Genomic DNA, 61,708 nt, shown 5'->3' with positions numbered 1-61,708 from the left:
GGATGTCAGTTTTAGTACCAAATGGAATAGATGAAATGAATATCAGTTCTTTTCCAACAATTTGTGTTTTGTCTTGTTACATTTTACATAATTATAGAAATTAAGAACTATTATTTGGATTCTGTAAGAATAACACTATATAGTAAGAATGCCTCAGAACAATCCAACGCATCCTCCGATAAGATAATTCTTTTTGTAACTATGTAGACTATCGTACATATATATTAACATAATGGACAATATGAAGTGAATAGTACCAAAATCTTCTGGATTTCGGAAAAAAATATAGCTAAAAAAACAAATGTAAATATTCCTAGGCCTACTGTACTTTATATATATGTACTACGTTAGGCCTAGGGGTGGTTAGGTCCGGTTTCATTAACAAATAAAAAAAAACTTTTCCAGTTTGTCCAAACTCAATACTATACTGCCAAATTCTCCTTTCTAATTGTCTGTTACGTCAATGTATGTACGATGGTCGACGTCGCTACTATAAGTGGATACGTACTAACTAAACAAGAGGAAGGACTGGAAAACGTACTAACTAAACAAGAGGAAGGACTGGAAAACGTACTAACTAAACAAGAGGAAGGACTGGAAAACGTACTAACTAAACAAGAGGAAGGACTGGAAAACGTACTAACTAAACAAGAGGAAGGACTGGAAAAAAAGCACTACACAGCGTGCACTGATTATTTTTTGGAGTGATAACTTTTGTGACTGTTAGGTGTTGATTTAACTTAAATTATTTACTTTAATTATTTAAATTATTTAATTATTTAAATTATTTAAATTATTTAATTATTTTAATTGTTTACTTTAACAGCCATTTCTGCAGTATTCCTCTCCCTACAGTCCAAATATGTGTGGTACAAGAGCTTGCTACATGGTTCAATTGTGGTAGGAATTTTAACCTTAATAAGATTTGTTAATAGACCTTAAAGAATTGATGAAATTGCAATACAGAATGTGGATTGTTTTATATAGGATTCTATCAATTTAATTTACTATAAATACACTTATTAAATCATACAGTAAGGCACATCAATAATTATCAATCCAAATGGGCATCATTGAATTGTGTTTTCAGGCAGTTGTTCAATTGAACAAATATTCATTAAAATATCATTGATTCATTGCAAATAAAATTAGAGAAATAGTTAAAAAATGTCATTGTAATTTCTTGTTGCATGGGTCTCGTTCATGATGAACAACAAATGCCGACTCATATCATGGTTTATGTGATACTCATCTCAAGTTCATGTTCATCGTGGTAGACTGCTGATTAGATTAATAATATCCAAATTCCTTTGTTTTAAACAAATACTTTTATTTAAATCAATAATTTGGTAATGTATCTATGGGTTTTATTTTTGATCATACCTTGATAAGGTTCTGGGAGTTCTTCCGCTCTCCAAGCCCGGCTCAAAGCCAGGCTTGACTTATGACAGTTTGGTCCAATAGCCCAAGTATGTTATGTATGTAGCATATACTTCAAAGCTTGAAGTAGCCCTACTTCAAAGGGCTACTTCTAAGCTTGAAGTAGCTTGCTGGCCCACATATCTACTATAGCCCGGTTGGTCCGAATTATCCAGGTTTCTTATAAAGACGTCTCTAAGTTTAAGCCTCTAAATTTTCTCTTAAAATTTGATGTAAACATTTATCTACAACATTACTTGCAAAGATTTCTCCTGTTGTTTACATTTAAACCTGTAGTAAAAACCTTTAGAGAATTACTGTATAATATATCTTCAAATACAACCTACAAATTTATATTAAAAAGCTCTTAGTAATAACTTTGCAGCAGCAACTCAATATTGGGATGTGTTGGATCACTGAGCTAGCGGTATTTGGAGACATTACTCTTATGTTTTAATATTGACTAGTGTTTTGTTATGACAAAACACTAATCACTACTTCTACTTCACTTCTACTTTTGTAAGTCTCCAAGTAACCATAGATTAGGGCACAATTATACCTTAAGAAAGCAATTAAGCCATTGCAATTCTTACAATTTACCTATTGAGGTTAACTTTGCCTAAACCTTTTTCTTAATCCAAGATTCCAAACACTACAAAATACAACAAAACTCATTTCTATAAGTTTGTACCGAATACTAATATAGATATAGTTGCCCAACCCACACATCAGAAAATGAAGAAACGACGACATTTCGGTCCGTCTTGGCCCATTATCAGTGGTTCAGGACGTGATGGTCATGTGATGGTCCATCACATGACTTGCTAATAGTCCAGGATGAACGAAACGTTGTCGTTTCATCTTCTGATATGTGATTTCATCACCATATCTTCAGCCACTTTATTGTGACCTCGTCTGCATATAGTTTACAAGTTTTCCAACCACCTTCAAATACACACACATACACACACACACAATTAAATGGAGTACTTCATTTTATAAAATAAAAAAACATTCATTAATTCATTATAACGGTCTTAAAATTGAGAGGACTAGTAAGTTCTTACTTCATGTCCTATGCAATTTAGGCTTCACTCTCCAAAATTTTTGAGACATTTTTGAAAGTCTACTCAACTGAATTGTCATTGTCAGCAGTGTAATTTTGTGTGTACGGCTGTTTTAAGTACAGACGTGTTAAGAAGATGGGGTCACTTTTCCAGCCAGTGCCGAGTCAAATTTGAGTGCTAAAACCAGGTTTTTTGTACATAGATTTAATGATGTAAACCAAAGTTTATGTCCAGGAAGGCTGATTTTTGTTTTCTAGATATATGTATAAATGGTGAAGCTAATCTTATGTAATTATTTCTTTTAAATTTTAGATAATTGCACTTAATTTCACTGTATGACTGGAAGTTGTAAAAATATATTGTAAGCAAGCATAATATTTTGTTCAAAATACAGTACTGTAATGGGATTAATCTTTATATCCATATGTATGTACTGTACAGTATGTGTATAGTTTCTGAGGTACCAGTAAACCAAAAAAAAAAAAAATCCTGCAGCACAGAATACAGGAATTAACAGCTAGACTATATATAAAATATCTTACAAGAATGGACTTAGACTCCAATATGCATACATTTGCTACAACAGTTTGTATTACAAAATTTATATTTAACATTCCTCCTCGGAGCACTGTGCAAGTGCTCTCCTGCTCGAATCCATCCAAATCAATAATAGGTTTAACAGGAGGTTTAGAGCGATCACTTTAATAGGTGATGGTGAACATGCTACCTTGAGTTCTTATGTAGTAGCATATTAAATCACTGATTTATGCAACCCGTTCTCGCAAATTTAATAAGTCAATATTGACTTATTAGTTGCGTGCATAGGTGACATACTAAACATAATAGTTTCCCTTGAAAAGCTTCATAGAAAACACCGACCTTACCTAACCTACTTAGTATGTTAAAATAAGCATCTTATAGCTTCGTAATTACAATTGTTACTTAACCTATTATAGGTATAGGTTAGGTAATAATTGTAATTACGAAGCAATAAGATGCTTATCTTAACATACTAAGTAGGTTAGGTAAGGTCGGTGTTTTCTATGAAGCTTTTCAAGGGAAACTATTATGTTAAGTATGTCACCTATGCACATATTTAATAAGTCAATATTGACTTATTATATTTGCGAGAATGGGTTGATTTATGAGTGCATCCTCGTATATACAGTAATGCTAGTCCTCTTAATGTCACGACTCCTAGTACTCAACACTAATATGTTTTATTACTGGTTAACACTTGATGGGATATGACTATTCCCGATAGTACCTGGATTTTGCTTGCTCCTACACTTCTGTAATGACTTAAAGACTAAGACTCGCGTTTGATACAGTACTTGAAAATATTACTTGTGACAAACACCGACATACAGTGCATTTAATTCAGTCCATGTATTCAACCAAATTTGTTAGTACAGTAGTATTGATTTCATTAATTATTTTGTTATAATACTGTACATGCATTTGCTCAGTAGGTATGAAAAAATATATATACTATATGAAAATGCGAATGCACTGGATAAGTATAGTAGAGTGCAAGTATGGGCTTTTAGTCTTTCCCAGGTATAGCTCAGTACTTTTAAAGCAATTCTCATGAGCCCACTCACAAATCACTTTAATTTAGCCTTCAGCTTTTTTTGTGGAAGAGAATAGTTTTGGATAAAGATACGAGAATATTTGTTCAATCTGTACTTGCAAACAAAATGTTAGATACCTAATTTATATGAATATTACTTGTCCACGAGTAATACTTTGCACAGTTCTAAGTCTTTTTCCAGAATTTGTTGTACAGTTTCAATAGCATTGGTCACAAATGTCCAAAATTTATTATGTCCTTTGCATAAGACATTATTTTATGTATTTTCCTATATATTTGTGTATAATAATGAATAAATGTAAGTGTATCACATTACAGGCTTTCATTCCGGTTACAAGTAAAGCAGCTCATCTTTACTACCCCTCGCAGGTGCAGCCTTGACGTGGCTGAAGCGACTATGGCTTCAAAGTCTTTTTTTTTTTTTTTGTGGAAGTATTCTAGCCTCTAATCTACCCTGCACTCCACGAATGCACTGCTAAAATTAATATGTCACCCTATCTCGACCTCAGTTATGCTCTGTTTAGGAATGTGTTCCTTCCCTGTGTCACTGCAATATTTGTTAGCTGTTGTGGAGATGTGTTAACGCTTTATGGGATGTGTTATAAAAGATAACACTCTTGTCCACATTGGGGAGTCTGGCCATGTTTAGTGTACAGTACTTGTACTGCCCTGCTTGTTCACTGCATTTGTTGTTGTTGACTACCCTGCATTTTTATGGCCCAGTGCTCACTTTAAAATGGAGCTGTCCATTCCACACCTCAAGCACAAGGACATCCTTATAAAAGGATGTGCAGGACAACATTAGAAAAGGATGCTGCCCTTAAGCATTAACTACAGCATTGGTGCCACTTTCAGGTTATTACATATGTTTGCACTACTTGGCAGGATAGTTCAACTGTTTCTGATCCCTCCCTCTGAAGTAATTTTAATGCCCTCAGTTGATGTGCCTCATTCTCCTAACACTGCAGTATCCATCTTGGCTGGTCCGCCATAAGGTATTCCACCTGTATCCTCCCTCTGCCTTTTGGCCTTTGTCCTGTCCTCATGGTCACAGCTAATGTCTATAACTGAGATTCCTTTTCAACTGTAACACTTGCCAATGTTGACCAGACCACACACTAGAAGGTGAAGGGACGACGATGTTTCGGTCCGTCCTTGACCATTCTCAAGTCCATTGAGCACTTGCCAATATTGTAACCGGTGTCCATCTTCTGATCAAAAGTGTAATCCCATTCAATCTCTAAGAACCAATGCTCATTACTCAACCCTGGTCACTTCTGTGTTTATACATTTTCAGCGGCACTCTTGCCCTTGTAATGGTTCTCCTAATTCCACTCTTTTCAATCCCAGGTGCAATCTGTTCTCGGTATACCATAGTACTTATGTCACTTAATGCTCAGTTCCTATGCTGCTAATGTTCTCAGTTTCCCCTGTGTTACAGTTATTAACTATCACCAGGCACCAACCCTTCCTCATGTACCATAGTACATCTCATAGTACGTGTCCCATCGCCATGGACAGCATAATAGTTGTTTGCTCAAATTTGAAAGATAATTGTCATTTTCCATTCCCACTTCTGGTGTGAGATTTATGTACCATTTTCCATCCTATTTGACTATCACGGATCAGCTGCATCCTCTTGATGGCGCTCTCAGTAAATTATAATAATTATTCTATGAAATATTATCTGTAAATATTTCAATTTGTGCCAAATTAGAATATATACAATAAAATATGCTCTATTCAAATTGTAGAAAATGAATTGTACATTATGTATTATAAAAGAACAAATTGGGTAGGGTATATTACACTACTGCCCACAGGACAGGTATAGTTCTAAGTCATTGTGTCGAGGGACAGGAAGCCAGAGTGTATTCATACCCGGTAGACTTATATCGAGCCTATTCCCCCCCTTCCTTCAAGGTCAAATTACTGACCCCGCCCAGGATGCAACCTCACAACAAGCTGACTAACTCCCGAGTACCTGCTAACTGCTTGGTGAACAGAGGCATTAGGTGAAAGTGACCAACCATTCCTGTCCCGCCCGGGACTCGAACCCGGAATTCTCGACTGTGCATCGAGAACGAATCCGACTGTACTACCAGGTATGGCGAACTAATATCCTTCACAGGATGGTTATGGGGTCCACGACCCCCCACGGGATGGGAATAGGGACCATTACACCCACAGGATGGGTATTGGGCTTAATACTACCAGCACATGTACTCTGTACCACCCACATATACTCTGAAGCACCATGTACCCTGTACCCCACATGTACTTTGCACCCTACCCTCAAAGAGCCGATGGGTATTGGGTAATATATGTGAACAAAATATTAATTACCAAAGCAATCAATTTATTTTACAGTAAGTGCATCCTGGGAATGGTCAGTAATTCATCCTTGTGGGACTGAGCACAGAGGACAGGACGGAGACCTTTTGGGACAGAGGACAGGACGGAGACCTTGTGGGACTGAGCACAGAGGACAGGACGGAGACCTTGTGGGACTGAGCACAGAGGACAGGACGGAGACCTTTTGGGACAGAGCACAGAGGACAGGACGGAGACCTTGTGAGACTGAGCACAGAGGACAGGACGGAGACCTTGTGGGACTGAGTACAGAGGACAGGACGGAGACCTTGTGGGACTGAGCACAGAGGACAGGACGGAGACCTTGTGGGACTGAGCACAGAGGACAGGACGGAGACCTTGTGGGACTGAGTACAGAGGACAGGACGGAGACCTTGTGGGACTGAGCACAGAGGACAGGACGGAGACCTTGTGGGACTGAGCACAGAGGACAGGACGGAGACCTTGTGGGACTGAGCACAGAGGACAGGACGGAGACCTTGTGGGACTGAGCACAGTGGACAGGACGGAGACCTTGTGGGACTGAGCACAGAGGACAGGACGGAGACCTTGTGGGACTGAGCACAGAGGACAGGACGGAGACCTTGTGGGACTGAGCACAGAGGACAGGACGGTGACCTTGTGGGACTGAGCACAGAGGACAGGACGGAGACCTTGTGGGACTGAGCACAGAGGACAGGACGGAGACCTTGTGGGACTGAGCACAGAGGACAGGACGGAGACCTTGTGGGACTGAGCACAGAGGACAGGACGGAGACCTTGTGGGACTGAGCACAGTGGACAGGACGGAGACCTTGTGGGACTGAGCACAGAGGACAGGACGGAGACCTTGTGGGACTGAGCACAGAGGACAGGACGGAGACCTTGTGGGACTGAGCACAGAGGACAGGACGGAGACCTTGTGGGACTGAGCACAGAGGACAGGACGGTGACCTTGTGGGACTGAGCACAGAGGACAGGACGGAGACCTTGTGGGACTGAGCACAGAGGACAGGACGGTGACCTTGTGGGACTGAGCACAGTGGACAGGACGGAGACCTTGTGGGACTGAGCATCGACTTAACGTCTGCTACCTGCCTTACGTAGATTCCGGGGATCAATGACCCTACGGCCCGGTCTCCGTGGATCACTGGCCCCGCGGCCTGGTCTCTGTCCAGGTCTCCTCATTAGTTGACTGGTCCATAAACTTTGATTATTAGATTCAATGTTGAAATAGCGTCGATTTAACGTTGCAATAACGTCGTTTTTCCGTTGCAATAGCGTCGTTTTTCCGTTGCAATATCTTCGTTTTTACCGTTGCAATAGCGTCGATTTACCGTTGTAATACCGTCGATTTATCGTTGCAATACCGTCGATTTATCGTTGCAATACCGTCGATTACGTCAATTTAACGTTGCAATAACGTCGATTTAACGCCTGCTACCTACCTTACGTAGCTTCCGGGGATCAATGGCACCGCGGCCCGGTCTCCGTGGATCAATGGCACTCGCGGCCCGGTCTCCGTGGATCAATGGCACTCGCGGCCCGGTCTCCGTGGATCAATGGCACTCGCGGCCCGGTCTCCGTGGATCAATGACCCCCTCGGCCCGGTCTCCGTCCTGGCCTCTCGGTTGGTCGTTTGTCCATAAACTTTCAAAATTCATGGATCAGACGACCAACCGGGAGACCGGGCCGCGGGGACATTGATCCACGGAGACCGGGCCGCGAGTGCCATTGATCCACGGAGACCGGGCCGCGGGTGCCATTGATCCACGGAAGTCATGTAAGGTCGGTAGCAGACGTTAAATCGACGTTATTGCAACGTTAAATTGACGGAATCGACGGTATTACAACGATAAATCGACGGTATTACAACGGTAAATCGACGCTATTTCAACGATAAATCGACGGTATTACAACGGTAAATCGACGCTATTTCAACGATAAATCGACGGTATTACAACGGTAAATCGACGCTATTTCAACGGTAAATCGACGCTATTGCAACGTTAAATAGCGTCGATTTACCGTTGTAATACCGTCGATTTATCGTTGAAATAGCGTCGATTTACTGGTGTAATACCGTCGATTTATCGTTGTAATACCGTCGATTCCGTCAATTTAACGTTGCAATAACGTCGATTTAACGTCTGCTACCGACCTTACATGACTTCCGTGGATCAATGGCACCCGCGGCCCGGTCTCCGTGGATCAATGGCACTCGCGGCCCGGTCTCCGTGGATCAATGGCACTCGCGGCCCGGTCTCCGTGGATCAATGACCCCCTCGGCCCGGTCTCCGTCCTGGCCTCTCGGTTGGTCGTTTGTCCATAAACTTTCAAAATTCATGGATCAGACGACCAACCGGGAGACCGGGCCGCGGGGACATTGATCCACGGAGACCGGGCCGCGAGTGCCATTGATCCACGGAGACCGGGCCGCGAGTGCCATTGATCCACGGAGACCGGGCCGCGGGTGCCATTGATCCACGGAAGTCATGTAAGGTCGGTAGCAGACGTTAAATCGACGTTATTGCAACGTTAAATTGACGGAATCGACGGTATTGCAACGATAAATCGACGGTATTACAACGGTAAATCGACGCTATTTCAACGATAAATCGACGGTATTACAACGGTAAATCGACGCTATTGCAACGTTAAATCGACGCAATTGCCACCATAAATCGATTGTACTGTAATATTGATCAATTTCAAATAGTCGATTTTACGTTGCAGTATCGTCGATTCAACGTTAATACCTTTGCTCTAACGTTGAATAAACCTTTGAAATTGTCTTTGTTTCATTCTTTCAATATTTTAGATTTAACGTAGAAATATCGTCGATTGAACATTGCAAAAAGAGTAGATATAACGTTGAAATAGTGTTGATTTGACGTTCCAATTGCGTAGATTTAATCATGTCCATCGATGCAATAGCGTCGAGTATGGTAGATATCCAGCGGTGCCTCCAGATATCTGGAAATACCTCCAGCTATATCCTCTAGATATCCCCATATATATCTCATTTTATATATAATGCAAAATACAATCTTTTACCTTATCCGTCAAGCTCGGTCTACAATTATCCAAAGACGAAACAATCTCTGCAGGTTATATGAAACAGTTTCAATCACTATTCCAAAGCATTTTTTTTTATCTTTAGAAGTGGTGCTGTAACATACAAACCACAAAGACAAGGTGATTAAACAATACGGGACAAACATCAGTGTTTTAATGTATATAACTGCTTTTGAGGATTTAGATATTTGTATTTAACGGGGCTAATTAAATAATGTAATTATGTCAACGCTATAAACAAATTAAGTGATTATGGTATGTTTTTATAATTTAAATAATATACAGTACAATACCTTGCATAGAAAGAACACATCACTCAAAATTCAAACACTTTTGCATACATCGAACTTCTTTGGGCGCATGCAAGAATTATTGCAGGGAATGTTACTTGAATAGAAAATGGAATAGAGTAATTTAAATGTGACCTCTGAAACCCACTATTAAATACCAGCCAATCTTAGAATAGATAGAATCATGAAAATGGCTTTTTCTAAGTGACCCGCGTATGTGTAAGATATTCACAGGTGTTCGGCTTTTATTTAACTAAGAGCGACAAGCTGAATTTGTTTTATTCTTTACTAACCAAAACCAAGTGAAGACACTGAGATATAGTCTGAAATATGTCGGTAAACAAACTAGTAGGAATATTTATAGGAATAAATCTTATGGTAGTATAAATAAACTTCGGAACGAGAAAACAGCCTTCAGAAATTTTTAGATCTATTTCCACTAACCGTAACTTCGGCATCTATAGCGTTAACACTTGGCGATGAGGACTTCAAGTATAAAGAAAGTAACCTACTCAATCCCTGATCGATGTAGATATGCTACCATTACTGGCATGACCTGACAATTGTCATGCTGGCAAATGAAAGCCTAGGCACAAGAAAATGATTTTGACCCCTTTTATTTGAACAAAATGTTTGGAACATTGACAACTAAAGAAAACTCTGCAAGATAATTTGGCAGGATTTAATCTTCACTGTCACGTCCCGGTCTGAATATTTGGCCGTTTGTGTTTATTACCAAGATACAGCCTGGGATCATGTCTCATCTTCGCTCTTACTTCTGGCCCAGTGTAGGATTGTCTCATTTACGCAGACCGCCTTAGCCGTTTCCTCGACACACAAAGGCACTGTATCACTGCAACAGTCTATGGCACAGTGACAATATCCAGCTGCAGCAGTCTGTGGCACAGTGACAATATCCAGCTGCAGCAGTCTGTGGCACAGTGACAATATCCAGCTGCAGCAACAGCCACGTGCAAGAACCAAGTGCGGAGCAGCAGCAGCACGTCCACCTCACACCAAGCAGCAGACGCCACTGTTGTGCCTCTGATGAAGATTAAGCCACCCAAAAGGTGGCACGGGCATGAATAGCCCGTAAGTGGTGGCCCTTTTGAGCTTTACCAGTATCAATAGATGATACTGGAGATCTGTGGAGGTGCGACTGCACCCTGCGTGACGGGACATGTCTCCCGTCTGTAGTGCCTCTTGTCTGCCTTCTTTTATATCTGTCTTAATTACCGGAGACGGTTGGCAACCTTCCCTGTGTTCATCTTCAGAGGTGACTGGAGAGGTCCAACATGATCTGTCGCAATGTTATAATTCTGCCAGACTCCAGTAACGCTGCAATCATGCAGCTGACCTGTAAGTACAGAAATATATTAATTATGCGTCGAGCAAAACTGTAAACCATTGTACACACAAAGCGCTGCTTGTCCATATGAACTGAGGCCCAACAAAATTTTAGAGAAATTTGTCATTTAGTAAATTTTAGTCCAGCAGGATGACCATATTTAAAGTTTAATGCATATGTATTTCCATAATTTATAAGATAAACTAATAAAGTAAACTCGCGTCTAGCGATGACTTTATCGAAGTCTTCCTTATCCTCTATACTAACTAAAAGGGTTTAGCTGGAAGCTTCTGCCAAGATAAGCAGTAAGAGTTGGCTCTATTCCAGCTGTAGGCATTAGTATTCACTCACCACGAGAAATGGCCACTGCATTACACATGGAAAGCGGAGGTTTTTCTGATGGAGGGGGAAGACATTTGTGCAGCGCGTTCCGCGGGCTCTGTGTGCGCAGCGCAACGGGGGCCTAGATAAAGGGGCAGGAGAAGGCATGCACACTCCTGCTCCAGACACGCTCCGCAAGTTAAAAAGAACCCACCCTCCTCCCCTTCCTGGGTGCAGTCAGCTATGATGCAGCCCTATGCCTAGCGCACTTTCCTGATGGTCTAAATGGGGGTGCAGCGCCGGCCCCTAAGTGTTACGCTGTCCGCAGCTACTTACCCTCACTTGTACGAGTAATGTTAACTTTGCCCTTTGTGTATTCTGCATTTACTGGTTAATTTACGAATTTACATTATGTATTGGAATGGGGCATTATCCGTCACGTGTTAGGACAATATATACTTTTCTAAATGCACTAATTCAAGGAAAAATGTTAGACATTTGCCTTACTTTTACTCAGATAATAACTATTCAGTGTTCTGCGGATCTAGATTTAGTTAATTCCCGGCTATAAGCATATGTATTAAATTGCAGTTATAGTACTGTTATAAATGTCCGTTACGCAGTTGTAAAATATACAAGTTATAGCCGCTTCATGAACAGGGTCTGCAGAAAATATTTATTGTACTAATAATTAGGCCCCCATGCTGTCTTTTTTCCCTCCATGATCAGAAAATGGTTTCTTACAGCCCTAGTTTAATGCATCTAAATCTAAACTATTCTAAATTTACTAAAAGGCGACAATAATAGTTTGATTCTTTGTCCCCTTAACACAAGACCATGTTGAGGACTCAACCCTGCAGCCTGGATACTCTAAGCACATTACTTTGATTTAGAATAACCAAATACAACCAACATTTTACTTACCATGTTACCAGGTGTTCCACAGGAGGGAGTGTAGAGTTTGCTGTAGTCTAAAGCCTAGACAAGCTGGGGAACCTTACATACAGGAAGGGGTTGGAAGGACAAGGGTGCCGCTTAAAGACTGACCCGTTTTAAGTAACACGGAACTGGAAAGAAACGTTTGAAACTGGTTAGCGTTTTTGGACAACTGTCTAGTCATTTTACCTGAAGGAGGACTTCTGGTACGGAGAGAAGAGACTAGTGCAGACAACTGGTTCTGCTCCTGAGAGTGAAGGAACACCAGTAAACCGTCTGGGGTCATGTAGTGGTCCCAGACTACACCCACACCAGTATTTAAACCATCAACATTCTGAAATTAGGAAAGTAATACCAATTTAAGACGGAGTGCATTTAGACTTGCCCCAGCGGCAAGAACATTGTTAATAAGGCAAACGTAAAAATTATATATTTAAGATTTACCGTATTTTGTAATTAATGCTACACCTTTGTAGTAACCGTTTGACTTAAGTCATTTCACCTTTTTTAACACTAGTAATAGCTTACGAACTGTCTACACTTTACAGAATATGTGACAACATTGTCCTTAAAAGAATCTGGACTACTTGCATGGATTAAATGTTCATCAGTCAAGTACAACTCTTAACTGTTGAGGCAACACACTGTGGGGGGAAGTGTCTGGAGACTAACATATGAATGTTACTCAAGACGCGCTGGTCAACCTTCTGCATAACTCCCCCCCCCCTCCCCCCGGGACGCCGATAGTTTCACCATTAGGCACCGGTAGTTAACTATCGTTCAGTTGCAATGGTCAGGACGAATTTTTCGTTAAACTTTTACATTATAACTATTTACATAACTACACAAATTATGAACGATATAGTCTACTGAAATACTACAAGGCAATTTTACAATATATACTATAGTAATTCATATAATTAGTGTTTATGAACAAAATTAACACCAGGGATGGACATCCTAAAAAATTATGATAGCCTAGTTCATTGTAACAATTCTAGTTACGAATTAGAAGAATTACATTACTAGGCTGCTAAATTTTAGTCATTACAATATTTCAAATTTAGTTTTTAATTTGTGGTTTCGAACTAGTAACACTATTGTACACTTACAGAAATATGTAATATGTATAACCCAGTTTTTAATGATCGCGGCGAGAGGTTAAGGGGGCAGCCTGTGGCATGATACAAGTGAGGTGGAGGAGCCTCACAGGACAGTTTGGGTCAGCTATAGTGACAGTTATGACCACTTAACCCAACCTTAACATTAGTCACGGCAAGTGTAGAATAGTGCCAGTTTCCTTATGACGGGAGGGTGACGCAACAATGGGGGGGGTGGACGCAACAATAGGGGGGGGGGGTGGACGCAACAATAGGGGGGGGGGGTGGACGCAACAATGGGGGGGGGGGGGTGGACGCAACAATGGGGGGGGGGTGGACGCAACAATGGGGGGGGGGGTGTAACCCCAACATACAACTCACCTCAAGAGACGAGTCCGGAACTGTGCACCAAAAGTGAGGTAAAACACACTGAAGTGCATTATGTCTCATCGTCACTTATATAACCAGCAGCCAACCACACTCGGCCGCTGATTGGTTGACATTCACCCTAAGACTCACCTCATTGGTTGACATTCACCCTAAAACTCACCTCATTGGTTGACATTTTGCGAGTCTCAAGTGCCAATTAACAATGGCCAACAGCCACTCCTTCACTTCCCCAAACACGAACGAGTTCCTAATGAACCAATAAAATATATTTCACAAACCAAATACAACAGTCTATTGTAAATGTTGCAACAGAACAACATTTGTAATATAATCTACAGTGAAGTAATAATTGTCTGTCAGTCAAGAACTGTTAATGGCCGCTACAATATACATGTAATTATAGACCAACAAACCAAAGTTCCTGACACAACATTGGATGATGCTAAATATTGGCTTTCAATTGACTTAAGATATTGCTCGTTAATGACAAATTAAGTGACTTTAACTTATTGAAGTGTGAACATTTATGCTTTATAATAACTATTGACGTCCAAGATGACATTGTTCAGAATATTCCAATCAAATGTTTATTCCAGTAAAAATACAGACATACGAGATGAGTTACAAACATATTATTGGATTTCTAGATAGAGCTTGTACATACTAAAGCCACTAATACGCGTAGCGTTTCCAGCAACGTGTGGGACACTTACACTAAACTTAATACTAAATGAGATCAAAGCATAAATAGAGTTGAAAAGGAAAAAAAACTTGGTGGAAATCATGAGAGGTTTTCACTTGAGAGGATGTGTGTGCAGTGACTTAATATCTTACATATTCAGAGATTTGAGTAAGGGTACCGAGTGCTGTCTGGGGCCAGAGTTGGATATTGTTCTAATAGCAGCTTTGTGTTGAGTAATTAGAGGACGTAAATGATTTTGGGTAATAGAACCCCAAGCACAAATACCATAGTTGAGATAAGGATAGATGAGAGAGTAATAGAGAGTCACCAGGGCAGGGCGAGGTACATAATATCTGATCTTAGAAAGAATGCCAACAGTTATAAAGCCTTTTTTTGATATATTTAAAATGTGTCCCCTGGAAATTTAACTTGTTATCGATGAGGACACCAATGAATTTACCATCTACTTTGTTACTAATTTAAATATTATTTATTCTTTGATTAATTTGATCTGATTTATTACCAAACAAAATATAGAAAGTTTTGTCAATATAAAGGGTGAGTTTGTTAGGAGTTAGCCAAAGATGGACTTACTACCACCCACATCTATGTGGTAGTGGACCCCATACCAATCCTGTGGATGGCAGTGGACCCCCAAACCCATTCTATGAGCGGTTGTAAGCCCCACACTTATCCTACATGTGGTAGTGGACCCCATACCCACCCTATGGGCGGTAATGGACACATACCCACCCTATGGGCGGTAATGGACACATACCCACCCTATGGGCGGTAATGGACACATACCCACCCTATGGGCGGTAATGGACCCCATACCCATCCTGCGGCCGGTAGTGGACCATATACCCATCTTCTTGGCGGTAGTGGATCCCATACCCATTCTGCGGGCGGTAGTGGGCCCCATACCCATCCAGAGTTTGGTAATGAGCCCCATACCCATCCAATGGGTGGTAATGATCCCCGTACCCATCCTGTGGGCAGTAATGGACCCCATACCCATCCAACAGGTGGTAGTGAACCAAATACCCACCCCAACAGGTGGTAGTGGATCCCATACCTATCCTTTTGGGTGGTAGTGGATCACATACCTATCCTTTTGGGTGGTAGTGGACACCATAAACATGGTGGAACTTGTTGTGGACACTATCTATCCCGTTTGCAATAGTATGCCCCAGATTTTCCAACGTCACATTGTTTTCTGTTGACGTTCCAATAATTCATTCTCTTTATGGCCTTAAAGGACGAACTATTATATATAATGCTGTTTAGCGAAAGCATCATTATCATATGTAATAATTTAGTGTTTATTATAATTTACTGGCAAGCATCAAAACGTCTCCTAAGTGATAACCTTTATCAGGAAGCACTGTAGAATAGTGGGTTAAATATTTTCTGGGAATATTGCGGCTCTCAGGCAGTCAGCGATGGTAATCAATTCCCTCATTACAAGCAAATGATTTAGCTAAATTTGGAGCACTGTGCTCAGTTCCACGAGGTCTCCGTCCTGTCCTGTGCTCAGTTCCACGAGGTCTCCGTCCTGTCCTGTGCTCAGTTCCACGAGGTCTCCGTCCTGTCCTGTGCTCAGTTCCACGAGGTCTCCGTCCTGTCCACTGTGCTCAGTTCCACGAGGTCTCCGTCCTGTCCTGTGCTCAGTCCCACAAGGTCTCCGTCCTGTCCACTGTGCTCAGTTCCACGAGGTCTCCGTCCTGTCCTCTGTGCTCAGTTCCACGAGGTCTCCGTCCTGTCCACTGTGCTCAGTTCCACGAGGTCTCCGTCCTGTCCTCTGTGCTCAGTTCCACGAGGTCTCCGTCCTGTCCTCTGTGCTCAGTTCCACGAGGTCTCCGTCCTGTCCTCTGTGCTCAGTCCCACAAGGTCTCCGTCCTGTCCTCTGTGCTCAGTCCCACGAGGTCTCCGTCCTGTCCTCTGTGCTCAGTTCCACGAGGTCTCCGTCCTGTCCTGTGCTCAGTCCCACGAGGTCTCCGTCCTGTCCTCTGTGCTCAGTCCCACAAGGTCTCCGTCCTGTCCTCTGTGCTCAGTCCCACAAGGTCTCCGTCCTGTCCTCTGTGCTCAGTCCCACAAGGTCTCCGTCCTGTCCTCTGTGCTCAGTCCCACAAGGTCTCCGGCCTGTCCTCTGTGCTCAGTTCCACGAGGTCTCCGTCCTGTCCTCTGTGCTCAGTCCCACAAGGTCTCCGTCCTGTCCTCTGTGCTCAGTCCCACAAGGTCTCCGTCCTGTCCTCTGTGCTCAGTCCCACAAGGTCTCCGTCCTGTCCTCTGTGCTCAGTTCCACGAGGTCTCCGTCCTGTCCTGTGCTCAGTTCCACAAGGTCTCCGTCCTGTCCTGTGCTCAGTTCCACAAGGTCTCCGTCCTGTCCTCTGTGCTCAGTCCCACAAGGTCTCCGTCCTGTCCTCTGTGCTCAGTCCCACAAGGTCTCCGTCCTGTCCTCTGTGCTCAGTCCCACAAGGTCTCCGTCCTGTCCTCTGTGCTCAGTCCCACAAGGTCTCCGTCCTGTCCTCTGTGCTCAGTCCCACAAGGTCTCCGCCCTGTCCTCTGTGCTCAGTTCCACAAGGTCTCCGTCCTGTCCTGTGCTCAGTTCCACGAGGTCTCCGTCCTGTCCACTGTGCTCAGTTCCACAAGGTCTCCGTCCTGTCCTCTGTGCTCAGTCCCACAAGGTCTCCGGCCTGTCCACTGTGCTCAGTCCCACAAGGTCTCCGTCCTGTCCTCTGTGCTCAGTCCCACAAGGTCTCCGTCCTGTCCTCTGTGCTCAGTCCCACAAGGTCTCCGTCCTGTCCTCTGTGCTCAGTCCCACAAGGTCTCCGTCCTGTCCTCTGTGCTCAGTCCCACAAGGCCTCCGGCCTGTCCTCTGTGCTCAGTCCCACAAGGTCTCCGTCCTGTCCTCTGTGCTCAGTCCCACAAGGTCTCCGTCCTGTCCTCTGTGCTCAGTCCCACAAGGCCTCCGGCCTGTCCTCTGTGCTCAGTCCCACAAGGCCTCCGTCCTGTCCTCTGTGCTCAGTCCCACAAGGTCTCCGTCCTGTCCTCTGTGCTCAGTCCCACAAGGTCTCCGTCCTGTCCTCTGTGCTCAGTCCCACAAGGTCTCCGCCCTGTCCTCTGTGCTCAGTCCCACAAGGTCTCCGTCCTGTCCTCTGTGCTCAGTCCCACAAGGCCTCCGGCCTGTCCACTGTGCTCAGTCCCACAAGGTCTCCGTCCTGTCCTCTGTGCTCAGTCCCACAAGGTCTCCGCCCTGTCCTCTGTGCTCAGTCCCACAAGGTCTCCGCCCTGTCCTCTGTGCTCAGTCCCACAAGGTCTCCGTCCTGTCCTCTGTGCTCAGTCCCACAAGGTCTCCGTCCTGTCCTCTGTGCTCAGTCCCACAAGGTCTCCGTCCTGTCCTCTGTGCTCAGTCCCACAAGGTCTCCGCCCTGTCCTCTGTGCTCAGTCCCACAAGGTCTCCGCCCTGTCCTCTGTGCTCAGTCCCACAAGGCCTCCGGCCTGTCCACTGTGCTCAGTCCCACAAGGTCACCGTCCTGTCCTCTGTGCTCAGTCCCACAAGGTCTCCGCCCTGTCCTCTGTGCTCAGTCCCACAAGGTCTTCGCCCTGTCCTCTGTGCTCAGTCCCACAAGGCCTCCGGCCTGTCCACTGTGCTCAGTCCCACAAGGTCTCCGTCCTGTCCTCTGTGCTCAGTCCCACAAGGTCTCCGTCCTGTCCTCTGTGCTCAGTCCCACAAGGTCTCCGCCCTGTCCTCTGTGCTCAGTCCCACAAGGTCTCCGCCCTGTCCTCTGTGCTCAGTCCCACAAGGCCTCCGGCCTGTCCACTGTGCTCAGTCCCACAAGGTCTCCGCCCTGTCCTCTGTGCTCAGTCCCACAAGGTCTCCGTCCTGTCCACTGTGCTCAGTCCCACAAGGCCTCCGGCCTGTCCACTGTGCTCAGTCCCACAAGGCCTCCGGCCTGTCCACTGTGCTCAGTCCCACAAGGCCTCCGGCCTGTCCACTGTGCTCAGTCCCACAAGGTCTCCGCCCTGTCCTCTGTGCTCAGTCCCACAAGGTCTCCGTCCTGTCCACTGTGCTCAGTCCCACAAGGCCTCCGGCCTGTCCACTGTGCTCAGTCCCACAAGGTCTCCGCCCTGTCCTCTGTGCTCAGTCCCACAAGGCCTCCGGCCTGTCCACTGTGCTCAGTCCCACAAGGTCTCCGGCCTGTCCACTGTGCTCAGTCCCACAAGGTCTCCGTCCTGTCCACTGTGCTCAGTCCCACAAGGTCTCCGGCCTGTCCACTGTGCTCAGTCCCACAAGGCCTCCGTCCTGTCCACTGTGCTCAGTCCCACAAGGTCTCCGGCCTGTCCTCTGTGCTCAGTCCCACAAGGTCACCGTCCTGTCCTCTGTGCTCAGTCCCACAAGGTCTCCGTCCTGTCCTCTGTGCTCAGTCCCACAAGGTCTCCGTCCTGTCCTCTGTGCTCAGTCCCACAAGGCCTCCGGCCTGTCCTCTGTGCTCAGTCCCACAAGGCCAAATTACTGACCATTCCCAGGTTGCACGAATTTAATAATAAATTGATTGCTTTGGTAATTATTAATTAATATTTTGTGCACATATATTACCCAATACCCATCGGCTCTTTGAGGGTACATACACGTGGAGGTGAAGAGTACATATGCAGGTACAGAGTACATGTGGTGGTACAGAGTATATGTGGTGATGTAGGGTACATATAATGTACATAATAATGTTGGGTAATAAGAATTCGCTTCACAGTAATCTTATAAGAGGAGCCAGCCAAGGATATCTTTTCAACAGTTATCTTGAGGTTATCTTGAGATGATTTCGGGGCTTTTTAGTGTCCCCGCGGCCCGGTCCTCGACCAGGCCTCCACCCCCAGGAAGCAGCCCGTGACAGCTGACTAACACCCAGGTACCTATTTTACTGCTAGGTAACAGGGGCATAGGGTGAAAGAAACTCTGCCCAATATTTCTCGCCGGCGCCTGGGATCGAACCCAGGACCACAGGATCACAAGTCCAGCGTGCTATCCATCAGGCTACGAGGCTCCTGGTGCAAATACTGAATCACTTGCATGGAATTCTCAAGAGATGGGAGGACATATGCAAAGGCAATAGTAAAAGATAAGTTTACTAAAGAAATCTACAACACACATCAAGGTAAATGAACTGTAGAGACGAGCAGGTGTCGGCAGCACTCCTCAGGTCCTATTTACGGGCTATTCATGCCCGTGCCACCTCTTGGGTGGCTTAAATTATAATTTAATGATTCAATTCAATATTGATCTACCTTTAAATTGTCTGCTACAAGACGCCGGGTCTCTGATGATCCTCTGCAACCTAGACATTTGGAGAACTCACTTAGCGCACGTCTGCACTCAACGACGGTCCGGGAAACTCTGAGCTGATAGGCGCTTGCTGGCTCTGGCGCCGCTGGCCCGGTGACGTCACGCCCCGGGGATGGCTCCCCATTGGTCAATTTTTGCACGCGACCTAGCTGTCCTAGCCAATCGCCGCGCGGCTGGCGCCCTCGCATCTTGGCGGGAGTCTGGCCTACCCATCGCCATCTTGTAAATCTAAAGGGCTTATAAGTTTAAATTTTAAATTTTGCCCCGAGGGGCGAGTTTATTAGGCAGCGCCACTTATCTTGTGAGTGGACATACCGCCATAGCAGCAGGTACAACACTCCCCAATAAGAAGAAAACCCGCTGGGTTGTTCATCCTGTCACTTGTACAGCTTATAAGCTTCCTTTGTAAGCCCAAAACTAAAATGATAACTTTACTCCCAGTCGGGCACTCTTGCTACCCGTCACATACATCAAAAGATTCCCTGCACCTCGGGGAACTTGCAGGACGTAGAGATATGACTTACTGCTGGACAAAGGAAGATGTAGGAGAGGGCACCGTAACAGTACCTACTTATTGCTAGGTAAATGGAAATGTGCCCAACCATTTCTGTCCCACCCGGGATTCGAAGTCGAGAATGAACCCGACTGTACTACCGGGATCACAGCACAATACAGGGTGCACGTGGGAGTACACAGTATATGTGCTGGTGGTATTGGATCTAATACCCATTCTGTGGGTGTTATGGTTCCTAATTCTCATCCCGTGGGGTATTGTGGACACCATATTGTTGAGGAGCTGGTCGGCCGAGTGGACAGCACGCTGGATTTGTGATCCTGTGGTCCTGGGTTCGATCCCAGGCGCCGGTGAGAAACAATGGGCAGAGTTTCTTTAACCCTATGCCCCTGTTACCTAGCAGTAAAATAGGTACCTGGGTGTTAGTCAGCTGTCACGGGCTGCTTCCTGGGGGTGGAGGCCTGGTCGAGGACCGGGCCGCGGGGACACTAAAGCCCTGAAATCATCTCAAGATAACCATAACCATGCTGTGAACGATATTGGTCCCCAGACCCATCCTTTGGGCGGTAGTGTAGTGTACTTTAATCTATACGTTTTTTATAATACATAATGTCCTATTCATGGTCTTCAATTTGTATAGAGCATACTCTATTCTATATATTATAATTTGGCGCCAATTGAAATATTTAAATAATAATTCATAGAATAATTATTATAATTTACTGAGAACTACCAAGTTTTCTCAAAACTAAGCTACGAGTCTTCGATAAGATGTAGCTGATCCATAATATTCAAATAAGATGGAAAAATGTTACGGAAATTTCTCCTTCAGAAACTTGTGTAAGGAATCATTCAGAACCTTGTATACCACATATGTCAGACCAATACTGGAGTATGCGGCTCCAGCATGGTGTCCACATCTAGTCAAACACAAAACGAAGTTAGAAAAGGTTGAGAGGTATGCCACCAGGCTAAGCCCCGAGCTGAGAGGTATGAGCTACGAGGAAAGATTGTTGGAACTGAACCTCACGGCACTGGAAGTGGGAATGGAAAATTACAATTATCATTCAAATTTGATCAAAGAGACTATTCTGGTGTCCACGGCGATGGAACGGGTACTATGGGACGCGAGGAAGGGTTGGTGCTTGGGGATAGCTAACAACTGTAAATCTCCCACAGAGGAACTGTAATCACTAGCAGCATAGGAACTATTATTCTAATAATTATGTCACATAGTACTTGTGAGACCTGGTTACCTGGTTGATGGGGTTTTGAGAGTTGTTCTACTCCCCAAGCCCAGCCCGAGCGGTCCGTCTAATTACCACCAGCTACACAAAGCTTCAGAAAGCTTCCTGGCAATACGTTAGTAATGAATAAATATGATATATTTACTCATTATAATGTTGGTGCTGAATGTACAACACGGAAAAAAATAGGGCTCAGAACACTATCTTGGGGAACACCTTCATTCTATTGAAGAAAACAAAATTAAGTATTCCCAACTCTCACTTGAAATGGAGAGGATGCTTTGAAGAAAAAATGGAGTGCCACAAAATACAAAAGAATGAAGTTGAACTAAAACATTGTATGTCCAAGTGGTGTCATAAACCTTCTTAAAGTCGAAAAGAACAACACTGAAAATTAGCATCCCAATAATCAACATGAAAGTTGAAGATCCAGACAGCTTCGTTATGAATGCAATCCAAATTCTAGACTATACATGCATACCGAAACCGATATTAACACGAACACATAAGACTTAAGAGAAAATGACAACATGCCCATGCACTCAGCCCCCTGGTCCCAATTCATGGAATTCAATATTCATAAAGAAATGTAAAGTACCAGTAGTGTGAGAGCTCAGGGTAATATGGAGAAAGAGCCTAGATACAGGGGAGAGATACCAGCAGCACTTAAATCTGCAGATTTACACAGATACTACACAAAGGAGGTAGTAAAGCTTTGTCAAAAAAATATAAACCAGTCACACTAACATCACACTTATTAAGAGATGTTGAAAGTGTGATTAGGAATCAAACCTCCAGTTTTTGGAAAACAATGAACTTCACAACTCGGGTCAACATGATTTAGAATAAGAAAATCCTTGTCTTTTTTGTAATTACTCAATCACTAGAATAAAATCACAGATGCATTAAAAGAAAATATAATAGAGATGTAACATACTCAGGCTTTGAAAAGGCATTTGATAAGTGTGACTATAGTTAGATAGCCCATAAAATGAGAACAATGGGAATAATGGGTAAAGTGAGGGCATTGGATTTTAAATTTTGCCAGAATGTAAAGAATAATAATCAAACATGATAAAAGTCCAAGTGCAGTGAAAAGCTTTGTATTCCAGGGCACCCACTGATCATCCTATACAGAAAATGTACTTGGGTAGTACTTGTGTATTCCAGGGCACCCACTGATCATCCTATACAGAAAATGTACAAGGGAGCCGGTCAGCCGAGCGGACAGCACACTGGACTTGTGATCCTGCCCGTTACCTAGCAGTAAATAGGTACCTGGGTGTTAGTCAGCTGTCACGGGCTGCTTCCTGGGGGTGGAGGCCTGTCAGGGCACAAATCGCCTTCTTGTATGTTTGGGTCATTACACATAGAAATCACAATAGCATGATACATCAAATTAACAAATCCACAAGGGCCGTGACGAGGATTTGAACCTACGTCTGGGAGCATCCCAGACACTGCCTTTATCGACTGAGCTACGACATGGTCAAAAAGAGTTGAAACATTTACATGTCGTAGCTCAGTCGATTAAGGCAGCATCTGGGATGTTCCGGGACGTAGGACCGAATCCTCGTCACGGCCCTTGTGGATTTGTTCATTAATGTTTGGGTCATGTTTTTAAATCAAATGGGACTAAATAAAAGTATTTATTTATTGCCATATTTATTTTTGTTAAAAAAAAAAAAGAAAAAAAAAAGGTAAATGTTTGGATTTTGGAATGGCTCTGTAAATGGACAAAACAACGTGTTTATCTTTGTCTTAAAACAAAGAGAAAGCAGCAGTAAAATTTTCAAAACAAAAAATGCTTTTTAAATGAAAGAATTTTTTTTGTCGTAAAATTAAAAATGTCATATACAGAACCACCCAACCCGGCGGGAAATTTTAACAGCTGACTACTGCAGTAGACAGAATCAGGATGGTATCTAACCATCTCTTAACTCAATTGACACTCGAGCTTTCATTATCATTACCTCATGAGTTAGGTTGGTACACCACCATCTCCAACTCTGCTGTAATACATGATTTGAAAACTTGAATCCTCAAGAAAATTAAATGAAAAAATAAACACAGGGTGATAACAAAATCATAAATGGCCATTGTTTGAAGATGAAATGCTCTTAAATGGTACTTGTGTTGCGTGCAGCGTATCGTGCGAGTGTTTCTAACCCACTCGGGGCTCGGTGTGATCAAAAGGGACTTGCACTTCATCGAGTAATGTACGGCCCGGGTGCCCGACAAGTATAATATTGGTCATATTCAAAAGTAGCTTACACTTCAGCTCATGCCAGTGCCCCAAGTTATATCTAATCATATCATATTAATTAATTTACCCAACCTTACACACAGAAATCACAATAGCGTGATGCATCAATTAACAAATCCACAAGGGCCGTGACGAGGATTCGACCCTATGTCCGAGATGATCCCAGACGCTGCCTTAATCTACGACCTACGACACGGTCAAAGGAGTTGAAACCAAAGTTCTACAAACTCTTTTGACTATGTCGTAGCTCAGTCTATTAAGGCAGCGTCTGGGATCATCTCGGACGTAGGTTCGAATCCTCGTCACAGCCCTTGTGGATTTGTTTACCCAACCACTTAAGGCTTGAGCCAATATAAGCCTCAGCAAAAAATGACACTCAAAGGATCCTGATCAACGAACATGTGACTCGTATATCAGGCTGCAAGCAGCAGCATCGAACAGTCTTGTTGACCAGGTCGCCTGCTTGCAAACCCGGCTACAGGGACATTGATTCTTGGAATCATTGACAGGTATATCAGGCATCACTGTGGACAGTGCCATCACTGAAAGTGTAAGCCACATTAACATTGCTGGAACTAACAATAAATCCATTTCACACAAATGATAAGTTTAGAGTTGTGCTAACTTTACAGTAAAATGGTCCAGGCCAACTGTAGCATCATCACGCTTCACATCATGCGTAAGTTCAGCATTTGTAACTAATATATTTCCAACAAGTTTATATTATTTGAGATACAGAGTGAACAACAAACTGCATTTTCTGTGGTTGTCCAAGTTTTGAGATTGTGATTTAAGACAGAACTTGTAGAAACTCTTTCGTTTTTATGTAGATTAGCAAAAAACGTAAAAATAAAATCCTAGCTTTTATATAGACTTGCATTAAATTGTTCCATACACAAAACCAGCATATAAAATGGAAACGGCACACTAATTACATTCATTGCTTGTAGGTCCAAAACAAAATGTTTTTAAATATGCAAATATGACAAAAGATGTATATTTATTACCGCAGGTGCACGAGCCTGTGGCAAGAATCATCAAAAGAAAATGCAAAGCCCAGAAGGCTATACAACACCGCATGTGTAACAGTACTGTACTACCTATTCAAAAGCTTCAGTGGCCTGACGGCTGAGTGGACAGCGCTTGGTATTTGTAGTTCTAAGGGTCCAGGTTCGAGCCCCGGTGGAGGCGGAAACAAATAGGCAGTTTCTTCCACCCTGATTGCTCTGTTCACCTAACAGTAAATAGGTACCTGGGAGTTAGACAGCTGCTATGGGCTGCTTCCTGGGGATGTGTAACAAAAAAGGAAGCTTGGTCGAGGACCAAGCCGCAGAGACGTTAAGTCCTGAAATCATCTCTAGATAACCTCAAGGGTGTCAGTACCAAAGCACTAGACGCAAGAGCAACGCACAAAGAGTCTGATTTGCAGACAATTGTATCGAGTAACGTACGGCCCGGGTGCCCGACAAGTATAGTATTGGTCATATTCAATCATAAAAGAAAAAAAGTAAATGGAAAGAATTAACCCCACAATGGCTTCCACTAAAACATTCTTTCCAAGATTTCAATGGAACACTGATGACCAAATTTGTTTCAGTTCACTACTCTTCCACAGCTCTACCATGGCAACTCTTCTCCATGGCTCAGGAGTTCCAATGTTTTACGAACAATACATTTTGCACTTCTAGACTCGTTTCACAAATGCATTCCAATAAGAACTACTGCAATCTTCCAAATTAGAATCGACGCCAATTTCTAGTAATTCTCACCGTCGCTCATCCAGAACGTCATTATCTATGTAACGTGAATCTCGGTTATGTTGATCATTCTAACATCAACACCAATTTTAGTGAAGAGCAAGTCCTCATTCCTTATATTTAATTACATGTAAACATGCAAGCAAGACCTTGTTTAACAGAATCCGATCTTATTGACAGGGTCAACATAAACAATTAATACCCACGTGCAGTGCTTCCAGTACATAATCAACACAAAACTGAAACCCCTAGATGATTATGAGATTAGTATACTTGCCCCCTTTTTATGGCATTTAGTCATGTTTTCATGTAAAGTATTGAAAGTTTAAAGTACTAAAAAAATATAAAATAAAATAAGTTATCCAATATATTATACAAGCACAGAAGCTTTCAACTCCCGATGTATACATCAGAAATGCATCAACGTGATGACTAAATGAATCCTTTCAGACTCGTAGAAAACTATGTTTTCTAGATAACTAAAGATACGAGATTATAAACGCAACCCACTTTGTCCATTTACTTATGTGGTGTACAACTTTGAAAATCATTCAGTTTGTGGGCAAGGGACAATACTGTATACTGAAATACCTAGCCAGTTTTACAAGACCATCAATAGCGTTTAAGAATTGGTAATTTGTCATTTTAAATGGCAATCATAATGCAGCAAATTCTCACAAGTGTCCCAGATGAAAAACAAAAATTCTACTACAACACTGCACCCCTGGAGAGAGGAAGAGAACCCGACATGTATGGTCCAGCAATGAATCTTCACGCGTCAGTTTGTTGGCTACACTCACAGCAAGGCTGCAGAAGGATCACCAGAGACGAAAGAAACCCACGGCCAATATATTTTTGTTCCCAATTATGCTCACGTTTGTTGTATGTATTGAAGTGCATCTTGTGGGAGTGTGTGTGTGTGTACGCGCGCATGCTCACCTAGTGAGTACTCACTAGGTCTCGCAAGTGTATGTGTGTGTGTGGTGTGTAATTACATAAATAGTTACAAGACGAGAGCTACGCTCGTGGTGTACAGTCTTCCCAGTTCTCTGTCAAATAACAGTATGACGTTACGGTGCGTGTGTGTGCGCAAGCTTGTAAGAAAGTTTGCAATTTGCGCAAGTTGTATGTTCGCGAGTGCATTAAATATAATTTCTGAAGTCTTTGGTTTACGACAATATAATATACAGTGTACTTTTATATTTCTTGAATGTAAACATTTATCACATTAGAGATAATTACTCAATTCCTATGAAAAGTAAAGCTTAAAGACCCAATCAAATTGAAAGATACGAAGATGACCAATTACACACATCATTCTACAAACTAGATTTCCTCTAGTTTTTTCAAAATATTTGGTTTAAGCCTATCCATTTCAAAATATTTTAGCATTTAAAATTGCCTCGCTAAATTGCAGCCTATCTTCAAAGAAAAATTAAGAATTTATGCTACATTCTAGTACTGATTCTCTAACCCTAAAGAATGGATGGTATCACAGCAGGAATTACAATAACTAAAAACTAATATTTTTGTCCATGCATCATGTGTCAAGTCATACTTTGGCTGATAATATAATTTACAATCGCTCATATAAATATCAGATTGTAAAAAGTGCAACCTAAACCAGGCATGTTCGTAAAGCCTTACCTGCAAATAAGCTTTAATATGGCTCCTGTAACACAGTGATCTCCATTCTCAACTCTTAATCGCGGCTCATGGGTTCGATCCCTGAGCACATTTTGATTCACCTGATGCCTCTGTTTACCTAGCAGTAAATAGGTACGCAGAAGTTAAACAACTACCGGCATAAGGATTCCAGTGGTGGTCAGTCGTTGGCCTAGGCAGACCTTGATGAGCCTAAGTCGGGGACCGGACAGGAAGCCTGTTCCAAACAAATGGGAATTATATGTTCTGAAATTCAAGGTAAATTTAGTATACCTGGATAGATCTCATATGTCTGCTATTGAACACCTATTGATTCCCTCATCATCATGAGAGAAAGAGAAAAAAAGGCATTCAGGATACTCTCGAAAAGAGTGATATTACACTGCCAATGCCAATTAATTTTTGTGGGCCATCATAGCCATGCAAAACTCTACTTATAGGGACTTCAATATTAAGAGTACTAACTTGCATGTTACCGTCTATGATGTGTAGAACCTTCTGTAGCACCTTGGGCCACGAGCCTTTACGCATATGCATGTATGTGCTCTTTGTCTTATGCCAGATAACAGGAGTCAATAAAGTTTTCATAAAAACCTGAAAGTAGCTAAACAAAATTCCTAATTTAGTCTTATACTTCATTTGCTTAAAACAACAAATTATAAAATAACATCACACATTACCGCACAATGCAGCGAAAAGCCGTATTCGTCTACGTCACAAACCATCATCCTAGTCACAGTTAACTCTGTTAATTTTCTGTTTGGCAAATACTGTATGCAACTACATGTGTGTTTGATGACAAAGTTACAAGAATGAAGTGTTAATTTCCTATAAACAAAAAAAAAAATCATCATCTTAGAGATGACTGAGCTCCATTATGCAAATAACCAATACGATTGGAAAGATTACTTTTCTCTTCAAAGAAATTAAATATGGTAGAAACAACAAAAATTACACACAAAAATACTTTTGATTGAAATATTTTTCATTATTATATATATATATATATATATATATATATATATATATATATATATATATATATATATATATATATATATATATATATATATATATATATTATATATATATATATATATAAATGAGAAAAATTACTTGATATAAATAACCATTACTGTGCTTATATTCATGTTAACAGAACAGACTATGATATCCAGAACATTCGATATGGCTAAACAAGCAATAATTTGACAAGTTCACACTATAATGTGTTTGCAGACCATGTGAATCTTTCTTCGACACACGGGACACCTAGAGCCACTGTTAAGCAGACGTCGGGCGCATTGGTAACATGTTGCCTGATGGGATAGTCGACCGTGTATTATCGATCCATTCTTAGGCCGAAGGCAACATATTAAACATAGATTAGAAACGCCAGATGCTAACTCTAATTCATCAATTTCTGAGGATTCTATATTCACATTTGCACTTATTGCTTCAATAATAACCCCCTGAGTACTCAAAGAGGATTGAAACTGCCTTCCAGGTGCAGATCTAAGCCATTCTCGGCCAGCGGCAGAGTCCAGAAACAAAGAAAGAGCTGTGGCTTTAGCTTCCATTTCAATAGTTACAATACTGTCACTCTCCTCACTTGAATCACACACCTCCAAGGGTTTAGATTTTTTGTGTAGTTTGACATTCTCAGAACTAGATAATTTCCGTTTCCTACAACCTGATGTGTTTGCAGCTGGAGTTTCTTCGGTTGTTGAATTCTTGGAAGAAGCCCCTTGGCCCGAGAGATCTTTTTCGCTTGAGAAATTAGTTTTGGGAATCTGAAAATCAACTGTTTTAGGTGTGCTGTCATCCAAACTTGACCCTCCTGCAAAACCTATTAACATATCCTGCGACAATGAAATTCCAGAGTCTTGAGAACTAAAGTGACCATGAGAGAAATTTCTAGGCGGTGAGTCACATTTAAGCGATACAGTTGAGGCAGTTGAGGATGTCCTTGGTAATTCTTCAAGTTCTTGGCTACTCTCGCTATTAATATTTAAGTTTGATATAACCAAACTGTTTTCTTCAGGATTTGCATGCTGATCATCCGATTGAATAGACTCTGTTCTATGCCTGGAATGTTTCTTCTTCGGTCTGGGCTTCCTCCTTCGCTTCTTTGGACGGTCTGGCAACCAATTCTTTCTTAACTGAAATATTAATTATTTGTTATTAGAATTAATTGTAATAGTTAATGCTGAAATTATCATAAATTGCTTAAAAACAATGTCTGCCCTCTACATTAAAATAGGAAAAGTACTTGTACCGTTTCCAGTGCCGAGAGTTTGACTGCTAAATTGACACATTTTGCATCGCATTCCATTTGGATACAGCATGAATGTCTGGGATCACTAGGATACCATATTTGCCATGGGCGATTCATGCAAGCAGCCGTGTGGCTGTATTATTAACGCAAATTTTAAGAATATTTAGCAAGCAAAATCATGAAATACCAATTTATGTACACAAGATACAATAGTACCAACAAGAGAACGGCGATTTGAAAAACCACATGTCTGTACATAAATGAGAATGTACAGTTTATCCTCTCTTGAACAAACTACATAGGGCAAAGCTAATTCATTCCGTAAGTGATTTAGTTTCACCTGTCAAACATTGGGCCTAATGCCTACTACTACTGCCAAACTTCTGCCTATTAGGAAAAAATACAATGAAATAAATAAAAATTCATGGGCCTGCATCACCTATAGCGTATATATAGTTTGGTGACTTACTTTACAAGGAGAGTAGTGTAGTGAAATATCTTTATAAATACTGAAACCCTGCCAATGAGGCAAGTGCAAATCCATCAAAACACATCTTTTTTTCCGTCTATATTAAACAAAATAATAGACAATAAATATTTTTAATATAGCATATAATAGAGCAATTACTGACGAGCAATTCTATACCATAGTGATAACTATGCGACAATTACTTATGGGACCCAATGACCAGGATTTACACAAACTTAACCAGCCTTAGATATAAATGTTTACAACAAATCAATTTACAGTGGAACCTTGAATAACGAATTTAATCCGTTCCGGCACCAAGCTCGTTATGTGAAAAGCTCGTCTTTCAAAACGAATTTCCCTATTTAAAATAATGGGAATCAAATTAATTCGTTCTACCACCGTAAAACATGAATATGATATTCGATTTTTTAAAAAATGGAGCAGCCTACCTTACATACACTGAACAAACCTTTATAACTTTTCTTCAAATTTGTTTAATTTTTTTTTTCATTTTTGTTATAGCATAAGGTTTGTTCGGTGTTTGTCAGGTAGGCTGCTCCATGTTTCTTAAAAAAAAAATGAAAAATAATAAAAACAATTTAAAAATTTGAAAAACGGACAAATACCATAAAGGTTCGTTCAGTGTTTGTCGGGCAGGATGCTCTATAATGATAATCTTTCTTTCAAATGTGTTCAATTTATTTTGTATTTTTCATTTATTTATTAATAATAGAGCAGCCTACCCGACAAACACTGAACGAACCTTATGGCATTTGTCCGTTTTACAAATTTTTTCAATTGATTTTATTATTTCTCTTTTTTTTAAGAAACATGGGGAAGCCTACCTGACAAACGCCTGGTTGATACCTGGTTGATGGGGTTCTGGGAGTTCTACTACTCCCCAAGCCCGGCCCGAGGCCAGGCTTGACTTGTGAGTGTTTGGTCCACCAGGCTGTTGCTTGGAGCGGCCCGAGGCCAGGCTTGACTTGTGAGTGTTTGGTCCACCAGGCTGTTGCTTGGAGCGGCCCGCAGGCCCACATACCCACCACAGCCCGGTTGGTCCGGCACTCCTTGGAGGAATAAATCTAGTTTCCTCTTGAAAATGTCCACGGTTGTTCTGGCAATATTTCTTATGCTTGCTGGGAGGACGTTGAACCGAATGAATTTTTTTCCCATTTGTTCTGTTTTTCAAAATTTCCATTTTATTTTTATTCTACAAAAATAAGAATGCTTTGCAGCATCACCCCTTTACAGCCCAGCATCATTTGCATCTTTAAACAAAAAACATATTCTATTTGCATTGTCGGAGGCGTCCGGGAATGTGCAAGAAGTAGCAGGAACGCACCATGTGGTTTTCTCGTTAATCAAACGAACGCTCGCCAAATTGTTGACAAATTGTTGACAAACGACAAATTGTTGGCGATCGGTGTGCTCGTTATTCAAAATGCTCGTAAATTGAGGCGCTCTTCACACGAGGTTCCACTGTATTATGCATTATTCATTTTAACTGACCTATGATAGGGGGGATCATTTGCAACTAATTTGGTATCAAAATTATACACGTGATCATGATTGAAACCAAGCATGGGAAATCATAGAAAATATATATATACAAAACTTGTGAGGGAATAAAGAGGGGAAGGAGGGATCCCCCTCTGTCCTCCCTCACTTCCCCACACTTGTGGCTCCCAAGTCAGCCGATGGCTGCTGCTTCATCATGCTGGAAGGCAGCTACACCCCACGTGTTTGTCTGTCTATCGTCAATTTTCACTCGACCGGGAATGTTATCTTGAGGTTATCTTGAGATGATTTCGGGGCTTAGTGTCCCCGCGGCCCGGTCCTCGACCAGGCCTCCACCCCCAGGAAGCAGCCCGTGACAGCTGACTAACACCCAGGTACCTATTTACTGGTAGGTAACAGGGGCATAGAGTGAAAGAAACTCTGCCCATTGTTTCTCGCCAGCACCCGGGATCGAACCCGGGACCACAGGATCACAAGTTCAGCGTGCTGTCCGCTTGGCCGACCGGCTCCCTCCGGTCGGCCTCTGTATCCTTCTGTATTCGCACTTTTTATTACAATCTGCAGCACTATTATTGCCCCAGCACAACATCTTGCCAATGAAAAATGACAAATTACACTCCTGATATTGTGGTAACTGAAAATTTCATCTCTGACCAAGCCAAGCAGCCAGCAATGGTGTTTGAACAAGTATATTGACTCGTAAACTAAAAGCATTGTTATATCTGTTATTTTGCGTATACTTTTGAGTTATTATTGATTGACACCAATAAATGCATTATAGTTCGTTATACTTTAGTTTTTCTGTTATTCATATTTTATGCATTGTATTAATATTTGAGCTTGAACAAAAATTAATTTAGGTAATGACGAACATTAATAACACTTGGAGGAGTAATAATACTGTATTAACTTTTGGCCGTTTCATGTATACAGTGGCACCTCGACATACGATTGCCCCTACTTACGTTAATTTCGAGTTACGATGTAAATTTCATAGAAAAATGCGACTCGACATGCGATGGTGTCATCTACTTCCGATATTTGTTGGTACACGTTGGGGTCGACCGAGCACGTGGTTCCCGGTCACGCGGCCGACCTGCCTCAGTTTACTACAGCTGCCCGCTTAGTGACGATTGCGCCTATAAGAAATTCCGCTTCTGTGGTGATATTTTTGCATTTTGAACATTATTATATATCATGCCATGATTCCCGGTTAAGTCAGTGGTAAGTCTCAACATATGAAAACCCATGTAAGGATGACCATAGAGCAGAAACAAGAGTACAGAATGTCTCTTCCTCAACAATTAAGAAAATGTGTGCAGCATGGGAAGAATTGCAAACCTTTGCTGAAACGACTCGCCCAAATTAACACTGTCACCGAGCAGGCGTGCGGTCAACTTAGGGGTCATGCACCCGGTGTGCGGGCAAGTGCGCGGCGACACCTAAATGTGTATACTCGTTTCAGCTTTCTCGCCTTAATTCTTGTGCTACGTTGCTCGTTTTCGTATCATTGTGTTCGCAATTCAACAATGTGTATGAATATATTGTACAAAAGTCTGGAGTGCCTCCCCGCAGAAAAGCCTAAAGTTACCCGTGAACGAGCACCAATTTGTACACTGCAACCTAATGTGTATACTCATTCAGTTTGATAACGTCAATTTTCGTGTTACGTCTTTCATTTTGGTATCAAATTGTTCGCAATAAAAAGGCGCGTATTTTAAAACTAGTCCCATAATGATAGAGCAATAACTGGAATTTTAACAAATATTTTAATTCTGGAAGCTCATCATCACAAAATTATTTATCTTTCCAGTGTTCTGACAAATTTGTGTGTTACATCTTTCATTTTGGTATCAAATTGTTTGCGACGTAAAGCCGCGCATTTTAAAACTAGTCCCAACATAATAGCACAAATAGAATTTCAACAAATATTTTTTGTAGTGGACGCAAGTTCGGTTCAAAGTTAGAACTCAGGAGAAAAATAATGGACGCGAGTCCGGTCCAAAGTTACCGATAGTGTTAAGCTGCAGTAGAAATTCTGAAATAAAATGCAGTATTTTCAGAAACACAGTACTGGTAATATAAAATGGTAATATCAATATCTGTTTTTCACATGAACACAGTTCAACAACTAGCCGCTTGGTGTTGGTGCCTCCTCTGGTACGCCGATCAGCTGTTGTATATGGCGAGTTTGCAAGGCAATGTTTTCTACTACTGTAATGTAGTGTGTGTGTTAACATTATATTATACGGTAATACCTACCTAATACTGTTCAATACGTTAAATAAAATTACCAAACTCGAGTTTCAGTACGAAATAATTGTGATGGGCTGAGCGCGTTATGACAAGTGGTGTACAATGAGTGTTAGGCTGGGCATTTCACCTTTATCTCTCAGTGGAAAAGGTTCACATTTTATATCCGGCAGACAAATAGACCCCCGGTTTTGGAGAGAGACTCAAGCTTCAAATGTCAACTTATATGCCGGCATATACGGTAATTTACAAACCGTATTTCACACCCAAATGAGTAAATCTTACCTGCCAGCATTTGTCGCAGTAACGCATAAAAGGTCTGTTCTTTATTCCACAAGTAAGACAATCCCAACGTTCAGCTGCCAACTCTGGATCATTATCTAAACACTGATCATCCGTGTCAGAATCGTCTGCCCAAAAGTCTTCCTCAGACTCATCCTGCGCCGAAACATGAAGCGCATACACTGCTACATCAACATCCTGAAAAGATAAAAGGGAAAGAACCATGTTATTCATAGTCTTCATTTTTATTAAAAATAATATATGATTTACTGTGCAGTATTAGAGAAAAATTTGGTTGTACATGGTTAATAACATTTGTGTCAAATTTAGAAGTAGTGGATGAATTTGAAATGAACGTGTGCTGTATGCCATCGTATACAACCTAAGCAATCTAATGGGTTTCAAGAAATACTCCTAGAATTTGGGGATTTCTCACACATTTCTTCTCATTTATAATCTTTTGGGATTACGTTCTTGAATCAAGGCACTTGCTAAAAGTCCTGAAACTCCTGCTGTTGCTTCTCGAGGTAACTCATTGAAGAAATTCACATTATACGCTGCATAAAAAACAGAACTTGTAAAAAGACACCTGGAGAAAGTGTGTAACAAAAGCAGTAAGACCAGATTAGACATCACTATGGTTACTGAAGGCAGCTGCAAGAATCTTCTCATTAACTTAAACTTCAGTATTCACCATAAGTATTCATAAGAGTATTCAGTATTCATAAGAGACAAGGGCCACAGAGGGGCACGACAGCTGAATGGACAACGCTCGGGATTCATAGTCCTGAGGTTCCGGGTTCGAGCCCCGGTGGAGATGGAAACAAATTGGCAGTTTCTTTCACCCTGATGCAACTGTTCATCTAGCAGTAAATAGGTACTTGGGAGTTAGACAGCTGATACAGGCTGCTTCCTTGGGGTGTGTAACCGAAAGGAGGCCTGATCAAGGACTGGACCGCAGGGACGCTAAGCCCCGAAATCATCAAGATAACCTCAAGAAGGGGAGCTACCAGAAATCTGGAAAAAGGCAAATGTAGTTCCAATATTTAAGATGGGACAGACATGACTCACTAAACTATAGATCAATATCATTAACATACATTCCATGCAAAAATGTAGAAAAAGGCATCAGATAAAGAATTGTAGAACATTTGAGGGGTTAAGAGTAAGTTTTACAACAGAGGCACAATACTGCTCTAGACGTAAAATCATGCTCATTAAACTTTACTGAATTCTATGATGAGGGTCACCACAATAACACAAGAGAAGGAAGGATCGGTAGACTGCAGTTTCCTAGACTATCAAAAAAGCTCTTGATACAGCTCCTCACAAAAGATTAATACACAAGCTAGAGAGAAACGGGGATAACGGGAGAGGCACTGGACTGGGTAGAGGAATACTCGACATACAAGAAACAAAGCGCTATACAGGTAGTCAGAGAATGTTATGCTGGAAAGAAATGGAAAGTTGTGTTCCACAAGGCTGTCCTAGGACAGTGCTCTTTTGTAGATGATGCAAAGTTATTGAGAAAACTGAAGGGATGTGGGATGCTGCAAGAAGACCTTGATAAGTTTCACAACTGGACAGATAAATGGCTGCTGGAATTAAATCCACAAAGTGCAAAGTAATGAAAATGGTCCAACGTTACTTCCCTTGGATCACCTGCGTGTACAGTATGCCAATGCAATATGGCTAACTACTCACAGTGGTCATCAAGATGAGTAATGAACAGCAATCTGCAACAATGGGTAAGCAAGTTTGGCTGAAAAACTAACATTCTTGGTAGTTTCATTGTCAACATGTTGGTATGTCAACATACTATTGATGTAATGGACAATTAGAATCTAGAATTTGGTACCACTGAATTTGGACAAACTGGAAAGGTTTTGTATTTATGTTGCTAATAAAACCTAACCCAACCATCCTAGGCCTAATGCCCACTATCTAAGGCCTAATATAGTAGACATATGTACTATACTAGGCCTAGGAATTTTTAAGCTTGGTTTTTAGCTATATTTTTGGGGGCACTCTTTATAAAGTGAATACTGTAGTACCCAACATTATCTAATTGTCCATTACATGTCAGTACTGTATATGTCGATAGTCAACATAGTTACAAAAAGTACTATCTAAAAAGGAGGACGAGTTGCTTACAACAAATAATTAACTACACCATAAAGGAAAGGCAATTACACGAAACATGAGAAAAAGACTTGAAAGTAGACATAATACCAACATAACACTAGAAGGGTTCGTTCTCGACTCGCAATTGGGAATTCCAGGTTCGAATCCCAGGCGGGACAGATGGTTGGGTGCGTTTCCCATTACCAAACCACACAACACAATCGACATGATAATGGAAACCGAAACGTTGTCGTCTCTTCATCTTCTGGTGTGTGGTTTGGTAATCAAAGGCATAAACTTGAGAAAGTTCAGAGGCTGAACTTGAGAAAGTTCAGACATTAGTACCAGAATTGAGAGGCCTCAACTATGAGGACAGGATTTGAGAACTCGTCCTCGCAACCATAGAGGAAATAAGTAACAGAGGGGATATGATGACTATATAAAAGATCTTGAGAACAGACATATGGACAAAAATATATTTTAACAAGTCGAACAGGAGGACATCAGTGAAAGCTGGATGCAATCTGGTCAATTAGATGTAAGGAAGTTCTCATTAGCTGTACGGGTAATCAGCAAGTGGAATGCATTGAAGGAAGATTGTTGAAGCCAATTTCATCCACAATATGGAGGAAAAAATAATTACATTTTCAGGGAGTCATTTAGCATGCCTAATATAAATGGCTAGGAGGCAGGGCATAGAGAACGTTATGTTACTCCCCCGTAGCCATTGATAAGTAAGCACTTGGGGTGTCTGCATGCAGGTGTTGGCATACGGGTGTCTGCATGCAGGTGTTGGCATACGGGTGTCTGCATGCAGGTGTTGGCATACGGGTGTCTGCATGCAGGTGTTGGCATACGGGTGTCTGCATGCAGGTGTTGGCATACGGGTGTCTGCATGCAGGTGTTGGCATACGGGTGTCTGCATGCAGGTGTTGGCATACGGGTGTCTGCATGCAGGTATTGGCATACGGGTGTCAGTGCATAGGTGTAGGGATGGTATTGCCAAGGAATTGTTGTTAACAGTGGCGGCAATTGCATGGTTTTCACTGATCCATAGTGTCATGACTAGAAAAGGATCACTATTTACCCTGGGAAAGTGGGAGATTGTGTGAAAGATCTATCTTGAGATGATTTCGGGGCTTAGTGTCCCCATGGCCCGGTCCTCGACCAGGCCTCCTTTTTGTTACACACCTCCCGGGAAGCAGCCCATAACGGCTGTCTAACTCCCAGGTACCTATTTACTGCTAGGTGAACAGGAGCACCAGGGTGAAAGAAACTGCTGATTTGTTTCCGCCTCCACCGGGGATCGAACCTGGAACCTCAGGATTATGAATCCCGAGCACTGTTCACTCAGCTGTCAGGCCCCCATTTACATCGCTTACATCGTGCACTAAATTGCAAAGCCAAAGATTATACCCAATGTAGAATTTGCCATTATTTATACTGTATATGTATTCATTTAAACATTTACAATAAAGTAAAATGGTCGGAGCTGTTGCTTGTAGATTAACCACAATTCTACACTCCTCTTTTATGCATGTAAAAATTCATATAAATACTGTATGAATTTTTTGTTTTATTTCATTTTTTATATACATATTATGTCTAACGTTGAAAAAGTTGGTCAACAAATAATTTTGGGTGTGGAATGTATCTCGACTCTAACCATGGCAGTCAATGGATAAAATATTATTTACCAAATAGAGCATCAAATTCTTTTTCAGGGAATGCATCTCATTCGTTAAGTGCAGTCCACCTACATAATACCATAATTATTATAGTATTACAGTATACTATAATAATATATAATATACTATACTATATATATACAGTATACTATAATAATAATACAATATTACAGTATTATAGTATACAAGGCAATAATTTAATGCTAGGAATCTAAAAATATAAATAATATATTCACAGGAAGGTACAATGGGTTGGTAAGATAAAACAAGACCGGTATTGGTACACTCTTGCAAAGCCACTAACACGCATAGCAATTCGGGGTAATAAATATATTTATTCAAAACACAGTATGTGTAATGAAGGATAAAGCTAGATATTGCCACAACCTGCAGATTGTTTGCAACATAAAAACTACTGACAAACACCTCTTGGAGAAATATTAAACACTATGTGGATGATATTGCTCAACACAGAGCACGGCTGGATTAGCCGAGGACTGCCGAGAGAGGCAGTTACCTTGGGATGGTTATCTTGAGATGATGATTTCGGGGCTTTTAGTGTTCCCGCGGCCCGGTCCTCGACCAGGCCTCCACCCCCAGGAAGCAGCCCGTGACAGCTGACTAACACCCAGGTACCTATTTTACTGCTAGGTAACAGGGGCATAGGGTGAAAGAAACTCTGCCCATTGTTCCTCGCCGGCGCCCGGGATCGACCCCGGGACCACAGGATCACAAGTCCAGCGTGCTGTCTGCTCGGCCGACCGGCTCCCCTGGCTAAGCCCCGTTAAGCCCCGGGTTTCGGGGCTTAGTGTCCCCGCGGCCCAGTCCTCGACCAGAATTCATTATACTTTATGAATTATTTCATGTATTTCTTTTAATGACTTGGTAATAACTTGCAGTTCAGCAATTTGAAGTTTTATACAAGAAATATTTTCTGGGAATTAGCTAGTCATTGTGAAATGGCAATTCACCAACACAAAATTTGTATTAATAATTATGCAAATGTTAGAAATATTTTATGACAGGATTAGTGTAGATATTAATATTTTGTAATTCAATGTGATGTGTACACTGAATTTAAAAAAATTGTTCCTGGCAAGGTTAGGAATCGAGTTTTGATTTCATCTGCTGCAACGGATCGAGTTACCGATCTAGTAAATACGTATCAAATTGTTAACCTACCTCAACCATAGAATCGTCATCATCAGAATGTTCTTCTTCCCTGGCATCATCTGAAGCTATTTCATATTCTTCAAAAGATCCGGTCTCTATCTCGTCTACATCACTTTCCTCAAACTCGGTGTTACGACACAGTGCTAAAACAAGAAAAAGAGTTAGGAAATTACTCGTCATTTTACATCTTAATAGTGATTCAAGCCAAGGCCTAAACGAAATGGAAAGATCCAATTCTGGTCAAAGGTTTGGCAGGATTGTATGCATCAGTTAAGAAATGTAGATGTTTCTCTCTCAGAATGTTTGGTAATATATTTATTGTTTATGATGTGTGTATATATATGTATTAACATGATGTACTGAACGGGGTGAGAATAGCTTGAGCTACCTCATCCCTTTGTGTGTATTTTACCTCAAACTTATTTCAATTTCAATGCATCAGTAAAAATGGCAGGAGTTACTAATAACATACAGACATTAAATTTTTGGCACTAATATGAACATTATAATGGTGACGATGAGTCACAATAACGTGGCTGAAGTATGTTGACCAGACCACACACTAGAAGTTGAAGGGACGACGACGTTTCGGTCCGTCCTGGACCATTCTCAAGTCGATTGTCCCAATCGACTTGAGAATGGTCCAGGACGGACCGAAACGTCGTCGTCCCTTCAACTTCTAGTGTGTGGTCTGGTCAACATTATAATTGTGAGATACTATGTAAGTGGGTCCAGAACAAAACCTAATGGAGTGAGACTCCACCAAACAGCACAATATTTAAACCCACAATAAAAACTTACAGTTAATATTACAAGTTCCAGTGTTCATATTTCGACTACATTCACAATGTAACCACAATGCAACAGGGCAAAGTTCTGTATCAATGAAAAAATTTAAGGGGTGGATTTTCCACTTAGGGTGGATTTTATACAATTATTTTTAAATGGAATGTAAAATTACGACTGGTGCGGAACCGATAGTAATAAACACGTCGTATATTTACGACCCAGGAGCGCGAAAGTGCTCCTGTTAAAAGAAATTTAACATCCCTGCAAAAACATACAATGTAACTGTCCCTATATTCTGCCTGTTACAACTTGTAATAAAAGTTGTTAAATCGTGTTATAACATTTTTACGACATATAAGAATGTCATTACAACTTGCTATATAAGTTGTTTACAATTTTTAGGTGTTACAACTTATTCAAATGTTGTAGCAATGTCAGTTTCATTGGTGGGAGGCCCAACCTAGAGTATTTATAACTTGGTAAAATAAATTACCACCACTCTGCAAAGTTATCTTCAATTATGCATAATATTTATTTCAATATTTCTCTTATACATTAAACATCAAATGAGAAACTATTTGATAATACTTCTATAACAGGTTCACAAAGATATAACAAGAAAACGAATAGGTAAACTGAATTTTCCTAGACTATCAGAAAGAATCCGATACCCCTGTACAGCTCTTATTAAATGCTAGTGATTAAAACAGAGATGCAGGCTATTATAATTGGTAAATCCCTGAAATGGGTAATGGAGTACCTCTCAGACAGGAAATAGGGTAACAGAGGAAGGCAGGTCGACAATGTGGGGCTAGTAGTTATATCAGAGAGATGTGGGTCAGCAGTTATATCAGAGAGAGATGTGGCCAGCAGTTATACCAGAGAGAGATGCGGCCAGCAGTTATACCAGAGGGGTGCGGCCAGCAGTTATACCAGAGGGGTGCGGCCAGCAGTTATACCAGAGGGGTGCGGCCAGCAGTTATACCAGAGAGGTGCGGCCAGCAGTTATACCAGAGAGGTGCGGCCAGCAGTTATACCAGAGGTGCGGCCAGCAGTTATACCAGAGGTGCGGCCAGCAGTTATACCAGAGAGGTGCGGCCAGCAGTTATACCAGAGAGGTGCGGCCAGCAGTTATACCAGAGAGGTGCGGCCAGCAGTTATACCAGAGAGGTGCGGCCAGCAGTTATACCAGAGAGGTGCGGCCAGCAGTTATACCAGAGAGGTGCGGCCAGCAGTTATACCAGAGAGGTGCGGCCAGCAGTTATACCAGAGAGGTGCGGCCAGCAGTTATAAAGAGTGTGTTGCGGCCAGCAGTTATACCAGAGAGTTGTGGCCAGCAGTTATACCAGAGTTGCGGCCAGCAGTTATACCAGAGAGTTGCGGCCAGCAGTTATACCAGAGAGTTGCAAGGAGTTACCCAAGAAAGAATCCCAGGAAACAGACTAAGTGGCCAACCACATTCAAATGACCTCTTACAGATGTGCAACATTTGTCTTAAACCAGCAAACAGAAGAACCAATTAGAAAAAATACACTAGATTATATTTTTACAAACAATGATGAACTGATGAGGGACACATTGATTACTAACACACGTTACTCAGATCACAACCTAATTGAAGTTCAGGCATGCACGGGCAATAGACCTGTGCAGCCAGTTTCAAATCTAAGAGGAGGAGACTTCAATAAATTCAATTTTCAATAGACTAAATGGATACAAATAAACCAAAACTTCACAGAAATATGCTGGGAAAGACAGCTTGATAATGCAAAAAATTGTCGTGCTAGAAAATGGAAGCGGCTGGCAAAGCGATGTACTGTCCTAGGTCCTTGAGAAAATAGGCAGTGGTACAAGAAACACAGTATGTGTAAGTCACAAGTTGGCTGAGCAGACAGCACACTTGACTTGTGATCCTGTGGTCCCGGGCTCGATCCCAGGCGCCGGCGAGAAACAATGGGCAGTTTCTTTCACCCTATGCCCCTGTTACCTAGCAGTAAAATAGGTACCTGGGTGTTAGTCAGCTGTCACGGGCTGCTTCCTGGGGGTGGAGGCCTGGTCGAGGACCGGGGCACGGGGACACTAAAAGCCCCGAAATCATCATCTCAAGATAACCAAATACCACCGAGAAGAAAAACAGATGTAAACTGGAACACGACCAGTGTTCCCTCTATAAGCGACGAAAATAACTTGGTCAATAATTGACCAAGAAAAATTGCGTCACTATTCCAATAATGACAAAAAAGGCCAAGTACAGAAAAAAACGATTGAGCTAAAGTTGCAAGAATCATGTAACGTCCAGGAAAGGCAAAGACAAATAAGTGAAAAGCCGTAAGTGAAATACAGACAATACCCAAAAAATTTTAAATTAACGCTGAGGACTACTAAATACTGTACTGCAGTAAGACAGTGTCAAACAGGCAGTGGATTGAAAGAAACTCCTAGAAAAGAAGGTTCGAATTCAGACTACAGTAGTTAAAACTGGTTTTAGTGAACTACAAAAATGAACATAAATGAACACTGAACATACCAGTTTCATATCCTTGATGGCTATAGACAGATTCCACATCTGAATTGCTGTCTGGAACATCAGGAAAGCAGAGTCCTCGACACACAGGTCCATCTTTGCCCTGTCTAGAGGGTCCAGGAAGATGGATAATGGTATCTTGGTGGTCAGATTCAAGTTTCCTTGAACAATCAGAGGTTACTATACTATTTATATGTTCTGAGGTTGTAGTACTTGTAGGCACTAACACCTCTGTTCTGCCATTAATTTGACTTGGAGCATTATTTACACGTGCACCGATCGCATTCCTCTCGGCTGCACATTCCTTCACTTGTTCACTTGAGGAACCATTTTCCGTGACCAGTGAACATGTTGCATTCGCCCTGATAGGCACCGACACACTTTCTCTCGCCACATTATGAAGAGAGACTGGTTGTGCCCTGATGATGTTCTTGATAATCAAGGATCTGCAACAAGTTAAAATGTTATTTGCTATACAGTACAATGTTAATTAACAAACTACAATGAAGTCAAACTCGGAACAATTAATAGAACCTGATACAAATGGTCAGAATTGAGTGATTGTTTAAAGCTGTAATTGAGGAAAAGTATTTTTATTGGAAATGTAAAAGAAATGGGGGATTTGCAAAAGATGTTACTAATTGTTATCCACCTGAGGGATAAATAACCGAATCCACATAAAAGAAAAACATTTGTAAAAGAAATATCATTTTATTTCTTACACGCCATTTTTACTTTTCAAAATACTGTACTGTACAGTAATTGCCGATACCAACCATTATATATTTAGATATATGGAAACATACATTTAAGCCCCATTTTTCAATACCACGCCCTATCATAATGACACTGGAGTGAACATATCACAAACTAGTTGTGTTGCCCGCATGGAAGCGGATAAAGGAAGGAGTGTTGCCCACATGGGAGCGGATAAAGGAAGGAGTGTTGCCCGCATGTTATTCACTAATCTATTCGGGAGCCGGTCGGTCGAGCGGACAGCACACTGGACTTGTGATCCTGTAGTCCTGGGTTCGATCCCAGGCGCCGGCGAGAAACAATGGGCAGAGTTTCTTTCACCCCATGCCACTGTTACCTAGCAGTAAAATAGGTACCTGGGTGTTAGTCAGCTGTCACGGGCTGCTTCCTGGGGGTGGAGGCCTGGTCGAGGACCGGGCCGCGGGGACACTAAAAAGCCCCAAAATCATCTCAAGATAACCTCAAGATAACCGTATATTTAAAATTGGTTCTAAATGTGGCCAGTGTATAAAACTAATACTCTACACCTAAAAAGCTGAGATAGGCATAAGAGGCTAACAAATTTAATCCCTCTGTAATACTGAAGAAATATGAAAGAAATCTATATTTAAAAGCATAGCCAAAAAGTTGCAATGATGACATCTTTAACCATTCTAGTAATGTATGAAAAAATTAAGGTTTAGAACATAGGTGAAAAGCTTCTTCCCGAGAAAGACCAGTTACTGCCTTAAGAGTTCGGGAAGGTTGACCTTTCACACATTCACAACAGGAATATTTTCAAAGTGCCTATCGTATCATACCTTCCCAGTGCTACTCTGGCTCACACACACAGCCAAGGAATGCTCTGCTAATCACCAGTTTATCTTGGAAGGAGTTGGAGTGCAGCTGAATAAATCTTTAAAGGTATTCCAAGCTCAAGTTTGTACAGTATTCTCTATTATACCGTATCTTGAGGTTATCTTGAGATGATTTCGGGGCTTTAGTGTCGCCCGGTCCTCGACCAGACCTCCACCCCCACGAACAGTTCGTGACAGCTGACTAACACCCAGGTACCTATTTTACTGCTAGGTAACAGGGGCATAGGGTGAAAGAAACTGCCCATTGTTTCTCGCCGGCGCCCTGGATCGAACCCGGGACCACAGGATCACAAGTCCAGTGTGCTGTTATGCCCAGAAGGGGAGGATAACCCCCCCAAAAAAGCATTTCCAACATCATAACGAATTAAAATATGTCAATTTGCCCTGACTGCGCATAGTCCTGTCCATGAGAACAGTTCGACCTTACCTAACAGCACAATCCAGCAGTGAAGCTCGGTGATGTATAACTGGTTATAGGTTTGTTTTATTTAACATTAACTACGGCAATGTCATTTCATTTTTACATTAGAAAAAACACAAAATTAACATCAGACAAATAGTTCTTTTTGCTTTTAAAAGTTTCTCAATCTAGGATAGAGAAAATGATATGGAAGCCTATGGAAATTAAAGAAATAGTACAGTAAATGAGGGGTAACTTAAATATTGTCAACAAACACTATTTATACTACTGTATACTAAAAAATTTAACTTTTGTTTACTGAAAATAATAGCACAAAAAAGGTACTATACAGTACATAAAAATTATATACTGTAATACTGTGATGTATAATATAATACAACCATACAGCTATGTTAAATTATTAAGTGAAAATAACTGCTGCCGAAACAAATGCATCTTGCCAGCCGATCACTGACAATAGTGTGTTCAAGCTATATATTAGTATTAAAATTTATTAAAAAAAAATGCTGGGTAGGCGACAAGGGTGAGCGAGCAAAAGATGACCAATCGTCATCTTCCCCATCCTGTCATCTTATAAAGAGTGTCGCATTTCGCATGTATACATTACATAAGGCCAAAAATTGTCGTACTAGAAAATGGAAACGGCTCACAAAAGTGACATACTGTCCCGTTTTCTGTTTTGGGTCCTCTGATAAGTTAGGAGAGGACACTTTAAATTTACCGTTTTCTTGACATTGAGAAACCTTTGGAGGACAGGCTGCTTCCTCAGTAACCTAGGAATGTAGCCCTAACCCATAACATTAGGCCTACGAGGTTTATGTTTCACTCAACATCCTTTTCAGCTAAAGTCATAGTTTTTAGGAACATAACTCCTACATTAAATTGACAGTCTGGCTCATCTGTATATGGCAAAGCAATCGACTTGATAATGGTCAAGGACGGACTGAAACGTCGTCTCTTCACTTTCTAGTGTGGGGTCTGGTCAACATATGGCAAAGGTTCCCAGGGTGTTGTCGGCACAAGAATTGGTAGTATTTCCTGGCATCACAACACAGGTGCAGAAAATCTGGTTCATTTGTTTTTTGAGATATGACCTTAAATCTTACCATCAACCCGTGTCCCATCCCTGCCAATTTGTATATAATAATGGTCCTTAAATTTTTTACCATTATATGCAAGTCTTGAAAGTTTCATGCCAATATACAAATGGTGTTCTCCAGATACTGCACAGCCATTGATAATGATTTTGGAAAAAAAAAAAAAAAATTGGGTATCCTCAATGGTGATACCCAATTATTCACCCTTGGGCTGAACAGTAGAGCGACGGTCTCGCTTCATGCAGATCGGCATTCAATCTCCGACTGTCCAAGTGGCTGGCTACCATTCCTTCCCCACCCCCCGTCCCATCCCAAATCCTTATCCAGACCCTTTCCAAGTGCTATATGGTCGTAATGACTTGGCGCCTTCCCATAGCAATTCCCGCCCCACCCACAAAATAAAGAGAATACTTATTGTTTAGATAAGTATCAACAGTAATGTACAAGCATCAGAATTGAAAGAGTATCAAGTACTTCCATGAGAAGATATGCTCACCTGACATCATTGTAGTGGAAGCGATCAACTCGTAGAACATCTCCCAAGGGATCATTTTTACAGTTGACAAAAAGAATATCTAGAGGGTCAAAGAGATGCTTTTTGCTATAAAGGTAATTCTTTAAGAGCAGCAAAATCTGGAAAAAAAATCCCAATTATAAATTTAATTTTGCTAATTTGTAATGAAGAACAACATAAAGCCTAAGCTTCTTTTTATGTCTTGTTCCAAAGACAATTAATCTCCGAGAAACTTACTATAATACCGTAATGTTACGTTTAAACTGAAGACAAGATTGAAAAGTCAAAAGTCAAATTAGGGGAAACAACACCAATGAAGGAGCAAATCTTTTTCAATAGAACGTATATTGAAATCAAACAGGTTTGCAACAGGTTTGCAACAGAGAATCATCTTAACTTCAAGACATGTTACAACACTAATTCAATTTCAGATTCTCCCTCCAGTCTTTCTCACAGCTAATGCATACCTGTCTTTGTATAATATAGTGCTGTACTTCATTAATATTTCACACATGTTTATGGACTTGAAATAAATCTAAAATTCCTAAACTGTCAACAAAGCTTTATTTTGCCAATTAGACAAACTGAAGATTCTAGTATCTACTTTAGCCTCAAACTCATTTTCAGTACCATAAGAAAAAAAATTAAGGGTTTTATCACAAAATTACCGAGCAAATAGGAAACATGACGTTAATACACCTTTGCAAAACGTAAGTACTGTACATTAACATTAAATCTAAAAAGCTACCATTTTAAGGCAATACCAATTGTTTCCATTTAAACCATGAACTGATACTATATTACTGCAGAGAAACACAGAAGTGCTCAATGTATTAGGCTCATGCATGCTCGACAATATTTGGTAAAATCTTGCCATGTATCAATAGGAAAAATAATTCACAGCTTATGGAAGGCAATGCAAACCATTTTCTGATGCTTCCTACAAAATATGGAAAGAAATGCACATCCCAACACATTATGATGCAAGGCTTCATTGTACTTCTGTTATACAAAGTATTTGCATTCAATTCTGCATTCACAGTGTTTCCATTACTCTCTTTTGGGATCTTTAACACCCTAGGTAGCACAGGGACTGATCTTAGTTACCCATGAAAGCACCAGCGAGAGAAAAAAAAGTGTGTATTAAATGAGGACTGTCAAAATTTAAGTGACACCACCACCAAGTGGTGTTTAAATGGAAAGACCCATAAATGAAGAAAAACATCCTGGAATCTAATTTACCTGCCTTCTCAAAAGTGCTTCCATGAATGACCAAGACCAACTGGTCTAATATCTAAATGAAGAAATACAAATCTTGTATAAAATTAATTTATTGATCTAGCAAAGGGTAAAGAAAACTTAATAAAAGTAGAGCGTACGAGCAAAAGAAAGCCTCTTACTTGCCAAAGTAAAGGCAGCAGCAATGCTCAGGGAATCAAGGTGGTGTGCAGTGTATGTGCAGTGTACGCACAGTATCTCACAGTTCACAAGAGCAGATAAGCCGGCAAGCATACTTGCCCCTAAGGGACACACACAACACACATACATAGTTTAAAAAACGGATAAATACACATTTAGAGAACATGGTATAATATGAGGCATGAATAAAGTATCCAAGTTAAATCCAAGGTTCCAAGTAGCTTATAGTAACTAAATTCCTAGTACAGTACACACAGAAATCACAAGAGTGTGATGGATCAAAAGAACAAATCCACAAAGCCCGTGAAGAGGGTTCGAACCTACACACGGGAGGTTTTCAGCTGCGCCTTAAGTCAACTGTGCCACGACATGGTTAAAAGAATTGCAACCTGGACTGCTACTGCCCTCACTAGGAACCCGAAGCTTCGCCAAAGCCCAATCGGAGTTTCACACAATTCCCCCCCGTGCACCCGGGCTCTGTCAACCAAATTTTCTACCTCTACGCCCTTACTTCAATACACTTGTGGATTTGTTTAAATTCCTAGTCTTTTGCCCGAGACCTCTATTCAATATTGCTACTTAGCATTTGTCAGGTTAATAAGCTAAAAATTAATTCCCCCTGGGCATCCATGTCAGGTGAATAATAATAAAAAAAAAATCACAACTGTCAGAAATAATGTAGCAGAATGAACGAGCAAATATATATCCCTTCATGATCACCATTTAACAAATGTCAACAAACTCCTCTGATCAAAATTGGATATAGTGTATCCAATATATACACTATATAAACCTGTCTTACAACTATCCTTAATGGCAATGACTTAGTTGCAGAGTCTTGGATGGATTAATCCAAGACCCTGCAGACATAGTGACCAATACTTCAAAATGTTCAGGCCATTTTCTGTGTTTACACAAAGGTCAATCACGGACTTTGTGCACCACTGCAATGGGGATTATCTTGAGATTATCTTGAGATGATTTCGGGGCTTTAGTGTCCCCGCGGCCCGGTCCTCGACCAGGCCTCCACCCCCAGGAAGCAGCCCGTGACAGTTGACTAACTCCCAGGTACCTATTTACTGCTAGGTAACAGGGGCATTCAGGGTGAAAGAAACTTTGCCCATTTGTTTCTGCCTCGTGCGGGAATCGAACCCTCGCCACAGAATTACGAGTCCTGCGCGCTATCCACCAGGCTACGAGGCACCCCAGTGGACAGTGAAGTTGTGCTATATTAAGCCAACATGTGGCTAATATGGAAGTATGTGTCAATGTATTTGAAATGTTGCTCTGAATGCGCACAAGAAAATACTGAGCATTCCCAAAGATTACAAGATGTGCGAATACACGACAGAGATGGGTAACACCATTCCAAAAATTAATATGTAGGTGAAAATTATGGCAAGAGATGAAGCAGAAGATATAGATCTCTAAATACAATACCAGGTCCAAGAATGTTAGGATACATTACAGTAATAAATTGTTAAAAGCATGACAAGGTCTATCTCTTTCTCTGAAGAACCAAAATTACAGAAACTAATGAAGAGTAATTTGAAATAAAATATTCAACTAGAAATTACATTTGGATGCTAATACTGTACTGCAGCCAACATAAGATGACAATACAGCCATAAATATAAGGACACCCATTTCAGTTTAAGAAAATATATGAAACATTCAAATTCAAAACTACAAAAACTTAAGTATACTTCAACTTAGTACAACAAAAACATCTGAATCTACACACCAAGCCAATATGGGCAGTAAACATCCCTGGCAATATTAGTACCTCTTTGAAATTGTAGGGTTTAGCGGTGGCTCCCACCGAGGCAAAAGTGGCTCTAAGAGCAGGACTAAGGTAGTACATATTAATGAAAGTGGAATTTTGCGTTTCTGCTCCATTTTCATTACAACCACTGCCGCCTCTTCCTGCCTCAGACCCCACCACCTGATTGGGAGGTTGATGAAACTGGCGATCAGCGCCATTCCTGCTGGCAATGTTCTCGGCTACAGGTCTGGGTGACAAGTGGTTCTCCTGGCTCTGTAACCCCCCACCGCTAATACCACTGCTTATGCACAGAGTCGAGGGACTGGATGGGGGGCTACTACTGGCGACCTCTCCGCAGCTCTGCAGAGGGAGTACAGCCAGGGATCGTGCTGCCTCTGACAGGTCGGGGGCCATTTTCCACTCCCTCTCCTGCTCTCCACCCTGAAACACCATTGCTATCACTCCATGATCAACACCATCATTCATGTTATAAATGCTTCTTATTAAACTTTAATATTTCCAATTTTTAATATTTCAAATATCTTTAATGGATTTAAAAAAATGCAATAATCTCAAGGGGTCATTCAATATTCTATTATAATATATATTATTTTATGCAGTTTTCTTTTAGAGTACAGACCCATTGCATTTTTAAAAGAGGTTTAAATGTGCATTCTATTAGGTATTGTACTTAAATGCCATCTATTTACATTTTCCACACCAAATATGTCAAATTATCAAACATTGATCATTATGAAGCAATTATTTATATATAAATTAATTAGATGCAGTCTAAATATTTAGTGGTTATGAAATACTAAATGGAGGAAAATATTATCCTGTGTGTCTTGCATGATTTAACTCGTTCAAAATGCTCTCACACCACCACCACCTCTATTCATGTAATACAGTATTTATTACATGAATTACATGAATACAGTATACTGTACCTTGACTGACAGGCACGGTTCCTGTATTTAGTTCTACATAAGAATGTTTAATCAAAATTGTAACCTCAAAAGTAATAACCACAAATCAATTTCTCTCACAATATACATTAAAATTTATGGTCTGACTGTATGAAATTCCTTTCTTTGTAAACAGAGTTTGTCACTGTTGGTATACATTGCATAGAGATGCAGTTCTGTAATACCATTATTCCTGAATATCATCATTACATCACATGTTCATCTCATAATTGCAATATTCAAAATTAGAAAACAAGTACAGTACTGTAGCATCAATATCCTCGTACGTTGACACTCAAGAACGACGTAATGAAAATAAGCCAAGTAACTTAAGTTATTTGGTTAAGTTACCAAGTGATTTAAGGTACTTAGTTACACACTAAGTACTGTATTAGCCCTTTTTGTCAGTACTCAGTTTAAAATACACACATAATTTTTCACAGCCTATTTTACCATCCTTCAAGGCTTATGAAAACACTTATGTTTAACACTTATATAAGTTTTAACACTTATGAAAAATTGAGTTTGTTAATTATATACACCAACACAATTTTAGTCTGACAAAGTTAGTGCATTAATTTTCCTTATTTTAATAAAATGGAGCCAAGAGGCATCCTCATATTTACTTTTCCTCCGAGGCACCACGCTAAAACTACGAAACTTGATGCTCATAGACACATTTGCGGCTTTATTAAAAATCACTCAACAGAACTAGTCAGCCTTGTTCACTACTACAGGTTCTTGGCCAAGTTATTTATTTGCCTTCTCATTACCAGTTGCCACTCCAACGACCAACCTTCATTATTTAGAATACCATACTGTATTATTAATTTGAAGAGAGCCGACTGTCTACTACAAACCATACCTGAAAACTGGATTTGGCTCAGAATCCCAAATCAACAGTTCAAATCAAAGAAATGTCCTTCAAGCAACTTTCAGACACTAAGGAGATATGGTACAAAACCTCAAAATGGGTAACATAAATCTTATCGTTCAATAAACTGGACTTTTCAGTGACTACTGTTTACTTTAGAGGGTACAAGAGTAGAAGGTTTTCCGACTCTTGCTTGCAGGCTCAGCTAAACCTTGCTCCTTGACTTCCTCAGAACATGATCTGCCAATCATTTGGCATCCTGGTCCCCCAGTTACTACTGGGTACACAGAGAAGGAACGGTGCCCAATCGTCCTTCACTACCCAGGATTGCAACGCACTGAATATTTCAGAGCCCTTGCCTGAGGTATGTCAATTTAATAACTGGTCCACAGCATTCTGTTAACTATGACCTGTCATTATGTAAACACCACAAAAAGCCTTTATTAAGTATGTCCCAAATTGAGGCTGTCATATCCATTACTGAAAAAAATTGAAAGATTCATGTAGTTCACATGTCAGCTCACTCCAATTTAATTGCAAATCATTATTTGTGGTCCTGTGATCAGAAGGTGCAAGAGACCATATAGAGCACTGTTACGGCATCCTGGTTCTCATGCTTTCAGTGACTTGTAAAAGGTAATTATCAGGAGAAAGCACCACACTAGCATCACCACAGTACCTAGCAATCACAGTGGCTCATGACTATATTCTGCAGATTCTCAGATTCTTGTGGCTTTTCTTTATTCTGTTAACATTTACAAACTGCATTTGTACCAAGTGTCCATCAATGGGATAATTTAAAATAGTTACTCCATAAAAAATCTTTATATGTATTTTGTATACAAAGTCAAGCTATTAAAATATCTTTTAAAGTATTTTCCCTGTAATATTTGCTGCATTTTTCTTTGACTTTGATGCAAACAGGGTATTAATTTATATGTACTAAACATTATGCTTTTAACATACTGAATGTTTAGCCCATCTTACAAGTACTGTACTGTATTTCTAAATACAATATTTTAAGCCTCAGAAATTGTGAACTTTGATAGAACACTAAGCCACCAAGCATTCTTACACGTCTTAATAATAGTATAGTACCTATTACAGGTACAGTACTTTTTCAGTCTTCAGAAAAACACATTTAATTCACACAAAGCCCAAGTTTGGAAAAGTATTTATAATTATTGCCTGCATATCTCATTCTGTAATAAAAGGGCTATGAACTCTCCTTTATTTTTGTTATCGTAATTAAATGCGCGACCCAAATTATTAAGAGGGCGGCATGATGAAGGCTGCCACTGTACCGAGCTGTGGAGCGCAACACCTGATGGTCAGTTGATCCAAGGAAGCATCAGAACTCAGGGACGGGAGACAACGCCAACCTTTCCACCTTTGGACTCGTAGCGTGCCATTGCACATGTTCTTTATCATTATTATTATAAATACATTACAGTAATAATTATAATAATAATAATTACTGTATATAAAAATTATAATTATATAATAATTAATAATTCTTATAATTATAATATAATTACAATAACTTAATTTTTACAACTACAACACTGTACAGTACTATAAAAATTAGTATGTGCAATTATAATTTGATGCAAGACATTGTGTCCTGTTACAGCCTAGAGTAGTGAATACGGTATGTGGGTAGGAATACACGCTAATTAATAGAATGCATGCTTCACACACATCTTTGCACGTAACCACACTATCCTAACCCTATCCTAATAAATAGGAATAGGTGAAGCATACCATCTAACATGCCTGTTGAAAATCAAAATACAAAATATATCAATTCATTGTATTAAGGGACAGGCAGTTACTTATATCGAGATCCCCATCCCCTCAGACTGAACTACTGACCATCCCCCTGGATGCAACCCCACATCAAGCTAGCTAACTCCTAGCTACCTATTGACTACTAGGTGAACAGGTGCATTAGGTGGATAGGAAGCACGCCCCCACCATTTCTGTCTTGCTTGGGATTCAAACCCGGAATTCCCAAATGCGTGTCGAGAGCAAACCCAACTGTACTGCCACAATTAAGTTAGAATTCATTGATGTAACCTGTAACTCCTAACTGTACTCACTTAATTGTGCTGGTGGGATCGAGCTCTAGCTCTTTGGTCCCGCATCTCAACTATTGAGCAACAGGTTCCCGAGACTAACAGGCTCTTATCATATTGACATATAAAATTGTGATTGGGGTCAGCCTTCAACACATCACTTCCTAGTGCATTCCACTGTTAACCGAGTCTTAATAATGTCTCAGACTCATCTTAGCCCTCGGTTTCCACCCGTCCCCCCTTGTGCTAGTACCACCAATGTTAACCACAATCATTAGCTACACACTCAATGCCCCCGAGAATTGAGTGGGTGGTAGGTCTGTATGTGCTCAGCTACCGATATACTTGGCATAATGGAAGAATTTCCACAAACACAGACCTCCAAGCACTCACACTCACACCTTGGCAGAGAGGATTTTCTTGGATTTTCTACCAGCATTGAACCCAATACAGTACTCGAATAATAAAAATTAGCTTGTAATTTATGTAAAACCTTTAATAATTAGCTGTTGTAATAAGCAAGCTTAATCAATTGCTATCACAACACTGCTGTGGTGTTAAGCTTGTTAAATAATATAACAAAACTGCCCTAATTCCCATTCAGGAAAAGAGAAGCTTGACCCTGAGATAACATTAGAAATACTTAATAGTAAAAGATATTTAAATATCTATTTAAATCAATTACTACACCAAATATGAATTACTAACTACACATCATTTAACACTAATGTTATCCGCTTTGTATTAGTCACATCTGACTAATTACTATGTCCATTCATTTACTATCGATTCCAAGTTCGGGTCACACGAATAAAAACAAACCTGGAGCCCAACTTGGGATAGCCACCTAAATAAACTTTATGTGGCAACATATGTTGAATTATTGCAGTAAGTACAACTTCTCGGCCTACATCTACTCTCCCCCCCCCCACACACACAAGGAAAACCAAGGCAATATCTTACCCTCAAGATGGTCATAAGTAAAATAATTCAATCAAGGCCGAAGTTTTAAGCACAAAAAAAAGAGAACTCTCTCGGTCGGCGTTGGCACTGTTCTATACAGGTGGTGAGTGTGGTGACGACTGCGGCTCTCCTCGCTTACCTCGAGCTGTATGGCCGTCGTTACATGTTGCGGCAGCTGAGAGAGCGCGTCGCGACTAGAAGCCACACGAGACAACTGGTTGCTGACTTGACACGGAGGCGCTGAGGCACGAGACACCAGGAGGCCATAACCAGTCCTGCTTGAACCTGTGTGTGTGTGTGTACACCCGACCATGCTCGCCAACCCTACCTATATCTCCCCCTACTCCCCCTTGCATTCCTCAATCTTCCTCTCTACTTCCTCCCCACTAATGCCTCTTATTTTGTCTCTCGACTACCCCTTTTGAATCGCTGTTTTTAACCTATACTGCATGTGTGGGTGTTTTAAGGTGTTGATTGATTGGATTGTTTGTTAATTTGGTGTGTCAAGGTGTACTGGTCTGGGAGGAGCTCGGTGGTGTTGGTACTGGCTGAGGTGATGCTGAGCGATAATTACCGATATTTGAACTACGCATTTATTTCTACTACGATTTTCACTGTCCTTCATAGTCGTATTCTGATGACTATAGCAATAATTTACTTGGAATTAAACATTTTCCTTCTTTGCATAACACAAATCTTCCGAAATGTGAATAACATACGAGTTATTACAACGAGAGAGATATATGCCAACACCGCCCTGTCAGTCCGGCGTGTAATTGTTTCATTCATTAATGGTGCTTGGAGGCCTACCCTACAGCAGGGATGACAGCCAAGATGCCGGAGGGAAGGAATAAGATGGCGTGTGTGTGTGTATGTGTGTGAGAGAAGAGAGCAGGGGGAAGGTATGACAGAGGACACGGGGGGGTTACAGGCGGCCGTACAAGCTACAACCTGTACACAGGCTGTGACGTAGGCTGCCCCGCCTTCATTCACTGAAGGAAATTTTGCCATCTTTTAAATCTACGGGAATTTGAGGACTTTCTGTCCTCACGGGCATCAGAAAATTACCCACGAGGAAACTGTATTATCATATTGAAAATAAACATACACATTAGCGCACAAATAACGCCTCTTCGATTCTTAAGCCTATATAATAAATATATAATTTGTCCTATTGCCTCTAAATTACTTAATTTGTTTTAATTCAATTATATTTACATATAGGATAATAATATATAGGCTTAAAGAACACGCTTATTTAAAACCAACAAATATAAATACTTATATTAAGGTACCTTAATTGCAGTGCAATTTTTTAACTTTTTAATTTTGCCGTTATTGAAACAATAATTAAAAAAAATTGAAACATATATATGTGACTATAACTTCCCTCATGATACAGAAGATGGGTGTTTATATATGAACTTTATAATAACCTCATTAAATTATCTCTGAGCGTGTATATAATTTTTGAATATACTACTAGATTGATTATACGGAAATCTGTATAAGAAGGCTACACAAAAACCTACAAAATAAACATATAACCAGTGAATTACATAATTATTTCACAGTTAATATTAAATAAATTCCCTTGTTCTAACAGAATTATAGGCCTATATTTTTAGATTATAGTTATTGCCAAATAAGTGCTGGGCCTAGGCTATTTGACCCACAGTTCCCGCTCTCAAGGTCAGAGACAATGAATGAAATTTGACCTGGCCCTGGAACGCGGCTACCTGGACTCGCCTAGTTATGCTTGCGGGGGTTGAGCTCTGGCTCTTTGGTCCCGCCTTGTCTGTCAACTGGTGTACAGATTCCTAAGCCTATTGGGCTCTACCTGACACTGAACAAATTCTTTCTTGGTGGGACCCCAAGCTACACTACTAGCCTGGGATGGGACTCCAAGCTAAGGCCTGGGATGGGACCCCAAGCTACACTACTGGCCTGGGGGTGGGACCCTAATCTCCACACCTCACTGGAGTTCCCAGAACTTTCAGGTGACCTCGCTGTCAGTGTTACCACTGTGGTGTGATATCCACTCCATGGTGCATCATATGTGATAACTCTCCCTCTTTCTCTCTCTCTTTCTTTCTCTCTCTCTCTCTCTCTCTCTCTCTCTCTCTCTCTCTCTCTCTCTCTCTCTCTCTCTCTCTCTCTCTCTCTCTCTCTCTCTCTCTCTCTCTCTCTCTCTCACACACACACACACATATATGTAAATGATGATATATGTAAATGATCTCCTGGAGGGTATAGACTCATTCCTCTCAATGTTTGCTGACGATGCCAAAATTATGAGAAGGATTAAGACAGAGGAGGACAGCTTGAGGCTTCAAGAAGACCTAGACACGCTGAAGGAATGGTTGAACAAATGGTTGTTAGAGTTTAATTCAAGCAAAAGTAATGCAATGAAGATAGGTGTAGGGACCAAGAGGCCAGATACTAGGTATCATCTGGGAGATGAAATTCTTCAAGAGTCAGAGAGAGAAAAAGGGGGGGTTGATATCACGCCGGACCTGTCCCCTGCAGCACATATCAAGAGGATAACATCAGCGGCATATGCCAGGCTGGCCAACATAAGAACGGCATTTAGAAACTTGTGTAAGAAATCATTCAGAAATTTGTATACCACATATGTTAGGCCAATCCTGGAGTATGCAGCCCCAGCATGGAGTCCATATCTAGTCAAGGATAAGACTAAACTGGAAAAGGTTCAAAGGTTTGCCACCAGACTAGTACCCGAGCTGAGAGGTATGAGCTACCTTGAGCTACCTACGAGGAGAGACTACGGGAATTAAACCTCACGTCGCCAGAAGACAGAAGAATTAGGGGGGAGATGATCACCACATTCAAGATTCTCAAGGGAATCGACAGGGTTGATAAAGACAGGCTATGTAACACAAGGGGCATACGCACTAGGGGACACAGGTGGAAACTGAGTGCACAAATGAACCAGAGATATTAGAAAGAACTTTTAGTGTCAGAGTGGTTGACAAATGCATTAAGCAGTGATGTGGTGGAGGCTGACTCCATACACAATTTCAAGTATAGATATGATAAAGCCCAATAGGCTTTGGAACCTGTACACCTGTTGACTGACGGTTGAGAGGCGGGACCAAAGAGCCTGAGCTCAACCCCAGTAAGCATAAACAGGTAAGTACACATGACAAAGAGTACTGGGAAGACGGGACACCACGAACGTAGCTCTCATCCTGTAACTACACTTAGATAATTACACACACACACACCTTGACGCGATGCGTTAGAGAAATAAAACAATGACTAGTTAAACCTGAGGTCAACCGTAAGGTAAGTTCAAGTATGTTTATTGAGACAAGAAAGAAATACATCTCATAGGGATAGAGTAGCTTAGGCTATTTCTACCCCCCCCTGAAGGTCAGGCTTCACACGGGCGGATAGTGGTTGTCCCTAGGGACATCAGCTCCCAACACCTAGCCTCGACTAGCCTCCAACATCTGCCCTTACTATTGATGTCAATGTTTGCGTGTGTCATTACACAAGAGGATTGTTTATAGTGGGAGGACGACCTGCCTAAGGATGGTCTCAGTAATGGCTACTAGACTTCAACCAATATAAATGTAAGGTAATGAGAAGGAAAGAGGGGTAAATGATGCATATACAAGAGGCAATAAGGCCAAGTTCGACAAGTTACAATGCTGGACAGCCAAAAGGAGCTTTTTTTCACCCATAAGGTGAATAATACCCATAGAGCCGCCTACCCGCCGAAGCTGTAACTGTCAAGTAATATAGATTTAAACATATATTTTATATATTTTCATAAATACTCATGAAATATGTTTAAATATACAATTTAGAGTGTGTCTTATAATCCTTGTAACCGCGTCTAAGCCGAGCAGAAGTATTTCTGGGAATTCTCATTACCTGTCGATGTAGACCTGACCAAAGGGGTGGGGGGTAGAAGTAGCCTAAGCTACTCTATCCCTTTGAGATGTATTTCTTTCTTATCTCAATAAACACACTTGAACTTGAACCTGACCAAATGTAAACTGTGTCAACAAAATTATTCGCACACCCTCCGTCACTATGTGATGGAGTGCGAAAAGATACGTGAATTCAGAGACAATTCTATAACCAATGTACCAACGATGTGTCAATATTTCATAAATTTTAGCCAAATATCCCCAGTTTGCTAACTGTAGGTAGTAACTAAGTGATTGTAACCTATCCACCGCCGCCCACTGGATGGGGGGCGGTGTGCAGGACAAACATATCAATTGTGACACTAGCTCTCCACATATGTCAGTTGCTTAATTTAGAAACTGTACTTGTGGTCGATCTCGAACCCATTGTTGATGTGACGACTTATACTGAATTTTGTAACTAGCTCATCAAGATTGTAACTTGCTTAGCTAAATGAATTGTGTGGTTCAGTCCCTGAGCCCATTATGTGCCTTTGTAACCCTCTGTACCGCCCACAAGATCGGTATGGGGTGCATAATAAATGAACTGAACTAACTTATAATCCACTGTTCTGGGTGGCAGTGAATATAAGCAGCATTTCACTGCATTAAAACCTAATTAAATTACTCCAATTAGGCAAAATTGAATAATAAAGACTAGTAATAATTATAATCAAGAAGAAGGTAAGAAGAATAGTCAGGGAGAAGTGGGGAACCTTTGACAAGCCACTGGCTTCCTGTCCCTGCCGAGGTCACTAGAGAGATGTGGCCCTCAGGTCAAAATAAATCCAGAATACAGTATGGAATGAATACAAGATGGCTCCTTGAAACTGCATGCGACAAGGACCTGTGGAGATTTGGGGGATAGAAATAGCCTAAGCCACTTTATCCCTTTGAGATGTATTTTTTTGTCTCAATAAACGTACTTGAATGTCAAGTACGTTTATGGTCAAGCGGATTAAGGCGCCCTGTAGTTACCAGTTGCGTTGCTTCTGGGAGTATGGGTTCGAGTCACTTCTGGGGTGTGAGTTTTCATTCGCATATAGTCCTGGGGACCATTCAGGCTTGTTCGTACTTGAATGTGAATGATTTCGTGTTTAGAATCTCACACCTATTGGGTTATCTGAGGCACCTGGGAGCCACTGAAAGTACTAGTTTCCAGATACAATAACTACACTTAATTATTGTATACATATCTAATAAATCCTTTAACGTATCTGCCAGATACCTTCTTCTCTGGCACTACGCTTGCGGTAGGAGACTTCAGTGCCAGAGATTTATCTTCAGCTTCAAGTTGAAACGCAACTATTATTGACTGTAGTTGGTTCCAATTTGTACAGAACCCCGAAGAGGCTGAAGCATTAGAGAAGCCTCCTGCTTACTTGGGAGATTAGATTATACTTGTTCGCTAGGCTTGACTTGTGAGAGTTTGGTCCACCAGACTGTTGCTTGGAGCGGCCCGCAGGCCAGGCTTGACTTGTGAGAGTTTGGTCCACCAGGCTGTTGCTTGGAGCGGCCCGAGGCCAGGCTTGACTTGTGAGAGTTTGGTCCACCAGGCTGTTGCTTGGAGCGGCCCGCAGGCCAGGCTTGACTTGTGAGAGTTTGGTCCACCAGGCTGTTGCTTGGAGCGGCCCGAGGCCAGGCTTGACTTGTGAGAGTTTGGTCCACCAGGCTGTTGCTTGGAGCGGCCCGCAGGCCAGGCTTGACTTGTGAGAGTTTGGTCCACCAGGCTGTTGCTTGGAGCGGCCCGCAGGCCAGGCTTGACTTGTGAGAGTTTGGTCCACCAGGCTGTTGCTTGGAGCGGCCCGCAGGCCAGGCTTGACTTGTGAGAGTTTGGTCCACCAGGCTGTTGCTTGGAGCGGCCCGCAGGCCCACATACCCACCACAGCCCGGTTAGTCCGGCACTTCTTGAAAGAAAATTATCTGGATTTCTCTTGAAGATGTCCACGGTTGTTCCAGCAATATTTCTTATATTCGCTGGGAGGACGTTGAACAACCGCGGACCTCTGATGTTTATACAGTGTTCTCTGATTGTGCCTATGGCACCTCTGCTCTTCACTGGTTCAATCTTGCATTTTCTTCCAAATCGTTCACTCCAGTGTGTGTGTGTGTGTGTGTGTGTGTGTGTGTTTGTGTGTTTGTGTGTTTGTGTGTGTGTGTGTGTGTGTGTGTACTCACCTAGTTGTGTTTGCGGGGGTTGAGCTCTGGCTCTTTGGTCCCGCCTCTCAACCGTCAATCAACAGGTGTACAGATTCCTGAGCCTATTGGGCTCTATCATATCTACACTTGAAACTGTGTATGGAGTCAGCCTCCACCACATCATTTCCTAATGCATTCCATTTGTCAACCACTCTGGCACTAAAAAAGTTCTTTCTAATATCTCTGTGGCTCATTTGGGCACTCAGTTTCCACCTGTGTCCCCTTGTGCGTGTTCCCCTTGTGTTATCTGTCTTTATCTACCCTATCAATTCCCTTCAGAATCTTGAATGTGGTGATCATGTCCCCCCTAACTCTTCTCTCTTCTGACTGTGTGTGTGTGTGTTCTCCCATAAGACTCTGGTAATAGTGTCAGCCAATGAAAGTTTACGATGACGCTGCATGTGACGTCATTACAAGATAAAAATAACCGATAATTATCTCTTGAACAAGATTAGGCTTTTCGCAGCGGTGGTTCCAATATTTCTTTCTTTCTATCTTAGATTCATTCTTTCTTTCTATACATATACAAGAAGGTACAATAAGTTGTGTGAGTACATTCGTTTATAGTTAAGTGCTTTACTACATTCTAACTAAACCATAATAATGAGCTTAGCGTTTTGGGCAGGTCCTTAAAGCTAACGCAAAATTTGCCTTGAACTCAAAACAAGGAATCAGGATGAGGAAGAGTCTATGTTGAGTAACAAATATCTGTAAGGTATACATCTTTTGTTAACGGAGGCATTGGAACTAATTAGGTTGTTCAGCGCCCCTCGATATTTTCGCGAGGGCGGGGAGGCACGCAAACTTGGGGACAGGCAGCCTGCACTTAGAGGATTATCGCGGTCCCGCTAGGCCAGCTCATGACCTCTTCCCAGGATATAACCCATCAGAGATTCCTACCTTTTTCCTATCAGTTACAGCCCCGCTCCTGTGCCAGGTAAGTCCACAACGGGCTCACCATAGCCCGTGCTACTTGCAACTTTTAGTTCCCAGTAGCTGAATCTAAAACAACAACATCCTACCTTTTTTACGGGTTATTCATGCCCGTGTCACCTCTTGGGTGGCTTAATCTTCATCAATCAATCAATTTCTACCATTTTTCGTCTACATATCTTTGCGAAGCAAGCTTTTTAATCATTTGTTGATGTGTTTCAAGCGCGGGTTGGACACGTATATGAGTAGGATTGGGTGGTTATAAACAGGAGCTACTTCGTATGGGCCAATGGGCCTTCTGCAGTTACCTTTGTTCTTATGTTCTTATGTAGTGAAGTGGGCCAAGCCCAAGGCTGACTGTTAAGTGTAAAGCAATAATGCTTGTTCCAGTTACCAAGGATTCAAGCAGAGGTGTTGACTCAAACACAATCACCCCCATGATATCA

General features: G+C 41.4%; 2 protein-coding genes across 8 annotated transcripts; both read right to left on the bottom strand.

Moving 5' to 3' along the window:
• Positions 1–10,467: 10,467 nt before the first annotated feature.
• On the bottom strand, positions 10,468–20,176 carry LOC123746698 (uncharacterized). 4 transcript variants are annotated; one of them, XR_006771541.2, is made up of 3 exons: positions 19,867–20,173; positions 12,394–12,536; positions 10,468–11,157 (listed from the first exon to the last, which is right to left on the bottom strand). XR_006771541.2 is itself a non-coding variant. In XM_045728410.2 (3 exons), the coding sequence occupies exons 1-3, from the start codon at positions 20,110–20,112 to the stop codon at positions 11,033–11,035; spliced, it is 516 nt and encodes a 171-aa protein (XP_045584366.1). In that variant the 5' UTR covers positions 20,113–20,176; the 3' UTR covers positions 10,468–11,032. The 4 variants fall into 4 exon arrangements, 1 of the variants encoding a protein (XP_045584366.1); XR_006771540.2 differs by lacking the exon at positions 19,867–20,173 and adding an exon at positions 13,887–13,945 and having other exon boundaries at positions 12,394–12,739; XR_011225539.1 differs by lacking the exon at positions 19,867–20,173 and adding an exon at positions 12,850–13,724.
• A 3,157-nt stretch (positions 20,177–23,333) lies between these two features.
• LOC123746700 (E3 ubiquitin-protein ligase Mdm2) lies at positions 23,334–54,517 on the bottom strand. Of its 4 annotated transcripts, none has more exons than XM_045728411.2 (7): positions 54,329–54,517; positions 49,328–49,747; positions 46,105–46,241; positions 42,481–42,923; positions 39,174–39,307; positions 34,183–34,377; positions 23,334–29,535 (listed from the first exon to the last, which is right to left on the bottom strand). In XM_045728411.2, exons 1-7 carry the CDS (start codon positions 54,500–54,502, stop codon positions 28,591–28,593), a joined length of 2,448 nt encoding a protein of 815 aa, XP_045584367.1. In that variant the 5' UTR covers positions 54,503–54,517; the 3' UTR covers positions 23,334–28,590. The 4 variants fall into 4 exon arrangements, with proteins under 4 accessions (XP_045584367.1, XP_045584368.1, XP_045584369.1 ...); XM_045728412.2 differs by lacking the exon at positions 54,329–54,517 and adding an exon at positions 54,190–54,328; XM_045728413.2 differs by lacking the exon at positions 49,328–49,747.
• Between the last annotated feature and the right edge of the window lie 7,191 nt (positions 54,518–61,708).

Source organism: Procambarus clarkii, chromosome 85, assembly GCF_040958095.1.
Source record: "Procambarus clarkii isolate CNS0578487 chromosome 85, FALCON_Pclarkii_2.0, whole genome shotgun sequence".
NCBI lineage: Eukaryota > Metazoa > Arthropoda > Malacostraca > Decapoda > Cambaridae > Procambarus > Procambarus clarkii.
This window is presented reverse-complemented; position numbering and strand designations above follow the sequence as displayed.

Coding starts and splice junctions, on each gene's coding strand:
- LOC123746698 (XM_045728410.2), bottom strand. CDS start 20,112: ATGCGAGGGCGCCAGCCGCGCGGCGATTGGCTAGGACAGCTAGGTCGC. Junction 12,740..19,866: donor TTGTAGCAGACAATTTAAAG/GTAGATCAATAT, acceptor TCCTAATTTCAG/AATGTTGATGGTTTAAATAC. Junction 11,158..12,594: donor TACCAGAAGTCCTCCTTCAG/GTAAAATGACTA, acceptor CTGTACTTACAG/GTCAGCTGCATGATTGCAGC.
- LOC123746700 (XM_045728411.2), bottom strand. CDS start 54,502: ATGGTCGGGTGTACACACACACACACAGGTTCAAGCAGGACTGGTTAT. Junction 42,924..46,104: donor TTCCACTACAATGATGTCAG/GTGAGCATATCT, acceptor AACTTGTTGCAG/ATCCTTGATTATCAAGAACA. Junction 34,378..39,173: donor ATGACGATTCTATGGTTGAG/GTAGGTTAACAA, acceptor TTATCTTTTCAG/GATGTTGATGTAGCAGTGTA.